The 60,948-nt window shown below is 33.4% G+C and overlaps 2 protein-coding genes across 4 annotated transcripts; one reads left to right on the top strand and one right to left on the bottom strand.

The window, feature by feature from the left end:
- Positions 1-2,437: 2,437 nt before the first annotated feature.
- Positions 2,438-38,090, bottom strand: LOC128168299 (uncharacterized). Its single transcript, XM_052834514.1, has 9 exons — positions 37,821-38,090; positions 37,583-37,688; positions 30,364-30,467; positions 21,285-21,540; positions 14,189-18,066; positions 11,622-11,715; positions 3,971-4,020; positions 3,642-3,719; positions 2,438-2,585 (listed from the first exon to the last, which is right to left on the bottom strand). The coding sequence occupies exons 1-8, from the start codon at positions 37,911-37,913 to the stop codon at positions 3,678-3,680; spliced, it is 4,623 nt and encodes a 1,540-aa protein (XP_052690474.1). The 5' UTR covers positions 37,914-38,090; the 3' UTR covers positions 2,438-2,585; positions 3,642-3,677.
- Positions 38,091-38,160: 70 nt separating this feature from the next.
- LOC128168300 (mitotic spindle assembly checkpoint protein MAD1-like) lies at positions 38,161-52,492 on the top strand. 3 transcript variants are annotated; one of them, XM_052834516.1, is made up of 16 exons: positions 38,161-38,297; positions 40,823-41,010; positions 41,327-41,487; positions 41,659-41,841; positions 42,039-42,163; positions 42,332-42,413; positions 42,604-42,734; positions 44,602-44,716; positions 46,316-46,374; positions 47,736-47,822; positions 48,144-48,288; positions 48,460-48,651; positions 48,798-48,862; positions 50,129-50,219; positions 50,429-50,845; positions 51,513-52,491. In XM_052834516.1, the coding sequence occupies exons 2-16, from the start codon at positions 40,836-40,838 to the stop codon at positions 51,669-51,671; spliced, it is 2,187 nt and encodes a 728-aa protein (XP_052690476.1). In that variant the 5' UTR covers positions 38,161-38,297; positions 40,823-40,835; the 3' UTR covers positions 51,672-52,491. The 3 variants fall into 3 exon arrangements, with proteins under 3 accessions (XP_052690476.1, XP_052690475.1, XP_052690477.1); XM_052834515.1 differs by lacking the exon at positions 38,161-38,297 and adding an exon at positions 38,382-38,612 and having other exon boundaries at positions 51,513-52,492; XM_052834517.1 differs by lacking the exon at positions 38,161-38,297 and adding an exon at positions 40,200-40,320 and having other exon boundaries at positions 51,513-52,492.
- Positions 52,493-60,948: the final 8,456 nt, after the last annotated feature.

Genomic DNA, 60,948 nt, shown 5'->3' with positions numbered 1-60,948 from the left:
AACCTTCGGCTCAGATTCAGCATTCAAGCCTGTCAGGTGCAAAAGTATCATAAGACACACCATCCATGCAAGTTTGGTGAAGTAAGGACCAGTAGTAAGTAAGATATAATCATCAGAGGGCACCTGCTCCAAAAACTTTAACCAGCTCTAAAAACCTTAACCTCATCCAGCATCCGAAACCTATTGCTCAGATTCAGCATTCAAGCCTGTCAGGTGCATCAGTATCATAAGACACACCATCTTTGCAAGTTTGGTGAAGTTTGGACCAGTAGTAACTTAGAAATGGCTATCAAAGGGCACCTGCAACAAAAACTTTAACCTGCTCCAAACACCTTAACCTCCTCCAGCATCTGAAATTCATGGCCCAGATTCAGCATCCAAGTCTCTCAAGTCCATTAGTAGGTCCAGATGCATCATTCATGCAAGTTTGGTGAAGATAGGACAAGTAATAAGTTAGATACAGGACCTGCAACAAAAACTTTAACCAGGTCCGGACGCCGACGCCGACGCCGAGGGTATAGCATAAGCTCCCCCCGACTTCGTCTCGGTGAGCTAAAAAAGATACATTACAGTCCGATTGTTTATTTTTGATGCAATATATAAATGTCAAGGTCTAGGCTAATACATGGTATTTGCGAGTGGTAAAATGCAAATATAAGTAATAAACAACGATTATTTAGTGAACATGGTGTTATGAATAGCAACTGCTCTATTATTTCATAGAAAATGTTTAATTTTCTACATAATTCCTTTTGAGCCGAAAAGTAAAATCAAAGTACTGAAGTACTGAAAGCCGGGCTCTTTTGGTGTGTCATTATGCATATTGTGTAGTAAAGACTGAAAATCTCTCTCTCTCTCTCTCTCTCTCTCTCATGCTTTTAATGTCGGCAAAGCATCAGAGAGCGACAAAATTTTGTAAGCGGCTATAAACAAAGAATATGTCTGTCTTGTAGAAGTTAAAAAGTTCAACAGTTGCTGCTTTGAATTTTGCAACAAGCATTATATATTCAATCCCCATTTCTTCATCGCGCAGCAAAGTAGTTCATGGAAATTCATGCGCATTGTATGTGTCCAAAATGCATAGTAATGTTTTAAAAACACGTTATTAATAAGAAAACTAAAAAAGATAGACAATTCATTCGAAATTTAAAAAAAAGAAACAAAATGCCAACACTTTTGACAAAACGTGGCTCTTTTATAACTATTTGGTATAGCGGAAGCTTTACCTTGACGCTGTTTGGTTTTTTGTTTACTTGTGCTATTTATAGTAACACTGGCGATTTGCCTGCCTATAGCCAGGACTCTGCTTTCAGCAGAGCCCGGCTAAAAATGTTAGACATGAATTTTTCACAAACCCTAGGCCCATACATAAAACATGTTGTGTCTTTAGTTATTTGTCTCTAAACTTTGCTACACGTCCGGTGAATATTTATGTGGTCCGCCATTTACAACGCCACTGCATGGTGTTAAATGCAGAACTGTCCTTCAGGCGTGCCACCTTGATTTGCAGTTGGTTGACAGGATCAGTCCTGACGTTATTTTGCTTCAGCTGGGGGGTGACCGTAAGAAGGAACGGGTCTACAAATTCTCCATAAAGAAATTGCACCTACGTGCTTTGGAGAAGGGGAAGAAAGTTTTTTCCCCACAAACTCTTTAAGAAGAAACACTTTGACAGGGATGGAGTTCACCTCAATGATGATGGAAACAGGTGTTTCTAACACAGCATTTTTTCAGCCCTTCGTCTGGCCCTGTGATGCACAGCTGCCTCCTTCCTGTTTAGATTGGTACATATAGATTTTCTGTTAGCTGACCTTTGTTGTTGACCCTATCATATTCAGCCAAAACGGCCTTTTACAACGCCATCAAATGATTAGAAAGAATGTATCTATTACAATGCAGAAACTTATCATGTGTAAAAAAAATTCAAACAATAATGCTTAGTTTAATTACCTCGGATGATTAATTATGTGAGTGCCAACTCAAAACAAGCAATTGTTTTATGTTTGTTGTGATCCCTGTAAATAACAATGTAATTATTTTGGTATCTTATTGATAAGATCTTTTGTTTAATCAATAAAGTGACTGTTCTAATCCATCAGTACACTCTACCTAATAATGCTTTCACACAAGTTTCAGCTTTCCGGGCCAAGTGGTTCTTGAGAAGAAGATTTTTGAAAATTTATAAAAAATTGTCAATAATTCCTCATTATCTTCCCCTTAAAAGGGGGCATGGTCCTTAATTTTAACAACTTTGAATCCCCTTTGCATAGGGACGCTTTGTGCAAAGTTTGGTTGAAATTGGCCCTGTGGTTCTGGAAAGATGTTGAAAATGTGAAAAGTTTACAGACAGACAGACAGACAGATGACACACAAATGTGATCAGAAAAGCTCACATGAGCTTTCAGTTCAGGTGAGCTAACAAACCACAAGATAGTGATACTAGTACAATCTTTATTGATTTTTCTGATCAGTATCACATGGTATCTGCTTTGATAAAAAACAACAATGTTCATCTTCCTCCCTTCTTAATAACATAGGGGAATACAGTTAAGTTTTACACAACCAGTACCTGCTGGTCTCAGCATCTGCAAACAGAAACAATAATTACAATTAACAATAGATTAAGATATACTTTTAATTAGTCAAATTTTATGTATGATACATAAATAAAACTCAATAAGTATTTTCAACACAAAAATGTTAAATGTGCCTTGAGAATGTTTGAATTGCTTAAACATTATTGGGATAGTGACCATATCAAAGGGCCCTGTTTTATTAATTAAGGATATTAAGACGGATAGCATGTTGACTTTAAACTCTAATGTATAAATTAAGTTCAAGATCATTGCACATTCCTTATCCAAGAAGCACTCTATGGGTCAAGTAAAAAGCAGATAGAAGAATAAATAAATATGATGAAGACAAGGATTTTTATAAAGGATTGTAATGACCTTTGCATTTGACATAGGAACTTAATTAAAGGCCACTACAAATCCTTTACCTAAAGACAGTTTTTTGGTAGAATCTGAATAAAATTAATTTTCATGAGAAAGGTTTTAATGAGTAGAAATTTACTTAAGGGGAGGATGATATGTTAATAGAGAGAATCAATTGCAATATATATATATATATATATATATATATATATATATATATATATATATATATATATATATATATATATATATATATATATATATATATATATATATTTACATTATCCAGTGTCTTTGCCTGTGATAACACTACGTATCGATTTTGTACTATATAACTCATAATACAAACGACGCCAAATCCAGGCGCCAGTGGGGTTTGTTTATTTATATTTAAATATTTAATCTTACGATGGCCTAAGATTATACAAATATAAGTAATAAGGAATCATTCTTTGAATATTATGAGGTGATAATTTCGGTCGGGGCGTGATCAAATTTATCATAAAGCCCTTTGGGCTTTATTGGATTTGATCACGCCCCGACCAAAATTATCACTTCATAATACTCAAAGAATGATTCCTTATTCCTTCAATATAAACAACCGATAGGGTCTTGCAAATGTTAAAAATCAGAAATATTGAATAAATTATCCCATATACACTTCTTGCCACCTGTAGCTTAAATACCTTGAATACTGAATCATACCTGAATTATTTTTTTGGTAAAAACTTCCTTTTTTTGCTAGGACTTTGATGACGTTTCAATCTGCTTAATTTTCTTGTCCTAAATAAATAAAAACCATGATAGGAATATCTAATTTGCTCACATGTGCTCTTTACCTCCATCATCAAACCTCACAGTGAGATTGTTTTGTATTATAAAATCATTCCACAGCAATAAATTATTGCTAAAACATTAGCCTCTAACTTTTTTGACATAGTTGACTGATTTAGTATCACTTTGATGAAGAATAAACGGAGAATTGAAGCAAACATGCATTTCTATTTTCAATGTTTACAACAACTAGCTCTTACCTTATGTTTAATGCACAACAATGAAAAATTTTCTTCATCCATAAAGCACCCTATAACATAGAAAAATGTGTGAAACTGTTTAGATTGCATACAGGACATGTTCAACAATTTTTTTCAATGTACATGAATACATTTAGTGTCAATGGTGGTAAAGTGAAACCCACAAAAGACTCTAAGTCTGCAACTTTTGTCAAACATTTACAAGAGACCCTGGGGCCACATTGCCTGAGTATCAATGATCAAAACTTTGATCAAAGTAGCATTATTAATTTTTCCTTGTTTAAAAGATGCTTTTGATAATTTACCACATTTCTAATGTTGAACTTTGAACCCTTTTTGGGCCCCAGTGTTGTTTAACAATTCAGACTAGCCTATACCAAGATGTATTAATACATAACTAGACAATATTGAGATGGTGACCATCTCAAAGGGCCCCGCTTAAATAATGGACAATAGGATGAAAAGAATTTCAGAGAATTTTGCTTTGACCTTGACCTATAACTTAACAATTTTCCACCTGGCATTGAACTTCTAATTCAATCTCGTTACCTCTTACAAATAGGCATTTTTGTTCAATCTGAGCGAGATTAATCAAATGGTAAATAATCTACAATCTAAAACTAATCATAAAGAGATCTGCTACGACCTTCACATTGACTTGGTTCAAAGTAACTACACGCCATTAACCAAAAAGCTCTGTAAGTATCAGCCAAGCAGGGTTAAGTGGAGAGTATATATATGCTCTTTAAAAGGGATTTTTGTGTGATTTAATATTACCATGACACTTCACCTTCAAAAATCATTCAAGGCCTTTTATCAAAGGCACTATGTAGGTAATGTATGAGCCAGATTGGAGCAAAGGGAGAGAAGATATGCTCCGGACAAGGATTTTACATATAACTCTGCTATGACCATAACAATTGACTTTGAAAATTGGTTCAAGGTCACAACACACCCTTTACTTAAAGCTCTGTTTATGAAAAGTATGAGCCAAATACGGCTAAGTGGAAAATATATATGTTCTGAAAAAAGGAATTTTTGGTGGTCTGATATGACCTTGACTCTTGACCTACAAACTTCATTCAAGGTCACTGCACACCCTTTGACCATAGACACTCAGTAAGTGAAGTATGAGCCAGATTGGGCCAAGGGGAGAGAAGATATGCCCCAGACAAGAATTGAATATATAATTCTGATAAGACCTTAACCTTTGACCTAGAAACATGGTTTAAGGTCACTGCACACCCTTTGACCATAGACACTCTGTAAGTGAAGTATGAGCCAGATTGGACCAAGGGGAGAGAAGATATGCCCCAGACAAGAATTGAATATATAATTCTGCTATTACCTTAACCTTTGACCTAGATACATGGTTCAAGGTCAATGAACATCCTTTTCCCAAAGGCACTCTGTGGGTGAAGTATGATTGGACCAAGGGACGAACAGATGGATGGAAATATGGATAGACAGATGGACAGACAGACAGTCAGACTGATCACTATAAGGCGCCTGCAAAGCGGGGCCCTAATGATATTACAAACTAGACACGATCTTGTTACAAGCAACAAAGAGGACTTTCGTCTGATTTAAGAAGTTACATATGTACGACATTGAATTTGCTATTCAACAGCTTAACATGATTTTGAAATGGAAGAAAGGGGTCTTCATTCTAAAAGCCAGATACTAATTAATTGAAAACATTTAGACCCCTATTGGTTCGTGATTTGAGGAGCGAGCCCTTTTTTCTTGATATTAAATAAAAGGTCTTATAATTCTATAATTTACCTTGAGAGAGAGAGAGAGAAAGAGAGAGAGAGAGAGAGAGAGATGCCTTAAAACTTATCAGCGACATCACATAGCAAAATATATACCCAAGTTTGGGAGAGAGAAAGAAAGGGAGAAAGAGATATGATGATGATGATGATGATACTGAATGGGAAATTCTAACAACAATTTTCTTTCTATCGATTTGAATTATTGTAACAAGAGGCCCATGGGCCACATCGCTCACCTGAGGAACAATGGGTATGATAAAATCAGCTTAATGAAGTCAGAATACAAACAATCTGGACAATGTACAATAATACATGTAGATCCTGTAAAAATAAAATCCATTTTCCCCCCTGGATATTCTTATGTTTATAATCATAAGTCCCTTTTCTAACAGGATGATTTTATAGTCATATCACATGTTGAGTATTGCAGTCCTCAAAAAGATCCTTTACAATTGTTTATATATGGGATATTAAGCTACATCAAACTCTTAACCTTCTTGTGAGGCCGAAGAATTGTCCTGGAGTCAAAGTCTTAACAATTATAAAGAATCATCTGGCTGATTAGTTTCTGAGAAGAAGATTTTAAAATATTTACTCTATATATTCCTTTGTAAAACTTTAACACCCCCCCCCCCCCCCCCATGTGGCCTCACCCTACCCCAAGGGATCATGTTTTCACAACTTTGAATCTGCACTACCTGAGGATACTTCAACACAAGTTTCAGCTTTCCTTGCTGTTTAGTTTCTGAGAAGAAGAATTTGAAAGATTTACTCTATATATTCCTATGTAAAACTTCGACCCTCCATTGTGCCCCACCCTACCCCCAGGGATCATGATTTTCACAACTTTGAATCTGCACTACCTGAGGATGCTTCCACATAAGTTTCAGCTTTCCTGGCTGATTAGTTTCTGAGAAGAAGATTGTTAAAGATTTACTCTATATATTCCTATGTAAAACTTCGACCACCCCATTGTGGCCCCACCCTACCCCTGGGGGTCATGATTTTCACAACTTTGAATCTACACTACCTGAGGGTGCTTCCACACAAGTTTCAGCTTTCCTGGCTGATTAGTTTTTGAGAAGAGGATTTTCAAAGATTTACTCTATATATTCCTTTGTAAAACTTAAACATCCCCCCCAATGTGGCCTCACCCTACCACTGGGGGTCATGATTTTCACAACTTTGAATCTACACTACCTGAGGATGCTTCCACACAAGTTTCAGCTTTCCTGGCTGTTTAGTTTCTGAGAAGAAAATCTTTAAAGATTTACTCTATATATTCCTATGTACAACTTCGACCCCCCATTGTGCCCCACCCTACCCCCGGGGATCATGAATTTCACATCTTTGAATCTACACTGCCTGAGGATGCTTCCACACGAGTTTCAGCTTTCCTGGCTGATTATTTTCTGAGAAGAAGATTTTCAAAGATTTACTCTATATATTCCTATGTAAAACTTCGACCCCCCATGTGGCCCCACCCTACCCCTGGGGGTCATGATTTTCACAACTTTGAATCTACACTACCTCAGGATGCTTCCACACAATTTTCAGCTTTCCGGGCTGATTATTTTCTGAGAAGAAGATTTTTAAAGATTTACTCGATATATTCCTATGTAAAACTTCGACCCCCCATTGTGGCCCTACCCTACATCCAGGGATCATGAATTTCACATCTTTGAATCTACACTACCTGAGGATGCTTCCACACAAGTTTCAGCTTTCCTGGCTGATTATTTTCTGAGAAGAAGATTTTTAAAGATTTACTCTATATATTCCTATGTAAAACTTCGACCCCCCATTGTGCCCCGCCCTACCCCTGGGGGGTCATGAGTTTCACAACTTTGAATCTACACTACCTGAGGATGCTTCCACAAGAGTTTCAGCTTTCCTGGCTGATTAGTTTCTGAGAAGAAGATTTTTAAAGATTTACTCTATATATTCCTATGTAAAACTTCGACCCCCCATTGTGGCCCCACCCTACCCCCTGGGGTCATGAATTTCACAACTTTGAATCTACACTACCTGAGGATGCTTCCACACAAGTTTCAGCTTTCCTGGCTTTCTGGTTCTTGAGAAGAAGATTTTTGAAAATTTCTCGAAATTTTTCATTAATTTCTAATTATCTCCCCTTGAAAACGAGTGTGGCCCTTAATTTTCACAACTTTGAATCCCCTTTGCCTAAGGATGATTTGTGCCAAGTTTGGTTGAAATTGGCCCAGTAGTTCTTGAGAAGATGTTGAAAATGTGAAAAGTTTACGGACAGACGGACGACAGACAAAATGTGATCAGAATAGCTCACTTGAGCTTTCAGCTCAGGTGAGCTAAAAATGAAACGATCGAATACAATGTAATTTAGAGCACACTGGTTGGTTACCAGTTTCTAACATATAATAAGAACTGTTTTAATATGTATAGGATGAATTTGGACGTCGTAATTTGACAAAATTAACTTGCTTTATAAGGAGGTTTTTTACCCGTGTATTACCTTAAATCAAACATAATCCCCTCTTTCTCTCCCTTTCACATGGACGCACATTTTATTTGATTCATTTTTACAATATTTCATATCAATATAAATCAAAGTACTGAAGTACTGTCGGGAGTTGATTTTATTGAGCATTATTAATTTTAAAATTAACAATATGTTATTTTTCCTGGCAAGTAGTTTTTAATCTGTATTTGAATTTAGCACATATTTATAATATGAATTCTCGAACTTTTCCGACAAGAATTTCGAGAAAACCCCGTATGAATCATGTTGTGTAATATTTAAATATAGAATTAATTCCATCAAACTGTTAATCAGTAAACGAAATGTTTCTAAAAATTGTACACGTCTGGATCCAAGCAATATTGAACTCTAGTCTCGTTCAACCAGACGATCGGCTGTCTCCTCTGCTTGTCGGAAATTTACGGAGACAGCTGAGCGTCTGGTTGAACGAGACTATATTTAACTATGGCGTAGGAATACATGCAACTACAAAAAACAATTAAATTGTTCGTACCATATAAAATCTGACTATTTTCAAGGTATTTATAAGTACATTTCGTTTGAAAAACAATGGTACAGCATACAGTACACCGAATTTATCTATTATTTTCAAGAACTATGTCTTGTCAGCGCTGATGATTTGTGCTTAGGTCCAAACACTGTTTCACTTTCGGTTTGCCAGAGTAACTGCATAGGAGAGTTGAATAAAATCAACTCCCAAAAAATCGGGTGGTTGGAATGTCTCCGTTAATACTGTTAACGTACTATATTTAGGGTGTACAATATTTGGCGGAATATAATTTTTCAACAAGTTAGCATGGATTTGATTTAGCGCATTTCTGAATTTACCTTTTTATCTACTTATGTATTTAACATTTGGCAATGTACTTGATTTTGCGGACGCCGTTTTCCGCCAAAAACAGAATAGAATACACAGCCAAAGGACTAAAGACAGTTTTTTAATACGTTTGAATATCATTTAATGAAACAAATTTGAAACATTAAAAGGTATAGGAATGTACATCAGTTATTTACATAATTATATAATTTTTGCAAATTTCGGATAATCGGCTCAAAAATTTACAGCGGCAATCTGAAACATACAGGTAGTTATATTTTATGGTTCAAAAATTTATTTCAATGAATTTATTTTCACTTTTATGTCGTCAAAATTGATATTCTTTTTGTTTAAATTCCGTTTCGTTTCGATTTTTGGTTTCGTTTCGTTTGGTTAGGTTTTCGCTTCGATTGGTTTCGTTTTGTTCGATTTCGTTTCGTTTTGCACTTTACAGGCGCCCCCTAATAGGGGCCATTAACAAAATTTTGTTTGTTAACATCTAAATCATTTGGAGCATCTTCTCTTCAAATCTCAGTTAAGTGCTATTAAAGAATGACCTTCTGACCCCTTATTTGAGGGTCCAGCCCCTATTTCTTGATATCAAATGAAAGGTCTTTATGTATTGAACACATTTTGTTCAACAAGTGTTCAGAAATTCTTTACTGTTCTTGAGAAATCTATCTGGGAAAGAACATTTTAGGGGCTGACCCCTTATCTCCCTATTGGAGCCATTTAGCAAAATTTTGAGGGTTGAATATTGTTTAGAACATCTTTCTAAGCATCTTCTTCTCTATGTTGCATTTAAGAATATTTTTACTTTTCGAAATACAGAGGGTTCCCCTTAAACGGATAGTCAATTTGTCAGAGAAAAATTATCAGATTAACTGATTATTATATTAACCGATTTAGCGCTTTTGTGGTCTTTGATTTTGGTATAGAATAAAATATAACTTGTTTCAAGACATAAATTATCAATGAAAAGATATAATCTGTATGTCAATAGTTTGAATTGAAATAATTTACCTTGCATTAGCAAAGAAATTGCATTTCAGTCTTTATTTTGTTTTTAATGCTTGAAAGAAAATGTTTCTCTTTATCACAATGGTTTCAAAGTGGCCGCCATTTGACAGGGAGTAATAAGAGGAAATGGCTAATTGTCTGAACATTCCAACTATTCACCTGGACAATTTATTTTAATTCTTTTTCTGTTATATAAAATGCTCTAAAATAAATGATTATGCATGATAAAAAAATTATTTGAATTGTATTCATTAAGTTTTCTACCCTGTTGAAAAATTGAAAAGTAATCAGAATTTCCTCAATGTCACATGTTCCAAAGCCAGTCACTTTTGATTCAGAAATTACATGTTTAAATAATTCTTAATGGTGCAAGCCCAGCATGTAATTAACACATGCAGTTGGTAAATAAACAATCAAATGTGAACACAGGTAAGGCCAGTCCTGTGTGCAGTCATCCAGAACAACTATAGATGTTGGTTGCTTTTATCTTCGAAGAAGGGAGCCACCCATGTGTGCTGAAGTGTAACTAATGCCCCGTAAAGAGTTACTGTGTACACAAGAGGGATGTCAAACAATAAACAAAGAAAATACAGGTGTAAGAGGGTGGGGATTACAATTAGAACAAGATATCTTTGAGCCAATGCTAACTAGTAGTACACCCGCTCTAATGTGAATATGCAAAACAAAATAAGCAAAGTGGACATTTAACAGGAAGTTGGCATCCGATTGGTACAAAAATAATCCCACATTATGGCATGCCTAAACAAATAGTGTGTTAAAAATTTAAGCATCTGCAATAAATAGTTGCTGAGAAATCTTCCACGAAAATTTGGATGAAAATTTAGGCTGAAAATAAACAAAGTTGTCATTTAACAGGAAGTTGATGTCCAATTGGTACAAAATTATATCTCACTATATGGTATGCCTAAACCAATAGTGTGTTAAAATTTAAAGCATTTGCAATAAATAGTTGCTGAGAAATCTTCCACGAAAATTTGGATGAAAATTTAGGCTGAAAATAAACAAAGTTGTCATTTAACAGGAAGTTGACGTCCAATTGGTACAAAATTATATCTCACTATATGGTATGCCTAAACCAATAGTGTGTTAAAATTTAAAGCATTTGCAATAAATAGTTGCTGAGAAATCTATGTAGAAAATTTGCTTGAAAATTTAGGCTAAAATTAACAAAGTCGTCATTTAACAGGAAGCTGACGTCCGATTAATAAAAAAAATATATCCCACAATATGTCATGCCTAAACAAATAGTGTGTTAAAAGTTCAAGTGTCTGCAATGAATAGTTGCTGAGAAAAAATGTAACGGAAATTTGTTATGGACAGACAGACGCTGGACAAAAAGTATCTGAAAAGCTCATTTGAGCTTTCAGCTCAGGTGAGCTAAAAAGCTTACAATGGTGACAATGACAGAAAACTGACATATTTTTATCAGAAATGCTTTGGCTCTGTTGAGTTAATTTTTGTTTTTAAATTATCTAAATACTTTAGAAATTTTGTACACACCTGACTCTACAGCACAAATGTAATGAAACTTTTGGGAACATCCTTTGTGTAGACATCCAACCATAGCACCATTTTCTTTGCAAGCTGAACACATCTACAAAAAACATGTTTATAAAAAAGACAAAACTTACGCAAAACTCAAATACAACATAGGTATTCATATCAAATATAATCTGTATCTATACAGATATCCCAAGGGTCTTTATGGCCATTGGGTTTAATACAACCCTAATAATGATTTACAAAATGGCAATTTAATATTACTTGATAATATATAATAAATTGATACAGGAAAAGATGCTGATAAATAAATATTTATATGATTATGAAATAAAAGGGTCAGGAATTGTGAAGTTTTTAAAATATTTTATTTCATTCAATGACTGAATAACATTGTATGATATTGTACAATATAATATTGTATCAAATTGTACTGTAACAAGAGATGTTTGTGAATTATGCCCCCTCCCTTGGAAACATCCACAAAGAAAATGAACATAAACTGCAATTAAATAATTGGAAAATTCTCTACATCCAAGGGGCTGTCGAAAATTGCACAATCGTACCCAATATCAAACTTGACCTAGATATTATCATAATTAATCTGTATACCAAATTTCATTTCAATATGTGAAACTTCTGTGTAGAAAATGAACGAAAACTGCAATAAATAGAATTTCTACATCCAAGGGGCATAACTCTGTCGAAGCTCTATCATACCTAAAATCAAACTTGACCTAGATATTATTTAGATAAAGCTGCATACCATATTTCATATCAATTAGTGCATCCTCTGATAAGAAAATTAGCGAAAACTGCAAATATTTGGAATTTTTCTACATCCAAAGGACATAACTCTGTCGAAAAATTGCTCAATCGTACCCAATATCGAACTTGACCTAGATATTATCATGATAATTTTTTTTACCAAATTTCATTTCAATATATTTATCCTATTAGCAGAAACTGCAAATAACTGGAATTTTTCTAAGTCCAAGGGCCATTACTCTGTCAAAAATTGCTGGATCGAACCCAATATCAAACTTGACCTAGTTATTATCATGATAAACTTGTATACTAAATTTCATTTCAATATATTTACATCTACAAAGTATTATTCCCTCTATTTCTTATGGAAACCTATATTGTTAATTCACTGCTCTATAGAAACAGCCAGACTGAAATCTACACGCCCCGTTTATCGATTGGTCGAAATCTACAGCTGCTGAAACTGATAAGAAACTGACAGGACAGATATAGACACGCCCTGTTTATCGATTGGTCCAAACCTACAGCGACCTAGAAAAAATCACGGACTGCACGAAATAATCATGACAATGTTAGACTCAAAGTCTCACAGGAGGCGATTTGGCTGTTTCTTTTAGCTAACGTACCTACGTACATTGACAGTAATTTAGTGAATTTTACTTACTTTTCATAATCAATTTATCAATTAGCTAAAAGAAAGATGTTAATATAAACAATAAAATGCTTTCTTTGATGATTCATTCGGGTTATGAAGGTATTTACATAACCCGCTAACGCATCACCTTGTTTTGGAGTCGCGAAGAGTTATTTATGTCATCTTTTACGAATCAACAAATCAGAAGCAATTAATTGAAATATAGGGAATATTCTCTAGATATTATTCCTAACCGGTCAATATTTAAAAAAATATATATAGAAGAGATATATAGTGATAATATACTACTGAATATAACAATATATAAATAGTGCCTGTTTGGGAGGGTAACTGTTGAAATTGACACCCCGAGAAACTATCTATATAATATCGACCAGCTCAAGTAGCCATTGATGATCGTAAACCAGTAGCTGATGTCAACAATTTACGTGTTCGAAAAGATTTAATAAGTAGATTAATCAGTAATGCACAGAGTCAATAATCTCTCAGAAAAATGAAGTAAATATCATAAATTCAATTGGAATGAATCTATAGGTATGGACAAATAATACCCCCTAGCAGAATGTGTGCTACCTTACACGTCATTGATTCATTGATCTGCTTTTAACATATTAAGCTTATAAATTTAAATATACAACTATCATTAAAAGGAGAACAATAGACAAACATGCGCTGACTATGTATTAAGTCTGTAAAAAAAGAGGGCGTCCTCATTATCCTATGGAGATAAAAAAAAATGTAATGACCCTTACCTATGAAAACGACTTCATACTTTGTAAATATGAACTTTTAATTAATATAATCGCATCAAGCTGCAGCTAAGACATTGAAAATTCCTACAATTTAAAGAAATATGCCCTTTTTTAAAATTTATTTTGTCGCAATTAAGTGCAGTCCTCCTTATCAGACTATTCTATAGGGAATACAAAATTGCATCTACAGAGAGACAAACAGACAGACAGGGTGAATCCAATATACCCCCTTTAAACTTTGTTTGTGGGGGTATAAAAACAGATAGCGATGGGTCACCTATATGACTTAGGAGACCTAGAAATTCATTTAGTTGGAATTTAGTTATTTAGTTATTTAGTTACAATGAGCAATTTAACTTTTCTCTATTGAATGATATACATGTATTGCTTACTGTGGTTGAGGCTATAGCTGTAGCCTCTTCAAGGCCATAGATTTTCTGCCCTATAAGTAGAACCCCATCAGCCCAGGCAATACAGTCTTCATGCACCCATACTTCCTCTGATCTGGACAAATCAGCTAAGTTTGTGCGCTTTTTAGTTTTCTGCTGCAAATCACCTACATCTAAATTAGTCACAATTTTCTGTTTGTGTTTTTTCAAATCTGAATTTGGTGTATCTTGCGGGCTAGATGAAGGAATATTTCCTTCACAAAAGTATGGTCCAAATAGATCCCCAAGGAATTTAAAACTACTGTGTTTATGACACAATTGACACACCCAATTTGTCTCTGTGAGGGAATTGCTAGGCACATGGATTGATTTCTCTGCCGAGAGTTTAGACATATGAACAGTAGACACAGTAATCGGTGTGGACACTTTCTTTGTAATCTTTTGGTCTGACATCTCAGACCCTTCCTCATACTGATTCACTACACGACAACAGCATGGTTCTGTGGTCTTGACACGTAAAAAGGGTCCAGTAATTCGACTTTTGTTCTCATCAAGTTTGACTCTCTCAGGTTTCTTGTGTTTCTTATTCATGATGCTGATGGCCTTTCTTAAGTTTATTTCTTCAGTTTCATCATCAAGCAGCTCAAACTTTGCATGAGATTTTTGCAGCTTTTTAAGTCTTCCTTTCCCACTTTTATTCCCACTTTTCACATTCTGTGATTTTAACTTCTTCTTGTCTTTTAATAATGATTTTTTCTGTTTTTCTTTCACCTCTTTTCCCAATTCATCATCACTGATAGAAATTACTTCACCATCTTCATTAACCAATTTTGCAATATAGGAATTCTTTTGCTGCTTGAGTTCTGAACAGTTATTTTTTGTCATAGTACCAGAAAAATCCTCCACTGACACATCTTCTAAAGTGACTTTTGCATTGGTTTTTGATTTTGTCCTCTTGCTGCCCTCAACAGCTGATAACACAGTTACATCCTTGTCTATTTTTGACTTATTATCATCACTATCATCATCATTATCATCATCATTTAATATGATTACATTAGCTTCCTCATTTTTCCCACAATCTTTAGTGCTACGGGAATTATTTTCCCTTCTTTCTATCTTACTTTTCTGTTCTACTTCTTCTTCAGAATCAAGGACATAATCAGCACTGTAATACAAATCACCATACTTTAATGATGAGGCAGTCCTTCTCTTTCTACTAGATCTCTTGGCAGGAGTTCTACTTGGAGTTTTATTGGCCGATTGTTTATTTTTGGTAACCATTTTCTCATCATCATCAGAGTCTTTCTTAACATTTTGGGCAGATGAATGGTTCTTAGATTTCCTAATTCTGCCTGATTTAGAGGTACTTTCAAACTTCCCATTTTTCTGCTCAGACTGAATATGGCCATTTTGGGTGTTAGTGGAATTTCTACTTAAGCCTTCGACTAGATTGCTTTTGTCATCTTTTTTTGCACATGGACTTGATTTACTTTTAACTTTTGCCTGATTTTTTGCACCATCAACAGCTAATGTTTGTGAATTCTTTGTTGTGTCTAAGGCTAATTCATGAATATTGATATTCTCCACAGATTGTACGGATCCCTCACCTTCTACTACAGAAGAAGGTGGAGAGGACTGATTCTCCTCTAGACTAATGATGTCATCCCTTTCTGTATCATTGGCAGAGCTGACATCTCCTTCTGGGGACACTTCATCTGACACATTGTCCAGTGGAAGGGGGGATCCCTGATCCTGAGTAAAATCTATATCCTCTCTGACTAAAAGTACACCACCATCATCACTGTCTGAATCAGTATAGTTAGCAGAACTGTACTGTGCAGCACTTGCCAATCTAGCTGGGACACCCCTTAGTGACATTGACCTGGGCATTTGTGACCTCCTCCATCGATATTTGGCTGCAAGTTGGTCTCTCCTAGAATATGTCTTTACCAATAATGGATTTTCCCTGACTTTAGCAAACATTTTTGAATTAAAATGAAAGCTTGAATTTATATTTAACTTTTTCTTTCGCTTTGTCTTTTTAATACACTTTGGTCTGTAATACTGTATACATGAATTTTCATCCCCATTTAACTGAGGAATTATCTCATTATTGTTTTCTTTGGCAACATTTTCATAATCAATTATTTCAGAGAGTATGTCATCATTTTCCTTACAACCTACTGATTTGCAGATTACCTGCTCACAACCATCAGTCTCTGGATTTATCATGGTTTTGCACTGAAGAAGACCACAGTTTGGATATGCATGAACCCCACTTTCAGATATTTCTTTCACATCCAGAGTCACATCTTCTGCATCACTTGAAAGCAAGTTTTCTTTATCTTTTACCAGTATTTCCTTTGTCATATCACCTTGCTGTACTTCTTTGTCACCTTGTGTTTCATTTTGTCCCTGATTTTCAAAATGTTCCTGTATTTCTTTACCATTCTGAGCTTCATCAGATAGCTGTTCAACCTCATGCTGCTGAGATATATTACATGTCTGAAGATCACTGTGATGTTTGGTTTCCAACATTTGTTCAGTTTTTTCCTTCACAAGCGAACTTTTCTCTCCAGATTGAATAAATTTTATATTTGATACATTTTTACTTTTGTCAGATTCTACACTGTTATTAGAAAACTCAATCTTTGAAAAGTCTGGAGATTCAACATGGCCAAGATCTCTATTTGAGGAATCTAATGAACATGATTCATGGGATAGGTCATTTGAAATGGCTAAAGTATCACTACATATAATATTTGAGGTCTTTGCCATTTTAGTTTTTACATCACTAATATTATCACAGCGTTCAGGACTGTTTGTTTTCGATGCCGAAACCTGGTCCTGGTTTTGAAACTGGTTGTCGACATCACTATTCAAGTTTTTTGGGTGTTCATTTGACTGTGTTAATTCAAGGCAAGCATCATTGATGACACTTTTAGGATCAATCACCTGATGGTCAGGTAACATACACAACTTTTGTAGAGACTGAAGAGGATTGGAGTTGGACTTTTCTTGAGGAGAAAGATTAGGTTCTGGAATGTCTGAAGCACTGTCACTAAAGAACTGACCAGAAATATTGGACAGGGGCATAGAGGACTTGTGCTGTGGACTATGCAATGAAGATCTGGATGAGTTACTGTATGGCGACACATTATGACTAGCAGGTGGGGTGACTGGGTTGGTCTTTGGTGAGTACTGATTCAAGGAGTTTTGTTGGTTTGGTGATGTTATCAGGCCTTGGTACACTGAGTGATTTCCACTTGGTACATTCACACACAGCTGTTGGTGGTGTGGAGATGCATTGGGAGCATTAACTTGACAGCTGATGGGAGAAGCCATCTGGCAAGGTGAACATACTTCTCCACCTGGAGAAGGTGCAACAGAACGGGGGGACTTGACACATGGTCCACTCATTCCATAAGTTGGGCTATGGATTGACTGTGGACTGGAATTGGGCATGCTTTGTCCACTGTGATGAGAAGTAGTTGGACTGTGTAGATATGCAGGATTTGGACTCATTGGAGATGCACATGGTCTTTGTGAGGCTTGATGTGGAGAAGAATTTGGGTAAGCAAATTGATGAGCTTGTCCCATGTGTTGCTGCTGCGATGTTGAGCTTGGACAGTTACCCTGCATAGAATAGCTGTTATGGGGAGATTTGGGTGGTATGTGATATGGTGCTGAACGATTTTTGGACAAAGGAACAGTAACCGTTTGATTTGGCATGTATGTAGATGCTGCCATTTGTAAAATATTGTTGGCAACTTCCTGTGGATTTTGGTTTACGGAGTTGTGGCGCATATGTGGATGCATCAATGTCTGTGGCACTTGTTGATTAGATACATTCTGAGACTGTGGTCTAGTATGGTAGCCTAAACAAATAAAATAAAATAATATTGTAATACATAAGATCAACATGTATTGGATAGAATTAAAAATAATTTGAGATACAATATTCCCCTAAAATACAGAGAGATGAATAAAAATGTCTGCAATCTGGAAAAAACGCCACAAAAACTTGTAACTTGCAACAAAGCTCCACCATAAAAAATGTTTGTACTTTGCACACCTTATTGGAGCCCATTATTGGAGGTCAAATTTTGAACTAAAATTGTCATAATGGGACTAATTACCCTACAAAGAATAGAGCAAATGTTAATTTTCCTTATTACAGTAACTAAAATTGTTGAAACACAAAGTTTTGTGAAACTTCAAAATATAATAGCAAAAATATATTGTTATGAATTTATTTCCTGTGTTTCCAATTACCAAACAACAACTAGTAGCCTAATTGTTCTCAAACAATTAGAGGTCTTTCCACCTCATTGATTTTTATGTTTGAAATAAGATTGCTTCAATAGAATAAAGTAATTTTTATAAAGTATTGCGTTACTTCGTAAAAAAGTGTCAAAAGATTAAGTTTGCAATTTTTTATTGCATGACCTTGACCTTTACGTCATTTTGATTGGACACATATATTTAGATAAATTCTCAAGATTGATCAACTAAAGGGGCATAGTCACCATTTTGATCAAATTTTATTTTTCTATTTTTATTTTTTATGATGCTTTAGAAATCGATTTCTAATGATCAACAAGAATTTAGTTATCAGTCAAAGAGTTTATTATTTTTTTTTACATTCATTTGGTTTAATAAACCGGTACAAGTGCTTTTTCAAGGTGATTGTTCTCTCTTCTAATTTGTTTTAAGCATAAATAAATAGTTCCCTGCGTTTATCGCATTCATTTTATATCTAAAACTGGAAATTTTTCTTCAACATTTAAAACGTAAACTAAAGCTTTGTTTACATGACAGAGAATTGCGAGCCCCGTATCTCACTTATAACACGACGAATGACACTCAAATTTTGGTTGACTGTTAGAAATGCCTTACTAAAGCATTTTAAACATTTAAAATGGAAATATACATTTTGACCAAAATTGTGACCATGCCCCTATAAGCCTAATAAATAAACCAAGAAAACGTTAAAACTTTTAGAAAAATCCACAGAATACTGATGTATAATAGCTTTTTTTGACAGTTCTGAAGATTTTAGATACAGTTTGCAACCACAAATTTTCTTTGTATTGAAATTTACATGCATTATATAAAGCAAGGAACGGGTAATATGGGACTACTCCATATTGTGACATACTTCCTATTGAAATAAACAATAAAATTAAGTATATATAATTTTACAATTTTCTTCTTTTCAAATATTGTTACCTAATAGCGTACCACAACGGGTTAGAGCATTAACTACCAATCTGTAAGTTGGGTTAGAGTGTTATAGACTGTCCCAAGATATTTATGCAGCACATTTGGACGATTTTTAATAAAAATACACATACCTGTGAAAGAGAAATAGTTGAGAGGGATAATTTCCAAGATTGACACATTATAATCTTTCACTCGAAAAAAATGCACAGGAGTGAAAAAAGATTCCTTACAGAGATTTATAATGGGGAATGTTTACATCTTTTCTCCATTCAGAATACACTCGGAATACATTCTGCAATTTTACAACGTTATCATCCGGACTTACAGATATACAAAATCCCCGTAGACATAACATTTTTGGGAGTTGATTTTAAACAACTCTCCTATGCAGTTACTCTGGCAAACCAAAAGTGAAACAGTGTTTGGACCTAAGTACAAATCATCACCGCTGACAAGATTTAGTTCTTGAAAATAATCGATAAATTCAATGTAATGTATCTTGATGCATTGGTTTTTAAGAAACTTATTTATGAATAACTTGAAAATAGTCAGATATTAAATAATAAGAACACTTTAGATATTTTTTGCAGTTGTATTTATTCATACGCCAGAGTTCAATAAAGTCTCATTCAACCATCAGCTGTCTTCGTAAATATCAGACAAGCAGAGAGTCATTCTATATTTAGAGGTCGCGTCATCAAGCGATCACGTGATCTGATGTACACATTCTCTTGCTTGTTCAAGATAAACGGAGACAGCCAAGCATCTGGTTGAACAAAACTAGAGTTCATTATAGCTTGGATCCATACAATTTTTTGCATATTTCGATTACTTATACATAGTTTGATGGAATCAATTCTATCTTAAATCATTACACAACACGATTCATACGGGGTTTTTCTCAAAATTCTTGTCCGAAAAGTCTAAGAATTCATATTATAAAAATGTGCATAATTCAAAGACAGATTATAAACTACTTGCCAAGCAAAGTTATATATCGTTGATTTCAAATGAATAATAATTGATAAAATCAACTCCTGTCAGTACTTCAGTACTTTGATTTAGCATTGTATTGAAACCTGATAAGCTAACAGGTGCATTTCGACTGAGAAATCTTGGAAATTTTTCATACTTTTGAATGAACATTGTTTAAACCCTGAGGTATTTATAAATATCATGCAATTAAGCAAAATGTAAATCCATGATATCTTGGGACAGAGAATAACTATAGACTGTCCCAAGATATTAATGTTGCACTTTTGGGTGATTTTTTAGAAAATTACACATGCCTGTGAAAGAAGTGCAATTGAGATTGATTAAAGAAAAAATTTCCAAGATAACTTCATCATTTACACATTTCCATTTTTCCATTGTAAAAATTCACAGAAACAAAATCAGATTTTCTACAGAGATTTATAATGGAGAATGTTTACACCTTTTTTCTTTAGGAGAATTTTTCAAGGTTATCATCTGGGTCTGTTTCAATGCAAAATCCCCGTATACATCACATTTTTTAGCCATGTATTGCAACCTGATAAGCTAAAAGGGGCGTTTCAATAAATTTTTATCCTTTTGAATGAACATTGTTTGAACTCTGAGGTATCTATAAATATCGAGTAATTAAACAAAATGTGAATCGAGGATATCTTGGGACACACTATACCAATCTATACGTCATGGTCAAAAGGTCAAAAGGTCAAAAATTTGAAAATCAAAGAATTTTGATTATAATGTACTTTTATCCACATTATATCGACAGGTACTCATACCACCTTAATAGTGTATTTCACACATGTGTGTTGGAGAGTACTCTAAAGATGTACTTTATTTTTAACATGTACTAAATAAAATAAGATTTATAAAACTTCACCATTCGGATTTCTTTGGGGTCCTATGTCAGAAGTATAACTGTTGCCTCCCCTCCTGTCTACGGCAGAATATTGATATTGTCTGGGCTCAGCAGAACCTCCGTATCCCAGGTATGCACCATGCTGACTCATAGAGTACATTGAATTGTGCCCAAGGTACTGTGTTTGCTGGTGCTGTTGTTGTATCATTGAAGCTTGATTATTCAAATAACTTTGGGAATTATATCCTGTCATATTTCTCTGAATACTATTCATGGGCTGAAATGTAAAAAATCATCATTTAACCTCATGAATCATTTGTAAATTTTAAAATATTAAAAAAGTACAGTACTCTATAATAATAGTGCTGCCATGATTAAGAGATCTTTCCGTTGCTTTGGTTTAAAAAATCAAACTTTAGTTTTCACAGTTTTTTAGTTTTATATCTTTTAGAAATAGGGTCTTTCCACCTTTCAGGTGAAAGACCTTTTGTATTTCTTATGTTTTTTATTATTTTTTTCTTCTCTTTTTTTCCAGGGACAGTTTTTTTTATTTCTAGAGATATTGAAACAATTTTTTCTTTCTGTTATTAACCATTAAAAGTTATGGTACCAAATGACCCTTTGCTTGATAACTCCCAGAACTTACAAAGTTATTGCCCTTGTGTACTAAAAGCATGTTATCGCTGCTCCTCTGAAACCAAAAGGGATAGATACTTGAAACTTTTACTAATGTCTTCAGTACACACAGAGGGTTCTTCAGTCTATTCGTACCTAAAGGATCTGAGGGACCCTTCTAGTAGTTATTGCCCCTGAATGTATTTGAATTTCTATAAAATCACTTTAACTTTTTTATTATTTGTCACATAGACTTCGGACCACTTGGGATGAAAGCGTCTAACTTGGCCGAACAAAATGACGTAAAGGTCAAAGGTCAAGGTCATTTGGAAATCTGTTTATTAATGAGTTTTTAGATCTCTTTTGTTTAGGGTGGTAGGGAAATTTTTTTCATGGATGTAGTAGGACATCTTAAGACATATTAAAATATAGCCCATTGGCTCCTACCTTAAAACAATTATAGAGTTATTGCCCCTATTGTACAAAAAGCTTGTTATTTTTAAACTTTACATCGTAGGCCCATCAAACCACTTTAAGGAGGCCGACTTTAGTTTGCATTGCGCATGTTTTTGCGCATTCTAATATGATACAGTTGTTTTATACTTCTTATGAATTTTTTTCGATATCATTTATAAAATTGAACACAATAAACAAAATACAGATAATTTTTTTTAGATTTTTCAAGGAAATTTTTATTTTTAACACGATTTTTACGTTGTGCGGTAGGGGAGCATTGCCATTGCGCTTTTATGACGTTATGATAAAATGAAGCTTTGTAGGAGTACGTTATAAGAAATAACATAAAAGAAAAAGTAAAAATTGTACGCTGTTGAAATTTTATATACAGAATGATGCTATCCTCGAGGATATTTTCCTCATTTTTGGAATGAATCCATTATACCAATCATCATTCGTGATGATCCAAATATATAGCAAAATTTGGTGCATTTTAATATTTTGAGATGGCCCCCACTAAAAACCAGACGGTAGAATTTTGTGTTTTTTACATATAAGGTAAAAAATGATATTACTTATCATATATAACAATTTGAGAAAAAAAGCTATTGTAGTATTTTTTAAAACTGCTTTGATGTGCGGAAAATGACAGTTTCCTATACATTCCTATAGTAAATGTACCTCTATTTTGAGATGGTCCCTTAAAAGAACAAGACGGTCGATTTTCATGAACCTTCGCATATAAACTAGAGTTGGTTTAAATCACATATGGTTAAAAAATAAAGAGTTTTGCTATTGTAGTTTTTCCGCAAAAAAACCCAAATCGGCCTCCTTAAATTGTAATGTTGACCTTTGCACGTCAATATGACTTAAAGGTCAAAGGTCAAGGTAAAAAAAAAATTGCAAATTTAAGTTTTTGACTTTATTTCATCAAGTCACACAGAGAAAATGATTTACTGGTATTAATTATGTTGAAACAAAACATTAAAAAAATAATGAGGTGGAAAGACCTCTAATTGTTCGAAAACAATTAGTCTACTAGTTTATATATCTTTTTTTTAGAAATTTCTACAAGCATAAAATACACAGGCAGTAAGAGATGTTTGTGAAACACTTATGCCCCCCTCCCTTGGAAACATTCACAAAGAAATAAACGTAAACTGCAAATATTTTTCTAAGTCCAAGGGGCATAACTCTGTCGGAAATTGCTCCATCATACCCAAAATCAAACTTGACCAAGATATTATTTAGATAAACCTGCATACCAAATTTCCTATCAATATGTGCACTCTCTGCGAAGAAAATGAGCAGAAACTGCAATTAACTCGAATTTTTCTAAGTCCAAGGGCCATAACTCTGTCAAAAATTACTCGATCAAACCCAATATCAACCTTGACCTAGATATTATCAAGATAAACCTGTATACCAAATTTCATTTCAATATTTTTATCCTATGCGAAGAAAATGAGCAGAAACTGCAAATAACTCGAATTTTTCTAAGTCCAAGGGCCATAACTCTGTCGAAAATTGCTCGATCAAACCCAATATCGAACTTGACCTAGATATTATTAAGATAAACCTGTATACCAAATTTCATTTTCATTGGTAGAGGGCTTCATGGACATCATAATCATGTATTCAGTTTTTTGCCCACATGTTTGGGAGTAAAGAAGAAGATTTTTGACACAGGGGTCATGAATTTCACAATTTTGGTAAAGGACTTTATGGACATCACAATAATGCATTTAGTTTTTAACAAATATATACGGGAGTAAAGAAGAACATTTTCAAAGATTTAATACATTTTTACTATATGGCCATTTTGGCCCCACCCTAGAGCCTGAATCCCTGACCCAGGGGCCATGATTTTCACAATTTTGGTAGAGGGCTTCATGGACATCATAATCATGCATTTAGTTTTTAACAAATATACATGGGAGTAGAGAAGAAGACTTTCTAAGATTTAATACATTTTTACTATATGGCCATATTGGCCCCACCCTAGAGCCAGGAGCCCCAGGACCCAGGGGCCATGAATTTCACAATTTTGGTAAAGGGCTTAATGGACATCATAACCATGCAACCAGTTTTTTCCTCACATGTGTGGGAGTAGAGAAGAAGATTTTTGAAATTTGTCTTTTTTTTTGCATATTTTGACCCAGTTGTGGTGCCCCGGGGACGTTAGAGCCAGGAATTTTACAATTTAGATTCCTCTTACAATAGAGACGCCTCACACCTAAAATGGTACAGACCCTGAAACGTGCTACTACACCACTTGCACGGTTCGGTTCGTTACGCTTTTTGAACGGTACGGTTCGCTTTGTGAACGGTACGGTTCGTTTTGTGAACGGTACGGTTCGCTTTGTGAACGGTACGGTACGCTTTGTGAACGGTACGGTACGCTTTGTGAACGGAACGGTTCGCTTCTTGCACGGTACGCTTTGCTAAAAATAGCTGCACGCTTTGTGAACGGTTTGCGCGCTTTCTTAATGAGGTAGGCGTGGCCTGAACGCTTTGATTTTTCTCGATAAAATTTCGTTTAGTTTTTACCCGATCTACTTCAGCAAGGTGGTAATTATGACATATGATAATGAAATTTTTGGTTTGTTTATATAATATTTTACAAATGTATTCCAATCTATTTAAAATCAGAACTTCTATCCGTTCCCCTGTTTTTAATACGTTTTGTGAAACGTGTACTCAGTGACAACCGGGAAGCGGGAGTATAATTTTCATTTTGATTAGTCTTTTATCATTAGTATTTAATTTTAGATAAATGTAATCATTAAGATAGATTAAAAGAACTGTTTGACTTTAATCGATATATTTTTGTTAATTCAGCGAGCTGTTGATCATTTTACAAAGCATCTTAAGTTTTTATTTCTATATATATACTTGAATTGAAGTTATGAAATATTTCTAATCAATTGCTATAAAAAATTGCCCCGACTTTATTCCGATATTTCTTAATTTTCCTTAATCGTTGTCTTGATTCTCGGCTATTTGTTATTTCTACAAGCATCTTTCTTTTTCTTTATTCATAATTCGTATGATCATTCTTTATTGCGTACTTCTGTACAGGGTACTATTGCCGATCAAATTCCCTTAGTGAATAGACGATGTAAAATTACACGCAGTTAATGATAAGATAAACAATGAATTTCAGAAAAGAAATCTTGAAATCAACTGTTATATAGTTTTTTGAGTAATGACACGAATTATTATTCATTTAAATATTGATTCTACGATTTTCTGCACTTGTGCGTATACACAAATCATACCTACATGTACATGTAACCCGTCATCGCTTCTCTTATCTGAACTAAGATCCCGTGTATAGTCTAAATATGACTATTAGTTTTTGTTTTTTCGTTAAACTATACATGTACATATTTTTTACGATATGTACGCAACTGGATGTACACAAGTCAATAGCATTTAATGGCGACATTTATCATTCTGTTCAACAAGTGTCCGCTCTTCACTGTATGCATGCGATTTAGCTGACGATTTACCGATGCTGACTAACCTGTTTACATTTTATTTACCTTTTTACATACAGACTTGTAGTAAACAGGTCACGAAAAAATACCCGGTAATCAACAAATGAATATATTATAAATTTATTTAGTAACAAAAATAATACGACAGCGAGGGAAAAAGACTCTGATCGCCAGTACATGAGTGAAGTAATCATGAAGTCGGAAGGAAATTATTGTTGAATAGGAACACTCTTTTTAATAGGGGTTTAAGAAAACATAAAATAAAAGTTTTCATTCGATTATTTTCTTCTAGCCATATGGGAGGAGCCAAGTAGCACGCGGCACATGGCGTGATCTGTACTGTTATTCTTAAACTGACTGACAGGCGGAGCACGTGGAGTCCTGAGATAAAATCCCGCTCAAATGACCAAATATAGAAACCTTAAGCGAAATAATATAGTTCAGTGATAAAACCTTAATTTAAGTAATATAATCAACACACAAGTTCTTGTTCTCTCTCTCTCTCTCTCTCTCTCTCTCTCTCTCTCTCTCTCTCTCTCTGAGAGTGTATGTAATTGTGTGCAAACAATGTGGAATTATTAGATTTTTATTTGTATGAATTTAATTCATTTATTTTAGACTCATGGTTTTCGCAACGATTTCAACACAATGACTAAAAGTTTGCACAGTAGACGATGTATTCAGGTTGATCTCGATGGTTAAAATTTTGACGCTATTTCACATCACACATATTAGATTGAAAGAACAATTAAAAAGACCTGTGTTTGTGCCTACATCTACTTACAAAATTTTAAAATCCCATTCAACTATTTACAATATAATTAATCAGTTTTTTTGGTACATTAATGTACCCGGTAAATGATATTTTATTGCAAGTTAATATTTGTGAATATCCCGCATGTATAGAGTCGCTGAATTGGTCTACGGATCTGCCACGCGCCGATAGTCTTCCGTGTAGTTGTTTATGTACATATCTACAGACAGTTCTTTTGTGTTTTTAGAGATTAAGAAAACAAAGTAGAAGTAAGATATATTCAGACTATACACACGACAGGTTGTAATGAGTTAGCAAACAGGTGTCCGTGGAAAGGTGTGAATACCGGTATCTCGTGTACACCTATTTAAGCGTCCAAATATACAGAGTTAGTTGTAAAGTACAATAATTGCCAAAAAAAACGAAATAAGAGAATAACACCTGTTGTGTATAGAACCCAAGATGAAAGACGCTGTTGTGTTTCTGATCAGCTTCTGTACACATATATCGCACGAGTGATTTTTGTTCATGTGAAATCACGACGCCATTACGCGGGAAATAAAGTTGAAAGTTATTTTAAGAAATGTGTGTACTTTTTTTCGTTCAACGCTTGTATTTAATTTACTAAGATTTATACATGTATTTATCTATGATATATCATATAAGAGTGATTTTTTGTTTATTTATTGCTACATAAATAGCTGAAGTACAAATCGCTCGAGTCACCGGTGATATGTGGTTGTCATTTACTACAACACATCCACATATGTTTCAAAACATGATCTGAAATGTTTTCTTTTCTCATTTTTAATTGATTTAAAGTTTACCTGTAGATTAATTATCAAATCAAAAGGTCCGCGTAACTTAAGTCGGCATTTTTTTTAATTTGAAAGGGAGATCAAATTATATATTATAAGATTTCAACCCTTGTTTAGCCATAATGTATTTATTTCTAAAAATACGCTATTTTTTTAACGTCTCAGGTAATTTCTCTCTCTCTCTCTCTCTCTGTCTCTCTCTCTGTCTGTCTGTATCTCTCTCTCTCTCTCTCTCTCTCTCTCTCTCTCTCTCTCTCTCTCTCTCTCTCTCCTGAGAATCACTTTAAGCTATGTAAGGCCCAGTATGTACCCAATGTTTCAAACATTTCATATAAATAATCAAAATAGTATAACCACGAATTGTGTGAACATTAATAGTTTACAATGTTTAAGAAATCGGCGATGCAAGTTTTGAGATGATTACGGTCTTAGAAAGGAAATGAAATTAAAATATTTTGTTACTGTATTAATAAGAATTACAGTAACTGTTTTAAATCTTAGTATGTGTTTTCTAATCCCGTATAAAAAATCTAGCAAAATATTAAACTTAACTGGTCAGCGATAATCTCCGTCCGTATTCATCGAAAGACATTAGGTCAATAAGCCGTATATGGAAGTTGCACGCTTATTGCACGGTGCGGTACGCTTTTTTGTCCGTCTGGAGGCGGGTCTTGCATAAATTATCTTGCACGCTTTTTGCACGGTACGGTTCGTTTTGTGAACGGTACGGTTCGTTTTGTGAACGGTACGGTTCGCTTTGTGAACGGTACGGTTCGTTTTGTGAACGGTACGGTACGCTTTGTGAACGGTACGTTTCGTTTTGTGAACGGTACGGTTCGTTTCTTGCACGGAACGGTACGGTTCGTTTTAGAGGTGTAGTAGCACGTTTCAGGGTCTGTAACTATTAGCTTTCTAGTTTTTAAGAAGTTAAAAATGTAAAATTGTTAACGGTCGACGCACGATGACGGACGAAAACGGATAGCAATAGGTCACCTGAGTTTACTCAGATGACCTAAAAATCCATTTTTTTCCACTGAATATTCTTATGTTTGTTTTTAAGCCCCTTCTCTAACAGGATGATTTTATAGTCTTAACGCATACTGAGCATTGCAGTTCTCAAAAAGAACAAGGGATCATGATTTCTACAAAACTGGAATCTACATTAACTGAGGATGCTTCCACACAAGTTACAGCTTTTCTGGCCAATTGGTTCTTGACAAGATTTTTAAATATTTTTTTCTATATAATTGTATGTAAAAATTTGACCCCCAATGGTGGCCCCACCATACCACCGGAGATCATGATTTGAACAAACTTTTAACTACACTACTTGGGGATGTTTCAATGCAAAATACAGCTTTTCTGGCCAATTGGTTTTTGAAAAGAAGATTTTTTAAAGATACCAACAAATTGTTAATAATTCTTATTTATCTCCCTTTAAAAGAGGGTGTGGCCCTTCATGTTAACAAACTTGAATCACCTTCACCTAAGGATGCTTTGTACCAAGTTTGGTTGGAATGGGCCCAGTGGTTCTGGAGAAGAAGTCGAAAATGTAAAAAGTTTACAGACGGAGGGACAGACAAATGGATGCTGGACAAACATCAGGTGAGCTTATAGGATTTTTAAAGATTTACTCTCCATATTCCTATGTATTGCATTGTGGCCCCACCCTAACTCTGGGGATCATGATTTGTACAAACTTGAAGCTACTTTAACTGAGAATGCTTCCACACAAGTTTCAGCTTTTCTGGCCAATTGGTTTTTGAGAAGATTTTTAAAGATTTACTTATATACCGGTATTTCTCTGTAAAATTTGATCCCTTATTGTGGCCCCATCCTACCCCCAGGGATCATCATTTGAACAAACTTAAATCTACCCTACCTGAGGAGGCATTCACACAAGTTTCAGCTTTCCTGGCTGTGTGATTTCTGAGAAGAGTTTTAAGGATTTACTCAATATATTCCTATGTAAAATTCAACAACCCCCCCCCCATTGTGGCCTCACCTTACCCCAAGGGATTATGATTTGAACAAATTTAATATATATATACTACCTGAGGATGCTTCCACACAAGTTTCAGCCTTCCTTGCCAAATGGTTTTTGAGAAGAATATTTTTGAAAAATATCAACAAATTTTCAATAATTTTAGTTATAACTCCTTAAAAGTGGGCCTGGTTTTTCATTTCAACAAACTTGAATTCCCTTCATCAAATGATGCTTTGCTCCAAGTTTGGTTGAAATTTGCCCTGTGCTTCTAAAGAAGTTGAAAATGTTAAAAGTTTACAGATGGACAGAGAGATGCGGAGGAAAGCTGGTGAAACGTCAGGAGACTAATAAAGTTATACTGCATAAAAATGTTACCTAATATATTCTGGTCTTTATTTTTCTAAATACTCACTCTTTGTGATAGCATGATTCAAGTTTTAAAGAACTAGGCACAGTTTCAGTCATATTTTGCCCTGTTTTAGAGTGATTATTAAAATATCACAAGAAATTGAAATGTAACACTTATTTACAAAAGAATACCCATGAACAAAGAATCTATGAACAGTAACCTGATTAGACATTCACATAGGTATTTGTGGCATCGTAAACAGTCCATTTTCTGGTAATTTTCATAAAACTGAGCAGTAGACACTAATGTCTGCAGCCATCGCCCACAATGATACTCACATTTTAACTTTCTCATGTGATATCACATAAAACATATCAATTTCTTGGTGGGTGGTGGCTGCGGACACATTTTCCTCTTTAAAAAACTATGAGAAAATGCTATTTTTCATCCTTATTGACAAAATCTTAAAAATATGCCATAACATTGAAGTCATTATTTTTTTTTTTGAAACAAGATTTTAAAGTGTATAACTTGGTACTTAATATACACACATATTCAAGATAATATATGACTGTGTATTTTCATTTGATTTCAATATATACATTTTAAATTTTTTACCACTGGCACTGCTGGACTATTGTGATGCATTGGACCAATGTTAGAGGGTCTGTTGCCATATGCATTGTACATGCTATCCTGATAATGGTTTATGCCACTGGTACCTGAGAAAAAACAAAAAATGTAAAATTTTAAAAGTAAACATATAATTATATGGTTATAATAAAGTATGTGGTTGAGTTGTACATTTAAATGGGAAGGAAACAAAGAATATGCAGGCCTCTCGATTCTCTATAATTGGGGCCGATATTCGGCCCCGTTCCCAACGTGAAAAAGGCATCTTTTTTCCCAAAATTGAGAGTTTTTCCCCCAATTTGAGATTGCCTAAAATTAATAATGTAATTTAAAAGAAAATTATTCTAATTCTAAATTTATATCATGTATGTTCAGCAGTCATAAAAGCTCTGTGAAGATGTGCAACACTATCGCGTTGTAAATTGTTTTTTTGTGATCGGTAACTTAGCCAGAATTTCCTCAAACAGAGACAGTGTGATTTTAATAAAAACGATGTTTATTACTTTTAATCCTGATATTACAGATAGTTGATAAGATGTTAATAATTTATAATTCTGCAATAAATGTTAAAGACCGGACCTTGGGTATAAATAGCAGCCAATCACGAAAATGGAGGAAATTTCAATTTTCTTGCCACCTTTCACTTCAGAGAAGACATTCTTGAATTTAAACTTTAATCAACAAAAAGCAATAAATAAATTTTGCTACAGAGCTAAAGTCCACTGAAAGGCATCTTTTGGTAGAAAAAAATCAATTATTGATATTATATTTCTTCTGAAATTTTCATTTAAAATTATGAAGTGATCAAGAAATTCAAATTTCCTGAGAATGATTGACAGATTCGAGAACCGGCATTATGTTTACATTTCTACCGGAAATGCTCATTGCTATAGACGCATAAAAATGGCTGACAGCATGTCTTACCTCAAAACTAAATACATGTAACACAAGATAATCCGTTTTATTGGTTTATTGCTATGATATCACTCTGCTGATCATAAATAAAGAGAACACGAGGAACATACACATGCTCCAATGATAGTTATCCCCGCGGATTTACTCCCATACTGATAGTATCAAGTTTCTCTCTGAACTATATAAAAGCCGGCCTTTGTTAACATTCACAGACAAACAATTGACTGCGTATAAATCACATAATTTAGAATAAAATCGTTTTCAAAACACTGGGATTACTTCTAGTAATAGATGATCTATGCACGGCACATTATTTTGGATTAGCAGGTCATAATCTTCGTATAAATAGTGGACCATCCCATCACTGCAAATGATATAGGCACTCAGTCTTTAACTTGGGTAAAATTTATATTAGTATCATAAAAACCCATCTGTGGCACAGCATCGTCCAGATTTGTAATGCTTGGTCTGTGTAAATAATGGAGACGTAACATATTCCTCAACATTCCAGAGCCGCGACCTGTCTTGGAATGACTGAAATATTTCTTCAAACTTTTCTTGCGAGTCATCACTTTTGTTGGTTAATCAGCATTTCTTCTATATTCCAATCAAAATGTTGATAACTTTGTAATTGCTTAAATATCCTCCATGTTAATTACTCCTTTCGATGTTTTTCCGCCATAATTTCATTTTGGAGGGAACTTTATCGGGACCGAGGCAATTCAAAAGGAAACTCGTTATATAAACATGCAACTATTGCATGTACAACAATCATAAAATAGTTATATCGTGTATTATTAAACAAACTAATAAAAAAAATTGGATAAAGAAAATATTTCTATGCAAAAGTTTAAAAACTTCAGAGTAAATAAATGAGGTAAATAACATAAACCTCTATGGAACCTCTTTCACAAGTTCCCAGACTTGGTGTCTGATTTATTGACATTTGGCGGGAGGGACTCCCCACAAACCATGTGCAGCTAAAACCAACATAAGGGTGATTGATAATAAAGTTGACCTCAATGAAGTAAAATTGTGAACTTAATTTGATTTTGTAACACAACTTTTAATATTTTAATGTGAGAATGCTTTAAGCATTCAAAATTAAAACAATTAATTTACACTTCCTTTGAGCACATTTAAAAACATTAATAGAGGCATATAAATAATCACTTTGAACTTGATTATTCTTCACTCCCAAAGGTGGCCCATGTAGGGCACATTTTCTGGATTTGGAAACCAACCTCTGACACATTTTAAAACACAATTTGGCATGATGTCTCTACGATGATATACAAAGTTTCTATATCTAGGGTCTCTCTGAAGTGCGCTCATTTTTTTCTGAATGTAATTAGGATGGTTCCAAACATTCCGATGGTACATCATAGTCCAAAACCTTTTGTACGTTTCTTTACGTAAATTTTTATTACGTGCATGACCTGGATGGGGTTCATCTTCCCACCAAAGTTGTTTGTTTACTACATCAGTAATGCATGGTTTGCAAAAGCAGTGCGGGCACTCATCAAAGTTCTCGTCTTGTTGAATTCTAAAAGGTTCATAATCTTCATGGTTTTCCTCAGTGTTATCAGATACTTCATCAGGTTTACATATTGCTGTTGTTTGTGTTTCAGCATCCATAGATGAACTGTTCTCATTAACAACCACACTATCAAAATCCCAACCAAAATGATAGAAAACACCTCTTAAATTATCCAATTGGTCATCACTTAATTGTAAAGTTATTTCTTTTGCCTGTGTCATTTTCTTATTTCCATTCCATATGTCAATTTCAAGAGTTGAGATAGGACATTTGGCGGGTAAATGCCAAACCAATGTGATTTAATGCCCATTAGCAACTTTTGCTGGTGCAGATGCCTTACTGAGATTGAGATTGAGGTTTATACTCATACACATTGTAATACCAACAAAATTGAAGAGAAAATATAATTAAATTTATTTTATTTCATAAAATAAATAGGTACAATGTAACTATTTTGATCTTTATTTTTTTTGCAAATGAAGATTTGTCAATTTGATGCAAAATTTAGAAAATACTTCATTACACCTTTATGTCCCTCAAATGTCAGAGGGGCGCAGCAAGGTTTGTGACTTGGTACATTTATCTCAATTTTCAAATAAATGGAATCAAAATTAACACTTTGACATTGATCAGAAATATTGAAAAATATTCTAAATATTAAGAGATACCTGCTGAAAAGTAGACTTATCCATTGAAATTTAAGTACCCCTGTCTGGACCTCATCAGTTCCTGAGAGAGATTTCCCGCACTGATGTCAGTTTTGGGCTATTTCATTATATGATCCAGGGACATTTACATGTATCAATTTGAAAAACCAGTGATTATTTCTGTTTTCCTACTGAAAAACAAAATTTGAAGGGAAATACTAATCTGATATTAAACAAATTAATTTTTGGCCTTGAAAAACACTAAAAAGATTCCACAAAAAAAAATAAGTTTATAATCTGACCCCTTGTCCGTTGAATTGGAACATTCCATAATGGTCCCCAAACACAACATTACATGAATTATTTTCTCTCTGTAAAGTTCTGAGCATGGAAGCTACTACGAAAAAACGACCACCATCATTTAAAATATCCATTCCTGGAGATGAAGAAAGGAAAACTTTGATACTTGGACTACTCAATGATGTTCGAGAGGTATTAGTCAGGCAATTAGATCATCCTGTAAATAATGCGGATATTATTGAAAAATCATTGAAACTATTTTTGGAGAAGTTTGAAATAAGAAATGAAGCACACCACGAACCACTGGATTTTAACACCTACATCCAAGTTCCAGAAAAGGGGACTGAACAGAAAATATTTTTGACAGCTGAAACGTCACTTAAACGTTTAGTGAAAGTTGTGGAAAATCACGCCAAAGTTTGTGATGGGAGTCTTGCCTGTAAAAAAGTGAATGAAAAAGGACATGTTGCAGCAGTGAGATTCAACTGCAGTTCCAACAAAACTCACAGTTTGCTGTGGTCCTCTTCACCCTACCTTCCTAATAATGAATACCTTGTGAACAGAAGAGTGATGCATGGCTTTGCTTGCAGTGGTATGTTACCCGTTCATTATACCAGATTTGTCAAAGGAGCAAAAATTGGCATTATACACCAAAAGAATAGAGATAAGTGTATGCAAAGTATCAACACTGAAATAGAAGAAGAATATAAGGAAAGCATTGACCTAGCTCTGTGGGGAGAAGTAGGATGTCAAGGTGAGGATGAGGATGGAATCACCATAATGACCGATGCCCGACATGGATGGCGTAAAAACGCAAAAGATTCAAGTGTGGTTGCAATTGGTGAAAAGACACACAGAGTCATCAAGTGTGAAAATGTGACCAAACAAGATGACATCGTCTCACAGAGACATGAAAAAATTGGAACAGAGGGAATTTATAAATATCTAGAAGATCAAGGAATAGCCATTAACGTCCACATTCATGACAGAAACCTATCCATTAACAAATTTGTCAAAGATTTGCGAGGCCCGGTTAATCAAAACGATTCCTGGCACGGAGTGAAACCAATCAAAGAAAAAATGAAAAAAATTTCAAGTGGACCAGCGTATTTAAAAGGTAAAAATTGGTCTGAACACCTTTACGACAAAATAGAACCTGTTGCAACCCACTGCCACTGGGCACTAAGAAACTGTGAGCAAAATCCAGAAAAACTGAAAAAGCTCTTAGTGAACATAGTTGAACACTACAAAAATAACCATTCTGAGTGTCATCATTCTTCGAGATGTAAGAAGGACAAAAATTACGAACCATCAAGACTGGTCATTGCAGACAAATTCTCAGAAAAATTACTGCTAGGTGTCATAACAGGTTCCAACCTCTACAAATATCCAGAGGATTATGTTTTAGCTAAGGACACATACTATGTAGAAAGTTTTAATAACACTATGAATATGTTCCAAGATAAAAGGATAGCATTCGGTGACCAAGCCTACAGAACAAGATCATTTCTGGCTGTCTGTCACTGGAATGAAAATGTGGACAGAGCCTTTACTTCCGTTTGGAATCCAGTGAGACCAAATGCACCACGCAGTAGAAAGGGAAAAAAGGTTTATAAGGCCCCAACATATCATTATAGAGAGGGGATATGGAAGAGACAAATGGCTGTTCTATATTAAAATGTGTGTCCTGAGAGCTCTCTGTATTTAAAAATTAACAAACTTTAAAAGTCTTTGTTTTCTCTTTAAAATAAGATGTATAATTGTAGAGTGTATTAAACAATAACTGCACTGAAATCTTATCAGTTTCGTCTGCTACAAAGGAGCACGTGTAGGATGCAAGCAATGCTGATAACAAGTTCTAAATTTAAACTGCTTCTGAGTAAGCCCTGCCCCTCTTGCCATATCGGCTTAATTGCTGTAGGGGTGTAAAATTTTCTAGGTCACTCTCGGCCTTTAACATTTTTATAGAAATGTTTGTCTAAACAGATCCTCTACAAAACGGTTGTAAGTGGGTCAAAGGGTTGGACTATACCCCAAATACACAGAAGTACAGAGACTGATTAAATATTGTCATTGAGCTAACACAATCAAGAAACATTTATCTGTAAAAGGTATAAATACAAAAATAGTTTAAATTTTACATTAATACAAATAAGATAACTTTTTTAAAATTCTATAGAAAACTGTTTCATTTCTTTTTCTTTGTCATTTGGCATATAGTAATTACACAAAAACCTTTTGGGAAATTTTACATCTTCTTTTTAAACTTGTATTACACATTGTGGATAAACTTTTTTCCCTCTCATTATTTATACACACATGTTCCCAGTTTTTAAAATAATTTTTTTTGAAAAATAATTTTTAAAAAATCCTATCGATCTACCCTAGTTTTTTGTTCAGGGGACTGTACATAAAGCAAGGAAAAACATTCTCAATTTCTATCAAAACGTCGCATTTTTCCCAATCCATTGGCCCCGGCCCCAGTACCAAAAATGGGTGTGAGAGGTCTGATATGTTATACAACAAATTAATTAATAATCATCTAATGTCAGTGATTATTCTACACCCATTTGGGTCTGAATATCGGCCCTTTCCCCCAGTAAAAATTTCCGATTTTTCCCAATTTGATCTGGGTTTTTTTCCCCAATAAAAAAAGTGTAAAATATTTACGTTGTTGTTCTTATTTACTTGAATTTTTCTCGTATGACTTATCTACAATTGAACGCAATGAATCTTCGTCATTCAGACTCTTCCGTCAATACTGAAAATACAGGTGCTATATGATGCATATAAAAGACCAAGACAACACACATGGTTCAGGGGAAAAAAGACAGAGTTATTCATTAATCTGTCTGAAATCATATGTCGCATAATGCAAAATATTATATTAAACGACTTCGCATTATGTAATTGTAAGTTGCATTTATTTTCACTGAATAATCCCAGAACAATGAATAAATCAAGAAATATCAATCGCTTAATTTAAATTTCCAGACATTATTGGAGCTGTACCATTGAGATGTCACGCCATCTGATTTGATTCATTTTATATAAAAAGTAGTTTATCGATTTTCTCTCATAATTTTTTGATTTCCCATTGAATTTTTTGATTTCCCATTGAATTTTATCTTTAAAAAAAAAAACTATTTAATTTTCTAAAAAATATTTTTTATCCATAGATGTAAATAATAAGGCTGGTACAACCATTTTTCATATAGTAACTATAGATTCATTCATTGAATAATTGTAGCACATGTTTTATTTTCTTATTCCACCCAATCAACAAACTGCTTTAAAATGTATTGTGCCAAATGTATCTACATAACTAGCAATGCTGATAATTTTTGTCTTATAAAAAGAAAAAACATACGTTCAAGAGGAAAATTTATGTTCAGTGCAAGAATTCTCACAATTTCAATGATAAAAAATTCATCCTATTTTTCTTTAATTTGCAGCAATGGAGCACTGATATTGGTGAGTCTTGGAGAGTAAAATTGCTTCACATTGCTTTTCTTTCCCGGATTTTTCAAATTTAATTGGAATTTTTTATTTATTTGAAATACATCATAAATATCTCGCACTTAAAAGAGTGTTTTTATTACTGTAAAGACTAAAGAGAGATGATCTCGCTTTAGCGAGACTATCTCTCGATCATAGGGGAATTTCTTCCCAACCTGTTTAACACTGACCTATATAACAGATGTATAACAAATACCAATACATGCAGTGGGACAAATGCATGGTAAATCATACTTTCATTTATTACTGTGTCATATTTGAAAGGATTATTAATGAACCATACCACCCAATATTGACTGTCTGAGAATATCCACATTGTCCAAAATCTGCTCACAGTGTTCTTGTGCAACTCCCATTATTTGCAATTGTTGAAGTTGAATCTGACAAAGCTGAAAATGTATTAGTATTAGATTCACAGATTGAATTAATAAAAAATAATTTAGGCTTTCTCATTTTCTTTAGTTTACCAGTAGCAAAATAAAGGACGCCATTTTGATTTTAAAAAAACATGAACAACTTACTGATTGAAGAGTTTTAAACCCATATGCCTCGAAAGTCTCTGCATATTGTTTACACATAAACGTTTCGAGCCACCGTTCCACCTGTCCAGGCATCTTTTGCACCTCCGTTTTCTCTAAAATAAGATTGTGTTAACCCATTGCCTTACACATTCCTAAACTTAGCATAATGGCTGAAGTCACGTGATCACGTATAATTTTTCTTTTCGTGGGATTTTAATTTACAATGGGCAGTTTAGGATAAAGGAACGGTTTACAAACAATGCAAGCAATTATCAATTAGAGTCGATTATAGCATATCTTCACAACATGTTGTGTTTACAATCCGGATACACAATGAAAACCGTTCAGCTGTTACTTTCTACTGAGCATTTCCGTGTTTTAAAAATTCGCCAGAGCAGGAAAGCAAAACCATGTGAAATCATTTTAAGCAAAACTTTAAAAGTACTTTGCAGAGAGTGCATTTTTGAAAAATTATTGGTATGTGATAATTATGTCATAATTACACCCAAGTTGTACCCATGAGATAATATACCCGACGAACACCGACCCTACCCCCCTCTTCTCCATATATCTGTATATGTATATGCATATATCAGTTATAGAGGTTAGAATTTTATGGCCAGAAATTAGTCCTGACTTTTACCCTATTTCATATGTAACCAGTAACAAGGCACTGTTTTCTGGTGACAAAAGTATCATAACCTTTGACAAAACTGTTTATTTTCTTTCCGCTGGATGGTTTAATTTCATCCATCAACAATGGTTACATTACTATTCTATTGGTGACAAAAGGTAACAGAGGTGACGAGCCTTTTTCTGTTTATCAGGGGTTCTTATTTTATTTGGTTACAATGACTACAACTATATTCTATAGGTAACATAGGTGACGAGCCTTTTTCTGTTTATTTTCAACCTATATGGCTATATTGGAGAATAATGTCCCTTTGATCTTGGCAATAACTGTAGTAGAATGTCTCATAACACATTTTTATTAATTTGCAGCATTGAACAAATAATGCCGATCAGAACATATATTAATAACTACTGATACCCAAGTAACAGGGACCAATTTCTAAATTTAAATGACAGTCGTGATTCAGAATGAAATGATCGATCGTCATTATATCCTTATTGACACAAAAAGAAAAATAAACTCAAAGAAAAATAACAAACAAGACAAACAAAATCACATCTGAGCTGGATGGATCATTTAATTGAATTTAATTTTTTTATTCTTTATTTGAGCAGTTACCATTCTGAATAATTTGTGACATATAACTGAATGCCTGTGCAATATTTTTCAACCATTAACGCCCTCCCACAACTTTCACATCAACCATGCTGAAGCATAAATAATGAAAGTAGCATGTCAAGGATGTGTGAAAATCTCCATCTCAAAAGCGCTTAATTTCTAATTTTGTTTCTCGGAAGGTCTGTAAATGTTAATTTTCAAATATCGTTTAATGATCAAAGATAGAATGGCCTATAGTTTGTGATCAATGCATTTATTTATTTTTTCTGCTTCAATTTAAACAAAGTGACATAAAACACACACAAGACGACCCTGAATTGGCGACTTCACTGTAGTACATGAAGTCACTAATATGTAAACGATATGACCGTTGGACCAAGCGCAGATTTAACACAGTGCAGTTTGATTTGGCCTTTAAACTTTTTTACAATACTTCTTTTCTAAAACCAACATGCCAATATGCCAATATGCTACGAAATAGAATATAACAAGGAACTGATGTTCGTTCAGGTGAACGATGTGGCCCATGGGCCTCTTCTTGATACTTTTTTCTTTAATTTTAAATGATCAGGAAATTTCCAGAATTAAGATTGTTATTGGTTTTTTAGCTCACCTGAGCTGAAAGCTTGATTGAGCTTTTCTGATCACTTTTTGTTCAGCGTCTGTCTGTCTGTTCATCTGTCTGTAATTTTTTTTTACATTATCAACTTCTTTTCCAGAACCACTGGGCTAATTTTAACCAAATTTGGCACAAACATTATTGGGTAAAGAGGATTCAAGTTTTTAAAATGATGGATCACGCCATCTTTAAGGAGGAGATGATTAGGCATTATTGAAATTTTTTTGGTATTTTTTCAAAAATCTTCTTAAAGACTATTTGACCAGAAAATCTTAAAATTGTGTGAAAGCATCCTCAGGTGGTTTAGATTCAAGTTTGTTCAAATCATGATCCCTGTGGGTAGGGTAGGGCCACAATGTAGGGTTGAATTTTTACCTAGGAATATATTAAGAGAAATTTTTTTAAAATCTTGTCAAAATCCATTTAGCCAGACAAGGTTAAACTTGTGTGAAGGAATCCTTAGGTGGTGTAGATTTAGGCTGGTTCAAACCATTATCCATGGGGGTAGGGTTAAGCCACAATGGGGGGAGGGCAAATTTTTACAAAAGAATCTATATAGAAATTTTTGAAAATTCTTCTCAAAAACCATTTGGACAGAAAAGCTGTAACTTGTGAGGAAACATCTTCAGGTAGTGTTGATTCATGTTTGTATAAATAATGATCCCCTGGGGTAGGGTTTGACCACTTAGTAGAGGAGGGTGTTAAACTTAATTATTATCAAAAACTTAAATGCTATATGATATATGGTATAACTTACATGTAAGCATGTTGACATATTGTTGATTCTTAATAGTGTAGACTGTGGCCTTGGAGCAATTCTTGTGCTGTACTTAAAACGTGTCTAAGTCCCATTAAATATTATTTGCATAAAAATAAATGTGCACCATATTCAATGAATACTTTTACATTAAATATCAACTTCAAATTAATGTGTTTAAACAGTCTACACATACAATCACATAACCATATAAACTATCAAACATGCTTAATACCTTGTAATTGACGTCTACGAATGTTCAAGCACGAATCAAAAAGCAGTCACGAATATTCAAATATTTATGTATAATGTTTGTTCCAGCATTACATGTTATTCATGTGAGTGATGTTTTGCCTCTTTTGATTGTCTTTCAGGAAAACTTTCAGAATGGAGAAACCAGATGAACCTACTGCAGTTATCAAAATGAAGCGGGACTTTGAACAGTTCTTGTCTGGCTCAAGGCACAATGGAAGTGGATTACAATTCAATCTGGATCAAGATATTACGGAAGACCTTGGTTTATCCTATGAGAGCTCATCTCTCTCTAGGAATTCCTTATTAGGTACATCTTCTGTTGACATGCTCTTTTTCTGCCACTTATTTACTGATATAGATATGCTTCAATTTTTTAGCAGTGAAATTTGTCAAAGAGCAATTCATTTTATGTCCCACATACCCCCAAGAAATGATAAAGAAATGAAAATTTATTATATTGTGATATTAGTATAATTTAGTAATGATTTATGAAAAGCTGAACAGAAAAGGCGTGACATGTTGTTTTAACAATCATTAATGTTGTTCCGACTGATTAATCAGTTAACTGGAAAAGATTTTCGTCCTTAATATTTTTTCATGTTTCTTTTCAAATTTTTTTTCAGCGAGAGAAAAGAAAGATGAAATGTTAAAAGACATAGAGATGAAGAAAGCAATGTGTGAAATTAATAAACTCAAAAGTGAGCTGATGTCTGAGCAAACTTCGAGAAAAAGATCTAGAGTTGAATTTGATAAGGATTTTGAATTCGTTCAAAGTGAGAAAGAGGTAATCAGAACAATTTTAGTTTTACTTAACTCCTTGAATACATATTAAAATGATAAACTATAAAATGTTATACATGTACATCACATGAATATTTATGTCCCCAAATTTTCATTTTGTTAAAATATTGTAACTGATTAATCAATTTGATAGTGTGATTGATTGAACTTATAGAGACTGGAAGAGAAGGTGAGAGAGGTTCAGAGCAAGCTGTTGGTGTTGTGTGGCAGAGAGGAACAAGTGACAGCCGAGAACCAGGAGCTGAGAGCAGAGCTCGCCCACAAAAAGAAGCACTACAATGACAGTATGTCTGCCATGCAGAGTGACATCTTTAGACTGCAGGAAGAAGTGCAACAGGTCCTCTTAATGTTTTGTTGAAGATCTCTTTTTAGTGCATGTAATGATTATAGGGCATGACATTTTGATTGAATCTGTGGTTTGGAGTTTAGAAATTGGCATAAGAAAAAAGTGTATTTTATACATGTACAAAATACCGGTAATACAAGTAATAATACTTAATATTATTTTTTATCAATTGTAAGGTTCTTTTCTAGACCAAAGACATAGCCTCAGCTGAGCAAAGTGAATTGAGGAATCAGCTGTTTGAAGTTGAAGCCAAACAGAGAAACACAAAAAGTGATCTGGAGGAAACCAAGGCTCTACTAGAGCTCCAGAAGAGGTATATATAAAGTACTGCATTCATTGTGATAGCACATAAATGTAATACTTTCCAGGTTTTGTGTTCCTAAAATGCCATGTTTCACCAATTGATTTGTAATATCTTACTGTATACATTTATTTGATATGTGTAGCAGTTTTTGATAAATGGTATTTCTGATGTTTTCAGTGCAGCAAAAGATTTGCAAGTGAAAATTGCTGATCTTAACCATTACAAGGCAATATTTGAAAAAGCAGAAATTAAAATCAAGGTAAAATCTATTTTCAAAAAAATATATTGTTTCTTTTGGTTTTTTAATTGATAATGAAAAAGGTCGGGCTTTGTTTCAATTGGTCAACCTCTGTTTTGAAAGAAAATTGAAGTTTTTAGTAGTACATGTATTTTTATCCAGTTTATTCTGTTAGCTTCTGTATTCCATGGCTCTTGGTGATTTTATGTAGGAGCTTGAGTACAAGATCAGCCAATCAGAAGAGGATGCCATAGTGAACAGGTCAATGAGGGAAAAACTGGTTTCTGTGTCTGGTCTTGAGAAGGAAATTCAAAAGTTAAAGCAGGAGAATGGGCACCTGAGGTTCATGTTTATTGCAATTTATATGTACTGGTAGGAAATAAATGATATTTAATTTCAAATACTTTGGTATCCAAAATCCATACTACAGGTACACATTTGAAATTGCGAATCAAAGTATCTGCTTGCAGAAACAACTAGTATAGACAGTTACACACAGTTGTGTGTAATAAGTGAAAAAATGTTGTTCAAGTGTATAATACCCACCAAGACTTTTGACCAAACTGTCATTGTAATGCAGGGAAAAATATGCAAGGAAATTTTAATGTACTAAAAAATTCAATAAACGATAATGATTCTGACACAATTTTTTTTTAAATTGTTGACACTCTGCATAGTGGTTTTCTTCAAACAGCTCAATTTACTGAGTAAATATATGCAAGACTGGCCGTTGGTTTCCGATGATGATATGTATAATTCAAAAATATTTTCTACAATTAGATGACTAAATATATCACAGTTTTATAGAGGATGCAAAAAGCAACTTCCTTATGAAATATTGGCTTCAAAATATATGCCATATTACATTCTGAGAGCATTGGCTTTGACTTTATATATATATTTTTAATTTATTGATTTGTTAATTATTATTTATTAATCTAATAGATGTAAAAAAAAAAAATTAAATTAACATGACATTATCATTTTTGACCAAAAAATATTCAATCGTGTACTTTAGGGGATTCAAACTCCAATTATTAAAAAACACTTCAAACGAAAAAAACTGAAATCATGCGAAGCGTTATTGGGCTGTGCTACAATACACATTGCATTTCTAACAACCCCTTATACTGCAATAAACAAACAGAAGTAGCATTTCTGTATAAAGGTTACAATAGCCAATGCTTTACCTGTTAAAAAAGTTTCAAAATTCCATTGTGCTGTGAAATACCTACTTCTTTTTCACAAATTAATATTCTATAAAAAAAAGTATGTATTATAAAATACAGTAATATAATCTACACGAGGTATGACGTTCTGAATCCAGTACTGCAACTTAAACATCTACGCTTGTACAGGGACTTCGAAATAAGCAAAATCTCCATCATGCAAGCAACCAAGCTTCAGAAAATTGACAGATGTAATTTTAAAACCTATTTTTAAAAAAAAAGAAAGTTCATTTCAGGTTTTTTTTAAAACCTATTTTGAAAGCATATTTAATGGCTTAGATTTTTAAGTTCATACATATATGTGTACTCAAGTTCCTCTGATATGATCAGATGAGTATTTTGTTAGATGTTTTAAATACTAAGTTATTTTGATTACTGTTGGATTGATTCAAACATTGAGGTACCGGTACATTTTGTAAGTGTTTTGTTCATTTGTTAAGTATACTTGATTTTGATGGAAGAATAGAGAGGTTAAGAATTTAAACGTGTATGAGTATGTGTAACTTGAAGAATCCCCTAGGTTTATGTGTATTAGATCATAATTTCTGCACACTGCATACTGGTAATGCTACAAGTAGAACATAACTTGTAGAATCAAAAGTACATGGATGTTAAAACTTGTAGCAACTTTTAATAAAAATGTAGACTAAGTGTACATCAGACAATGTTTTATGTAAAGCAGACGATAAATTCAAGATGACTGTTTTCATCATGCAAATTCATTAAATCATTTCATTAACAGTTAGAGTAAACTGAATGTGTTAAAAATGTTACCGGGTAATTATAATTATTTTACATGTAGGCATATACCGGTACATACAATTTATTAAACATAACCAAATTTTGGTAATTGTACGTGTAAACATACTTGTAGCCCAACACGTACCCATAGATGTACACGTTCAAATGCTTAACATTTCTAATAGATGACTGCTGGGCAGGTATTTGATTACAATTTAATGAAAAAAAATTTTATGCAGAGAAACTCAAGAAAACAATGCTTTATTAAAAGAAGAAGTAGAGAACATGAAGCACAAATTGGAGAGAAATGAATTTCGCTGTGAGAGACTGTCTGTATTGGAAGCTGAAAATGAGGTAAGATAGATATAGGCTACTTAATGGCCAGATTGATGCAAATGTGCAGTGTTTCATAAAAAGAAAGTAATAGTTTTGCTGTTCATATTTTAAAATTTATTTTAAAATTATTTATAAAAATTTTGTAGTAATTAAAGGACCATTTCATACATTCTCAAGAAACAATAATATCTGTAAAATCATCTTTGCTTTTGTTCATCATCATATTTGGGGAAAGACTCTATCTAATTAATAAGTACCATAAAATCTAGTGTATAGCACACACCTGTGTATAACATGCACCCCCTAAAGTTTGGTGTAAAATGGTGAAAAAACTGCTGTTCCTATTTATAAAATGCACCCCAAAAATGAAGAAACTGTTGATCAAGATTTTTGTAACATGAAGTACTTAAAAATTAACGTTTACAGATCTAAAGTAATTGCCTGGTGATAATGACAATTTCTGCAGTGCATTATCAACGTGTTATTTACATCTATTTAACTGAGTGAACAGGTTCTTGTATTTCCTTATTTTTTAGTAAAAGCTATAATTGTTTTCTCTTCACAACTTAGCTGTAGGTTGTAGCTCCCGGTCTGAAAAAATTGAGACCTGGGAGCTACAATGCCTCCCATAGTAAAAATATGCATTTTATGGCAGTTTTGGGCTGACGAACCTTATTTCCGAACACAATTATATACAAATACCGGTATTTTATTTTAAAAAAATTCCTCGGACATTTAACTACAGATATAAACTCTTGTTTTAAATACCATCACCTGCCCTGCAAAGTGAAGTGGTGCAGTTTGTTTACATACAAAATGGCGACTCTAGATCTTGACAGTGAATCTAACATACTTCAATTTCTGAGGTCAGTTAGCGTGTTTCAGAGAAAGTTTGAGGCAAGTTAAGTACCAATATTAGTAGTAAATTGACTGAAAAATAAAATTGTGCTAATTTTTTCCACAGAATTTGTGTGAAAATAAGGTTAATCAGTCTAAAACTAGCACAAAATTTTGTGCGCTGTAAATTGCAGATTTTTACTATTGGAGGCACTGTAGCTCCAAGGTCGTCCATCCGAACTTTTTCAGACCGGGAGCTACAGACCTGCAGCTATTCACAACTTAAAAAAGATCTTTTATTTATCATTAAATTTTGAAAAACTCATGAATTTGTACAATGTTGACATTACTAAATAAAGAGAAGCACAAAATTGAAAATTGTAGATTCCTTTTTTCATACAGGTTTTAATTTCGGGATTCAACCATTTTGCATCAAATTGCAAGAATATAAAATTGCATATATCAAAATTTTATCATAGTTTCATTTATTATACATCTGTCCAAAAATAAAAGCGAGATTCCAGATTCCAAAATCAGCAAGATGTGTATTTCCCATTTTTTTGTGGTTATTACTGGTAATTCCTCATGTTTGATAAGGAATTTACAGTACTGTAATGCTCACTAACAGTAAAACAAAGTAGAATATGAGCCATATATATATATATATATATATATATATATATATATATATATATATATATATATATATATATATATATATATATATATATATATATATATATATATATATATATATATAAAAACAGCGCTTTTCTTTAGGAACTGAAGGACAAACTAATGAAGTGGGAAGAGGTCAAGTCTGAAAATGGATCACTTGAGTATGCTTTTGAATATTACACATTTGCAAAAGAAAGTTATTAATAAGCATGAGCCACAGCTTGATTAGACACAACTTGCTAACTTTAACCAATGTTAGAGGTCCTAGGTTAATGTCATAGTAGAGTTATGTGTAAAATTCTTGTCCAGATCATATACCAGTACTCCCTCCCCTTGGTCCAGTTTGGCTTATACTTCAACAACAAAGTGCATGTGGTTAAAGTGTGTGTTGACCATGAACAAAGTCTCTAGGCCAAGGTTATGGTCATAAGAGTAATAGCTTTTCAAAAAGCTTGCCTGACTAAACAATAATATTCCATTGGAAGCATACGTATTAACTACTTTTTAGAAAATGAATTTTAATTTTTGCTGCTGTTCATAAATTCATTAACGAAACATGCAGATTCAAGAAGTAATAAGTCTCTTTCTTCAACTTTATGGCATTATATTATTCAAAATTAAATTATTTCAATATTTCAAATTATTTCAAAAACGTAAATAGTAAAATATTTTCAAGATAAAAAGGGTAGAGATATGGACCACATATTTCTTAATTCATAAACATTTCTGTTCAATGACATACATTTCAAAAAACTGGAAATAGCAGTAATAATACTATTGTACTGCATTACACATATTCTTGAAATATTGAACTTTTGCTGAAACATGTTTTTTGATAAAAAAAAATTTACCAATATTTGATAAAAAAATCACCAACATTTTTAACACCATTTTGATACCATTGTTTAAAAAAAACACTGTTATTATAAATCCTTATATTAGAATTAAACCATACTGGAACATATGAAAAAATTGTTTTTCACATACATATATAATCATTTCATTATTCTTCATGACATATATCCATAAGGTAAAAACATCATACCAAAAATAATTATTTTTAGGTATCAAAACATCTGAGATAAATGCATCGGATTCGGATGATATAGCAAACTTATTTTAGGTCACGTAGAGGTAAATAATAATGATGAAATTTAACACTTTTATAACGAATTTCTTAACAAAGCTAAAAAGTTTGCACTACCATTTAACAGGATAGTTTGAATGAATTTATTTTCATATAAATTTTTCAATTCACAATCTGATTATTAATGTATTTTTATTTAAAGCCCCAATTAGCAAAAATTTTAGTCTGGTGAAAGAAAACATGAAGTGAATTCATTATAGTTATTATTACAAATTTGTTATAATGATATAACAAATTACAGATATAACAAAGTAAATCCATTGGTCCATAGGACTTCGCTATAACAGAGTTTTATTGTATATGAAACCTTTCGAACTAGACATTTCAAGTAAAACTTAGTTGAATTGTAAATTTACAAGTACTTTTTATGTGTAGAACTCCATCACAGTTAAACCAAAGATTAAAATACCTCCAAGAATCCCAAGCTATTATGTTGGAAAAGCAAGGTGAATTACAATCAAGGTTAGTGCTTTTGAAAACCAATTGATATTTCAACTTAACATACTTGTGTTTAATTTTATAATTTTTTTTATCAATGTTATTTACATTCCTGCAAGCTCACCCATATTTTTAATTATATTCTAGATTGCTTTTATATCATGATAAGATCTAAAAAAAAAAAAAAAAAATTATGTTGCCTGCAATGATCCAACGCATAACACCTGAATATTAGGTCATGACCCAACATTTAATTATACAAGGTTGGCAGGTATTATAATTATGGGAAAGATGGATTTTTATTATTCTGAATAATGATGTTCAATAAAACGACAATGTTTACAGTGTGCATTTAAAAGAAGAAGCATTAAAAAAAGCTTCACAAAATCAGGAGAATTTGGTTGCCCAGCTGACCACAGAGAAAACAAAGACTCAGCAACAGATGCAGTTTATCAAAAGACTCCAGCGGAAGCTTCTCCTTATATCAAAGGTAAATTATAAGAGGTGTGATTTTCCTTGCAATTGTATGATAAAAATTTATCATTATGAAGATCTTTGTAGCAATTATCCAAGTACAATGTATAATGGTACTAGCCCGAGATTTTTTATCAGGCCAATTGAATTTGATAAATCTAAAGACTAAGCTTTGTTTTGACATCAGGAAAGAGATATGTACAAGAGCTTGATTGACTCTTACCAAAGTGAGGTTACAGTGAACATCTCTACCACAGCATCTTCACGGATACAGCAACTGGAGGATATTCTTGAGAGTTACAGGAAACAGATAGAGTCTATGGAAACGGAGATTTCCAAAGTCCCAACAAACCAGGATATAACATTAAACATCACTGAGGTAAGAACATGGTAAAAAAAAAAAAAAAGCAGATAAATATCCATAGACTGTAGTCTTTCCTCCATTTTTTTGGAGGGGGTATGGGAGGGGTGGTGATGAGCAAATAGTATAGTTTTCTAAAATATGACATTGTAATTTATTAATAGAAAGCCTCCAGTGGAGTTTCCCAGTCTCAGGAAACCTCTGACCAAAGTCTCATATTACAATTAAGGTAATATATGGCACATGTGATTGTAATCTGATATGTGTACTAGACTTCAGCTGGTTTTCTTTAAAAAAAAAAAAGGATCTGGAAGAGGTTTTGTTAGCTCACCTGAACCGAAGGTTCAAGCGAGCTTTTCTGATCACCTGTTGTCCATTATCCTTCTGTCTTTGTAAAATTTTCACATTTTTAACTTATTGTCTAAAAGTCTAGCATAGAAATATATAGGAAACATGTTTAAGGTGGAATAACACATCTTGAAAAAGTCACTCAAATTAACTGGAACTTTTTGATTATGACAGATATAATGATAAATAAACTGTACAAATGTCAAATAAGCGAAAAATTTGCAGCTTGGGGAATAAAAATGAATATCTAAAATAATTATTCCAGTAAGTACCGGTAACAACAAAAGCCCCTGCGGGATTTGAACTTGGGATATACGGATCACAAGTCTGACACTTTATTCACTCGGCCATGGAGTAAGTTACATGTTTCAGTCCATAAAATCCTTTTAATAAAACAAAATGTCGTTTTGATTAGCGGTCAGCCATTTTGTGATGATGTGTTATTCCACTTTTAGAATCTCCTTTTTTAGAAGTACAATGTTACAGTTTAGACTGTGTAAGAGTATAGATAGTGTAAGATTACTATGCAGGGATCCTCAAATAGTGAAGTTGTTAAAGCCATGACCTCAGGACAAACAATAGGGCCCCAGAAAGTGTTCAAAGTTTTTCATAGCACATTTAGGGGAAATGTTTAAAAATCTTCTTCTCAAGAAGTACAATGCTACAGTTTGTGAAATTACTATGCAAGTACATGTGTATCTGTAAATTATGAAAATTCTGAATTGCAGAAGCCATGACCCCCAGACTAATACTTTAGCCTCAGAAGGAGTTCAAAGTTAAACATAGAAATATATAGGGAAAATGTTTAAAAATCGTTTTCTCAAGAACTGAATTGCCACAGTTTGTGGGGTTACTATGCAAGCATCCTTGGCTATTGTAGATTCTAAATTGGTAAAATGGTAAAAATCATATTAGTGTATTGATAAACATTGTATTTTACAATACCTGTGAAATAAACATGAATATCAAACATTTTTTTTATTTAACATATGATATAAGATATTTTGTCAAAACAGTATCCATGAATATCCAAGATCATTAAATATGATTTTCATTTGATATGATAAAAATGGTCTCATAAAGGTGATGCCTCATTAAGGTGAGCTTTGTAATCTGTGATTACCTATGTTTTTTTCATCACTTTTAGAGAAAGAATAGCATTTTTAGAAAAAGAATTAGAAAAAACATCAGAAGAAAAATACACTTTGGAAGCAAGAATTGAACAGAAGCATCTTCAGGTATTAATATACTGGTATATAAGTCCATTATTAATAATAAGTTATACCATAGAAAACTCAAATTATTGTTAAACTTTTTGCTACTTGAACATTAACCTTATTACAAATACATGAAATCCTGGCTTTGATAGATTTACATGATATTGCCAAAAAAAGCAAATCAACATATTCAAGTACATCATATTAATTCAAATAATTGTCTGTTTTAGGGTGACTATGATCCCAGCAAACTAAAGGTTTTACACTTCACCATGAACCCTGCAGCGTTAGCTCAGAAGAAGAGAGCAGAGGAGCTGATCAAACTAAGGGAAGAAAATGAGCGTTTGAAAAAAAGAGTGGAAGTCTTAGAGGAATCCAAAGGGCAGGCTCAAGACGTAACCTTTCAGGTTGAGCAGAAAATGTCTGAGGCTCCTTGTCCCTCTAAGGAAGTGGAGGAAATGAAGAAGATGCTGGAGACAGAGGAACTTAAAAATAAACGGTTGTTGGAAGTGTTTAAAAAGACTAGCCAGGAGCTCCGTGAGGTGTGCTATCAACTGATGGGCTATAAAATAGACATGCCGTGTGCTAACAAGTACAAAATCACCAGTCTGTATGCAGAATCCCCAGAAGACTTCTTCATGTTTGAGGTATTATTCTTGGCAGATTCAACTTCTATTCTGATAAAGTGTTTGTATAAATTTTTTTTCCATAAATGAACATTCTTTTTTTAAGCTCACCTGAGTGGAAGGCTCAAGTTAAAATCAAAATCTTGAGGAGTAGGGTGGAGCCACATTGGGGATCCAATTTTATAAAGGAAAACATTTTAATAATTCACTAAAACTGAAATGTTATAATATATGGTTTAACTTATACACCAGCATTTTAAGATATTGCTGATTTTTTAAAATTGTTAAGACTTTGGCCCCTGAACGATTTATCGACCTCACAAGGGGTTCAGAGTCTAATGTAGGTGTATATCCCAAATATAAACAATTGTTTAGAATTTTTTTGAGAACTGCACTGCTCAACTAGTGATATGACATAATGACCTTAAAATCATCCTGTTAGAAAAGGGACTTATTTATAAACATAAGAATGTCCAGGAGAAAGAATTGATTTTTATTTAAACAGGATCTACATTTATTTTACTACATTGTCTAGATATTTTGTATATTGACTTCATTAAGGGATGTGGCCCATGGACCTCTTGTCTTTTTCATAATAAACTTTTTCTATTTATGTGATAAACATGTATGACTGTATGGACATGTATTTGCATGTTTAACCTTCGTTTTCCCCTATTTTCTTCGGTAGCAATCACCAGGTGGAGGGGTTCAGTTCTTAGCAACAGATTTTGCTGAGACACTGCAGGATCACATAGATACATACATCTCTAAAAGAAACTCTATCCCAGCATTCCTAAGTGCTGTGACGTTAGACTTGTTCAGTCGTCAGACTGTGAATATTAGTTAAATGTTTGTGTTTATTCATTTAAGGAGGCCTACTGCAGCACTATCGTTTTAATTCAAAGTCTGTCCCAAGATATTTATGCTGCACATTTGGACAATTTTTAATAAAAATACACATACCTGTGAAAGAAGTGCAATTGAAATTATTAAGGAGAAAATTTTCAAGATAACTTCATTCACACATTATCATTTTTCCCTTGTAAAAATTCACAATTCCTACGGAGATTTATAATGGGGAATGTTGACATCTTTGTCTATTCGAAAGCTTAATTAAGTCACTTGGAATACCTCGCACAATTTTCATCTCTTAAACAATGGAAAATCCCTGTAGACTCTTTATCTTTAGGTGTGTATTGAAACCTGACAAGCTAAAGGGTTCGTTTCAAGAAGAAATCTCGGGATTTTTTCATATTATTGAATGAACATCATCTGAACAAAGAGGCATTTCTAAATATCGAATAATTTAGGAAAATATGTGACAAAAATATCTTGGGACAGACTATAAGAGAGATAAATTCAAAAAGTGATGATAAATGTGAAATTAAAATATGATTGTTTATATAAACTGTTTTACTTGAAGTAATGTTACAATCTATAGAAATGGTATGTGCTTGTTAGGAATATATTGGAGAATTAATTTTTGTTTTAATTTAGTTAATCATAATCTGCATCCACTTTTTTATCAATTTGAAATTTTTTCAGTTTCATTTTCTTTTAGATTCATTTTTTCTGTTGTTTTTGGATTGTGCAATGAAAACCGAAGTTGGCCACCTAAATATATTTCTTGTTGATGAATGGATTATTATTAAATATGTAGAAAATAAAGGTGTTAAGGTCTTTTGATTGTCGTATGACCTCATTGTGAGCATTCCGGAATATTTTACGGATGATGTAGAGAGTTTACAGTTATCGGTTATAACATAAGTGTTACGTGATGCATGGTTTTACCAATATTTCTTGATTTATACTTGTTTTTAACACATTTTATGCAATGTAAAGTGAAATGGCATTAATCTTTAACAATTATAGAAAGTAATTTGAGTTGAAATCGCTGAATTCAATGAAAAACTGATAAAACCCTACTTATGCAAACTTGACAGAGAGTACAATTCATAAATTTTTACCTGGCTAGGTAAACGTTTCTGAAGGTGGCTCGACACACCAATGCATTATTTGATGGATTGATGAAGAATCATTTTTGAGAAATGATTATACAAAAATGACACCTATATCGGCCTCTGATTATTTTATATGATTTTTTTTGTATTTTTTGATAGAAACCGGAAACATCGTTTTAGCTGCGAACAAGATATATTAGAGCTAAAAATTTGTTATCAATTAATGCACAATACAATTATCTATAAATATATATCAAAAACGGCCAGATAAACTTTGAAATATTTTTGTATAAAAAATATTTATGAAAATGAAAAAAAAGGATTGTAGATATTTTTTAAATCTATGGATAAAAACTGCAGATAATCTGTTACTCGCATTTAACAATTGCTGTACAATCATATTTCAACAAGAAATTGAAACCAAATAGTGAAATTAAAGAAAAAATGGAAAATTTTAAAATCGAACCGATCCCGATTGTAATTAAACTGATCCCGAACGAAATCACATAAAGTTAGAATGAATCAGAATTTTGCAAAAATTTCAGGTTGTTTAGCTGTAAAATGGTGTCGTCATTTACTAACTTTATAATTTATATCAATTACTTAGAAAAAAAAACTGCAGTTTATTTGTAAAATTTCAATTTTAGAATAATTCTGATCGGGATCAGTTTTTTTCAATCGGGATCGGGTAAAATTTGATAAATAGCAATTTTTCCAAAATTTTGCATTTTCATTTCAATTTCTTTGTAAAATATCATTGTTTAGTAAATAGTTTATGTGACTATATGTTGTTTTGAAAATTTTATCCATAGATTAAAAAGATATTAAAGAATTACAATTTTGATTTTCAGAAATATTTTTTTAATTAAAAAATTAAACACTTGACCAAACGATCTTTGGCATGAATTTATTTCATAATTATATTACACATTAATTGACAACAAGTTTAAAGCTCTAATATATTCTGTTTGTCTGCCAAACAGTTTTTCCTATTTCACTGAAAAAATACAAAAAAATTCGTATAAAATAACTGAAAGCCGATATTGATCTCTGTTTTGTGGAATCATGTTTCAAAAAAGATTCTCTATCGCTCCATAAAATAAAATTTTGATGTGTCGAGGAACCTTAAGTGAATTACAAATGCAGGCACGTAGCATCGTTTTTGAAAGTGGGGGGGGGGGGGGGGCAAACTCATCCAAAAAATCTTGACAAGCCAAAAAGAAAAAGGAAATAGGACTTTCCCAAAATCTTCAAAATCCTAATCCGGGGAGGGGGGGGGGGTAGCCGGCGTAGTACCGGTAACTTCAATTTCAGTCCTCATTTCCTTATCTTCATATTAATTTTTTACATACTCCCAAAAAAAGTGGGGGGGGGGGGGGGCAACTCCATGATAATTCAATTTTTTATATGTAAATTTTAAAAAATTTAGTTGCAGCGAGAAAAAGTGCCCCCCCCCCCCCCCGATGCTACGTGCCTGAAATGAACCAATTTCAGTGAGTTTGGACTGATATTGTAAAAGTTAATAGACATTTTATGTTGCTAAACTGTACTTATTCATGGTTGAAAAGCTGTATCAAAATGCACTGTAAATGTTATAGCTTTCATACTGGCAAGTTTAAATGGCCTCAAGATGTTAAAATACATAAAATAAAAAATTGTGATTAATATCTTTAGAAATTGCTTTATTATATAGAGATTAGTAAAAAAAAAAAGTGATGTTTGATCCGAGAGCAGTCGTCGCTATAAATATACATGTTTGAAATGCCTATACGATGTTCTTCATCAAAGGAAACCCACAGCCAGTGTCGTATAAGCTTGCTGACATATTCAGTAAGCGCCAGCGTCGGAAGCCCATGGTTGATTACCCGTCCTTCCTCTCTACATCACATGAGGGTCACTTTAAACTTTAATAATAAAAATAGAGAAAAAGAAACCTAACAAAAACAATAGGGTCTTCCGTTGTTGATTAAAATGTCAATGTAAATAATTTTAAATTATATGTATATTTAAACAATATATGCTTTCTTTGGTGATTCATTCGGGATATAAAGGAGCGATCATTGCAGGAAAAATGTACATAACCCGCGTTAGCGGGTTATATAAATTTTTCCTGCAATGATCGCTACCTTCATTTCCCGCATGAACCATCAAAGAAAGCATTATATTGTTTATATTAACATATTTCTTTAACTAATTAATAAATTGATTTTGAAAAGTTAGTAAAATTCACTAAATTACTGTTTTAATAATGCAAATAGCTAAAAGAAACAGCCAAATCGTCTCCTGTGAGACGTCGAGTCTGGCATCATCATGATTATATCGTGCAGTCCGTGATTTTACTTAAGTCGCTGTAGGTTCAGACCATTTGATAAACAGGGCGTGTCAATTTAAGTCCTGTCACTTTCAGCCGTTGTAGATTTCGACCAATTTGCAATCGATAAATGAGACGTGTAGATTTCAGTCTGGCTATTTTTATAATTTGATATTTACATTTTCAGCTTTCATAGTCTGTGATAACATTACGAATCAATTTTGCACCCTAAAACCCGATAACTTCATAAAATATGAGTGACACAGAATGGGCGTGTCTTACAGCATAACCGAGACACGGTATTGGCTTCGCCGCGTAGTAACACACAGCATGTGCTTCATGAAAAATAGTGGTTTTAAAAATGTTGTTTTTGAAGTATAGAAATTGGAAATAATATAAGTAATAAGGAATCATTCTTTTAATATTATGACGTGATATTTTCGGTCGGAGCGTGGTCAAATCTATCTATTATTGGATTTGACCACTCCCCGGTCGAAATTGTCACCTCATAATAATCAAAGAATGATTCCTTAAATATTCCTTAAATAATATCGATCAGCAGTCTAGAAGCATGTATTACTATGTTGTAATATACCGAACAAAAAAAAGACAGGTATAGCATAAATAATTTGTTGTCAATTAATTTAAAATCAAAGGATCAGAACAATGTATATGATAACAAGGCACCAGTGTTTGACAATATTCTTTTGTAAAAAGTCACTTTTAGAAACACACGGGCCTAGAACACCCTTCTGATCTACACTGGGGTCAGAATGGAATTTCACAAGTCAATACCGTGTGTGACCACCACCTGCATTCAATACTGCGATACACCCTCTACGCATAGAGGATACATATCGTTGAATTACATGCCCCGGGATATTATTCCATTCCTCCTTAAGTGCTGTTGCCAGTTGCAAGAGATTCTGAGGCTGGGGTCTGCGCATCCTTACTCTCCTACCTAACTGTCCCAAACGAGTTCGATTGGCGAGAGATCCGGAGATTTTGAGGGCCAGTCTAGCTGTCAACGTTGCTCTGGTTTAGGAATTCTCTTGTTGCTTGAGCCGTGTGAGCTGTTGCGTTGTCCTGTTGGAATGTTAGACCAGGGACATTGGTGCGCAGATATGGCAGTACAACAGGGGAGAGAATTTCATCTCTATATCTTTGGGATGTTAAGGTACCATTCACTACAACAAGTCTTGTTCGGTTTCCACCACAAATTCCTCCCTAAACCATTACACTACCACCACCAAATCTGTCTACTTCTACCACACAGCAACCAGCAAAACGCTCTCCACGTCTCCTCCAGACACGGGTTCTTCCATCGGCAAACTTCAAACTAAAACGAGACTCGTCACTAAAGAGAACTCTGGACCAGTCTTGCACCCGAAAGCGCAAATGGTGCCGCGCCCAGTTCCGTCGGGAGGTCTTGTGTCGATCTGTTAGCTTTGTACCTTTGTACGGTCTATGAGCTTTCAAACCGCAACGCTTCAATCTGTTTCGTACCGTCTGAGAGCTAATCCTCCTCCCTAAAGCATTTTGAGCTGAATCTACCGCCGTTAAAAATCTGTTTCTCAGATGAAGCAACCGGATTTGACGGTCCTCCCTAGGGGTGGTTCCTCTAGGTCTTCCACTGCGGGGCCGGTCATCGGTAGATCCAGTGGTCTGGAAACGTCTCCAAAGAAGGCTGATCGTATTCTGAGACGTTCCGACTGTGGCTGCTACAGAGTTTTGGGACATGCCTGCTTGGAGCATCCAAACGCAGCGTTCACGGTTTTCTTTAGACAATCGGGGCATTTCAAAAATCGCATTTAATGAACTAAATTTTTTATTTTCTTTTTTGACAGACAGCAGATTTTCCTTGCAACAAATTTTGCTGATATACGTGGTTAAACTGTGTGTAGCACGGGCTTCTACCCGTTGTACTCACCGTCAGTTAAAGGGCGTTACGGTTGAATAATCAGGATTTTTTCATCACAATAGAATGTAGTTTAACTCACTAATACATAGGACATTTATTGTCAAACATTTTGTTCGAACGAAAGTAAAACAAAATTGTACACTTACATATAACGTTATACCTTTCTTTTTTGTTCAGTATATAATATTTTATTTCATTAGACCCTTGAAATTAAAAGTTAACGCAAATAACATAATTTATGTTCATATTTTTTTTAATGGTTTGAGAGAATAAACAAATTGAAATTGAGAAGCATTATTATGGCCATTAATTTACAGAATCAAAAGCCTGAAAATTATGAGTTCTTAATTTTTTTATGGACTGTTAGTTGAAAGACATAAAAAAAATCAAAATTTCAAACGTGATTACAATTATATTTTTCAATGCCAAGTTTAAGTTAAGTCAGTTTATATAATTATCTCAATTTATGATGAAAATAGACAAACCATGATTAAAGGCATGAATTATAGGGAAATATATAACAGTTCATTTTTAAAAGTTACATTTTCATCTGAATTAATTTAATAAAATAGAGCACAGGGACAGAAGCTCACTTCATATGGGATTTTTTTCTGTAGGCTAACAAATATATAATTTCTCCTACTTTCATCTGAAAACAGACCTTACCTATAATTAAACTCTTTTGTTTTCCATCTGCACCCCATTCCCACTTAACCTACACAAATATACCTGTGTTTTACATGTACCTGTATTTTTACAAAATGTTGGCTAAGTGGGAAGACACCTTCAAATTCATACTTGCTCTTACTTTTTAACTGAGTGTATGACATAGACAAATGTGCCAAGATTTCCATATTTTATTATGGAACATATTTTGTATTCGAACATTTTCTATTTCTTTGTTGTTATTCTCGATCTATTAAAGCTTTGAATAATATTAATATCAGTTGAGTTATATTGAAGAAGTTAATAATTATCATTGTTATACTTTCATGTTAAATACTGAAATCTGATTGGTTAAGACGCAGTTAATAATATTTACTATTACCCTCAGCGTTAGCAACGCACTTGGCAACGGGTAACATTAAAAAATGTTACATGCGCGAAAATTATGCGCGTACGGTTCGCTGTAGAATTCACGTTATTCCTATATAAAAGCAGTAAAATTTTCTTAAAAATTTTAAAAAACAAAATAAATAGTGCCTGTTTGGGAGGATAACAGTTGAAATTGACACCCCTCGAAAACCATTGTCAACCTCCGCTTCGCGTCGGTTGACAATGGTTTTCTCGGGGTGTCAATTTCAACTGTTACCCTCCCAAACAGGCACTATTCATATATTAAACTCATAATCCCAAAAGAATTATGTAAATTTAAATGATGTGCATTAAAGCTATATCTGTGCCGTTTTTAACGCTGTTTTTGCTATGATGTTGTTTAGTTATGATATTGTTTAGTTTGTCTTTGAAAACATACACGTACACCTATCTTGAAAGTTAGCAAATACATGGATTGTTAAAAAAGTTCGCGGACAAGTTTGATTGAGAGCGGACTATTCGCATGATACTAGAGAAACTTTTCATATTTAATCTTGACGTTTTTTTCTAAGAAATATTGGGAAAATTATTTCCTATCGTAGTCTTGCACCTGTTCAATAGCAGGTCATGCACTCTATTGTGATCTTAATTTTTTTCGCCAAAATTATAGGTTTCATAGTCCCTTTTGAAAGATTCTAGACAGAGAGGGGATCATCCCCTATGTATGGGCTATGGTACCCAGGCGACCGTTAAGGCCGATTGACCTCTTGTTTGAAACGATACGTTGTAATACTGATAAATATACAGCCACCCCCTAGGTTTTCAGATAATGTATTAATTTTTTTTTACAATGCTCAACAAAGTGTTTTTACTTTTTAATATACAGCTCATTAAGGATTGAAGATTCTAATCCCTCTAAATATCCCTAATTACATAATAAATGTGATGTGTATTGTTACAATAAACAACTTTGCTTCTATAATGCATTACAAAATCTTGATCATTTTTAAGTTATTTATTTGTTACAGACTACGACTCTCTTGGCTCCTACATAAAGAGACCAGCCCCTTTTTCTGTAAACTTTTTCTTTCTACAATGCTTAACAAAATGTCTCCTTCTCTAGATATATTGCCTCAAAGTCTGAGGACTCACTCTGAATCCATGATTACGTAATAAATGGGTATGGCAATAATTTTTTTCAAACATAGTTTTGCAATCAACTTTAATTCTATAATTTGAAGTTATTTGTAATAAACTTTACGACGAGTCCCGTGGCTTCTAATTGAAGAGACCAGCTCCTTTTTCTTGATTTCGTAGGAAAGGACTTTTTCCTTCGTCACTTTTGTTATACATTGTATATGTCTTTGCAAAATATAAATTGATAAAAAGATATATACATGTAGATCAAAATGTACGAAATTTTTACTAAAAATTTTTTCATTGTTCGTGCCATAGCGAGCTCCTAGGGATCGCACCACTAGCTACACAACTAAAAACTATAGTCTACATATTCTGAAAATTTCATAGTCATAGCTTCGATAGTTTATGAGCTTATCTCTGCAAAAATGGGTCGTAAAAATTACAAAATCAGCGAAAAATCGGTACTGGAAGTGATGTCATGAAAAAACATATAAAATTCAGTATATTATATACGATAAATACGATATATCGATAAATACGATATAAAATGACTTGATTATCCAGATGCTGGGATAGTTGTAAATTTTTTGTGGAAGGTAAAACAGGTTTGAATGATGGAAGAAAATGCTGTCCTGACCAACTGTTATGATTCATGTAACTTATTTTTAAACCTAAGGCTAAATAGAGAGCCTGATCTCCATTACGAAGGATGTCTACAGAAAACATAGTCCTACCTCACTCAAACTTGTTTGATAGATGTGATTTGTAATATATGATATATCATATGATTCCAATGATAATGAGTCATGTGATACTATATAAATAGTGCCTGTTTGGGAGGGTAACAGTTGAAATTGACACCCCGAGAAAACCATTATCAACCGACGCGAAGCGGAGGTTGACAATGGTTTTCGAGGGGTGTCAATTTCAACTGTTATTCTCCCAAACAGGCACTATTTATTTTGTTATACTGAATGTCTTTTTTAAAATTTTTAAGAAAATTTTACTGCTTTTATATAGGAATAACGTGAATTCTACAGCGAACCGTACGCGCATAATTTTCGCGCATGTAACATTTTTTAATGTTACCCGTTGCCAAGTGCGTTGCTAACGCTGGGGGTAATAGTAAATATTATTAACTGCGTCTTAACCAATCAGATTTCAGTATTTAACATGAAAGTATAACAAGATATTTTATCGTTGATAATGTACTGGAATGATACAGTATTGGATTATATGATACGATATTGTGTAATTTAATATAATGATAATAGTTGTATGATTATGTATTATATGAAACAATATCATGTCACAACCCATATGATACAATATTAATGACATGATCGATATTGTATCATATTACATGAAACACCAGCGTATATTATTATACGATACATTATTATATCATTATGCAATATCATACATTAAAATATTGTATTATATGATACAATCTCATATCACAATGTCAATACAATTTCGTGTCATACATTATATACATCGTGATACATTATTGTATTTTATGATACAATATAATATCCTATCATATTAAATAATACAATATCGTATTATTTGATGCAACATCATATATTATACAATATATTGTCATACCATACTACAATATGCAATATTTTGACAAAGATCTCTTACAATAAATTTCATATAATATGATAAAGGTGGTCTCAAAAAGATAATGCCTCGTCTTGCATAGCTTTATATTTACATTCTACTGTGTTTTGCAACAAGTAGTCAAAGGTCA

The sequence above is a fragment of the Crassostrea angulata genome, chromosome 10 (genome assembly GCF_025612915.1).
Source record: "Crassostrea angulata isolate pt1a10 chromosome 10, ASM2561291v2, whole genome shotgun sequence".
In the NCBI taxonomy this organism is placed as follows: domain Eukaryota; kingdom Metazoa; phylum Mollusca; class Bivalvia; order Ostreida; family Ostreidae; genus Magallana; species Magallana angulata.
This window is presented reverse-complemented; position numbering and strand designations above follow the sequence as displayed.

Excerpts from the sequence above, each read along its gene's own strand:
- LOC128168299 (XM_052834514.1), bottom strand. The coding sequence starts at position 37,913 with ATGCCTGGACAGGTGGAACGGTGGCTCGAAACGTTTATGTGTAAACAA. Across the intron at positions 30,468-37,582 it reads CAGACAGTCAATATTGGGTG|GTACCAGTGGCATAAACCAT; the intron begins GTATGGTTCATT and ends GTTTTTTCTCAG. Across the intron at positions 18,067-21,284 it reads ACCCCAAAGAAATCCGAATG|GCTACCATACTAGACCACAG; the intron begins GTGAAGTTTTAT and ends TTATTTGTTTAG.
- LOC128168300 (XM_052834515.1), top strand. The coding sequence starts at position 38,398 with ATGTATATGCATATATCAGTTATAGAGGTTAGAATTTTATGGCCAGAA. Across the intron at positions 42,414-42,603 it reads AAGCAGAAATTAAAATCAAG|GAGCTTGAGTACAAGATCAG; the intron begins GTAAAATCTATT and ends GATTTTATGTAG. Across the intron at positions 47,823-48,143 it reads CAAGGTGAATTACAATCAAG|TGTGCATTTAAAAGAAGAAG; the intron begins GTTAGTGCTTTT and ends CAATGTTTACAG.